We start from the raw sequence: 72,089 nt of genomic DNA, 5'->3' as shown, positions 1-72,089 counted from the left end.
TTTTATTTAGTGTCGTTTTAGATTCATCTATTTTTACATTAATGAAATGAGGCAGTTATTGGCACTGAATTCTCCAAATCAATTTGTCGCTAGGCCTACCTCGGGCACAAAGAGGCTCCCAAACTAGGATGCGAATTTACACAATATGTTTTTAAATACTGCAAACTTTTCAGAATCCTTACTGACTTGTTTACCTTTTGTTTTTCTTTATTTTTTATTATTCCCATCCCCTAAGGTTGGTTCGCATCATCAGCATATCACACCAGATCTAGAGGCCCTCCACCTCCTCCTCCTCCGAGTAATCTGAAAAGAAAATAAAAAGCTAAGATGGATGACTTGAGTGGTATACGAAAAGAAAATGTTAAGAACATTGAAACTTCAGACGGTCGGAGTACCTCGGCATAAAATGACTTGGTTTTATGATTGGAACAAAAGATACTAGAGTTACAAGGAGAACTTGAGCAGGTCCATAATTTGGCAAACCTCTCCCTCACCCTAAACGTCCCAGATATTAACCAACAAAATGCTCAAAATCCAGCACCTCCTCAAAATATGCCAAACCAACGTCCACAAAATCCTCTCGCACCCCATCAGTATACCACACCACCTCAAAACCCCAATCCTTTACCGATACCAACTCCTCCACAACACCATCACCAACCAACCCAGTACCCACAAACCACTACCTATCATACTCCTTAGAACACACCACAACCTATTCCCGATCACTAAAACTCAACCAACGACCACCACTACACCCAAATACCTAGAATTCACGAAAACAACCCCATATACGTGGAAACACTACCTCACTCCACTCAACCAATCTCCTATACACCAGAATCCGCTAAGAAGGACCTTCTCATAAAGAACATGGCTGATGAGCTCAAGAAGTTGACAAGTCGAGTTCAGGGCGTTGAAGGAGTTAAATGGATAGAAGGTCTGAACTATGAGGATTTATGCATACAACCAGATGTGGAACTGCCGGAGGGTTACAAACCTCCTAAGTTCGAAATGTTTGACGAAACAAGTGATCCCAAGGTTCATTTGAGAACTTACTGTGACAAGCTCATGGGGGTCGGAAAAGATGAAAGGTTTCGAATGAAGCTTTTCATGAGAAGTCTTACCGGAGATGCCTATCCTGGTACATAAGCCAGAATCCTAAGAAGTGGGCTAATTGGGTGAGCATGGCATCAGAATTTATGGATCGGTTCAGGTTTAATACAAAAAATGCACTGGATATCTTCTATATCCAAAATTTAAAGAAGAAGCCAACTGAGACTTTCCGCGAGTATACTACTAGGTGGAGGTCGGAAGCAGCCAAGGTCAGACCAACATTAGACGAGGAACAGATGAACAAGTTCTTTGTCAGGGGACAGGACCTGTAGTATTATGAAAAGCTAATGGTCATTGAGAATCACAAGTTCTCCGACCTCATCAAACTTGGAGAAAGGATTGAAGAAGGTATTAAAAGCGGGATGGTGACAAATTTTGAGGCACTGCAGGCCACAAACAAAGCATTGCAATCAGGTGGTATATCAAAGAAGAAGGAAGTAGGGGCAGTAATGGTGGCCCAAGGCCCAAAATCTCCACTCACATACCAAACACCTCCACCTACATACTAGCCCTCACCTCCCAGATACTCTCAACCCGCCACCACCTATCACACTTATAATACCCAGCCAGCCTACTATTATTCACCTCCACCTTGTCCAAATTACCGGAAACCCCGACCTAACTTTAATCGCAAACTACCCAAACAATACACCGCCATTGCTGAACCCATCAACCAGCTGTACGAAAGATTGAAGGTTGCTAGTTATGTCACCCTTATTCCTGGTGTGGCAATAGAGAATTCATCTCAATGAGTCAACACCAAATAAAACATGTACATATCATTCCGGTATGAAGGGGCACACCATTGACGAGTGCCAGATATTGAAAGATAAGATCCAGACATTGATTGATAACAAGGTCATACAGGCAAATGAGGTTGCACCCAACGTCCGCCAACATTCCTCTTCCACATCATAGTGGCAAAGGGATCAATATGATAGAAACTAATGAAGAGTGGGATCCCGAAGAATCAATTGGACTTATCAAAGAGGGCGACGATCCTAAAAATCCCGCTATCACTCTCATTCTTATTGTGGTCCAAGTATAGCCGCGAGTTGAGGTTGAGGTAACCACATCGGTTCCATTTGAGGTAGAAGTAACACCACTTATAGCCACACCTATTCCATTTGAGGTAGAAGTGGCCACATCTTTCACAGTGACAGTAGCAAACATACCTCCTTTCAAGTCCAACTCCATACCTTGGGATTACGTTGTTGAAGCTAGGCGAAAGGGAAAAACAAAGATGGAATAATCTGATGTCGCACAAGGAATGACCAGAACTGGAAGGATCTATACATCCGAACATTTGAGAGGATTAAGCAAGGAGGTTGCTACTAAACAACCTGTCATCGAAACTAGACCAGACGATCTTTGGAGGAAAGTACATGTGAGGGAATACTCTATCGTCGATCATTTGAACAAAACCCCGCCCTAGATATCCATCCTATCACTATTGCAAAATTCAGAGGTGCATAAGAATGCTCTAATGAAGGTGTTAAATGAAGCTTATGTGCCCAACAATATCACCAGCGAAGAAATGGCCAACATGGTATGGCTAGTGTTGGAGAGTCATAAAATCACCTTCCACGAGGATGAATTACCGCCTAAAGGGTTAAGTCACAATCGTACACTACATATCACTGTACAGCTCGAAGATAAATTCATTGCAAGTGTCCTGATAGATGGGGGTTCAAGCCTCAACATCTGTCCATTGACTACTCTAAAAAGATTGGGCAAAGACTTCCACGAGATACATGCAGGAAGTATGAACGTGAAAGCCTTTGATGGGTCTCAAAGGGCCACAATTGGGGAGATTAACCTTTGTCTGCATATGGGACCAACTTGGTTCGATATTGAATTCCAAGTGCTAGACATATCAGCTACATACAATCTTCTGTTAGGAAGACTTTGGATATATGTCGCTGGGGCCATGGCTTCTATGCTACACCAGGCCGTGAAGTTCGAATCGAACCATCAGGAAGTAATCATTCACGAGGATGGAAGTAATCCTATTTACACCAATCAAACTATCCCGGTTATCGAGAATAGAAGAAGGCTAGGTGGAGAAACTTATCACCACATTGAACATGTCAACGCAATTTAAGAAGGATAAGTGGTGAAGTAACAAAATAGAAAGCATACTGGCATGGTCTAGGTATGAATTCGGCAAAGGACTTGGGAAGGATTTCCAGGGCATTACCAAGTTGATATAGTTGAAACGACACGATACAACTTTCGGGATGGGATATACATACACCTGGCAAGAGTATGATGATTGGTCGCCTCAATGAAGTGGTCCTTATTACCTTCTCGAGTAGCCAGTACCACACTTAAGTCAGACTTTTCACCAGACCGATACAATACGGGGATCTGCAGAGGAAGGAGCTTTGGTTGGGTTGAGAAACTTGTTCCTAGAAGACGAGAATATGGATTGCAATGTGATAATTGAGAAGGAGGAGGAAGAAGGCCTCACCATTCAGACTGTAGAGAAGGGAGTTGTTCTCAGGAATTGGACCGCCATACCATCCCAGGCCCACCGAGTCCCTGGGTAGCTTGGCATTTAGCCTGATTTATTTTTATAGCCATGCTAGGAATTTCAGATGTTTTCAGTGATTTTTGTTTTAAAGACGCATTTTGTTTCGAAATAATTGCTCGAGTCATCGAGCCGTACTTGTTTTGGATATTTTCAAAATTTAATCAATGCATTGCTATTTATTATTCATTATTATCTTTCACATTTTTCTTTCTAAAGCGTTATTATTACTTTTCTCGATGAACCGATGACTGTGACATGTAATGAGACAACGCAACATAAGGGTAGTGACTCAGAAGAAAAGGATGAAATACCTGAGGAAGTTGTCAAAGAGGTTGAGAACTCTGAGAACAAACCTAAGTCCAACCTGGACGAAACTGAAGCAATCAAGTTGGGAGACGCTAAAACCGTTAAGGAGACTCGCATAAGCATTCACTTATCACCGTCAGAGAAGGAAGAGTGCATTCGTTTCCTGAAGGAATATGAGGATAACTTTGCATGGTCATATGATGACATGACCGGTCTGAGTACATCCATAGTGGCTCACAAGTTGCCTACCAATCCAATGTGTCCGCCAGTGAAGTAGAAACTCAGAAAATTCAAACCAGACATGAGCCTAAAAATCAAAAAGGAGGTCACTAAGCAGATCAAAGCACTTTGACAGGCTCAGGAGGTACAATCTAAAATTGAACCCCGCAAAATGTGCATTTAGGGTTCCTGCAGGAAAGTTATTGGGATTCATTGTCAGCCACCGAGGAATCGAGTTGGACCCGTCCAAAGTTAAGGCTATTCAAGAGTTACGACTACCAAAGAGCAAGAAGGACGTGATGAGCTTCTTGCGATGTCTCAACTACATCAGTCGCTTCATAGCATAGTCCACAGTTATATGTGAACCCATCTTCAAAATGTTGAGGAAATATGTTGAAACTAGTTGGACCGAGGATTGTCAAAAAGCTTTTGACAAAATCAAGCAATGCCTGTTTACACCGCCAGTCCTGGTCCGACCAAAACCTTGAAGATGTTTGATACTCTATCTATCTGTATTAGATGGAGCTTTCGGATGTATTTTGGGACAACATGATGAGATGGGAAGAAAGGAGCAAGCCATATATTACTTAAGTAAGAAGTTTACACCTTATAAAGCACGATACTCCCTGCTGGAACGCACTTGTTGTGCTTTGACCTGGACAGCTCAGAAATTGAGGCATTACTTCTGTGCCTATACCACGTACCTCATATCTAGGATGGACCCTCTAAAGTACATCTTTCAGAAGCCCATGCCAACCGAGAAGTTAGCTAAATGGCAGATATTGTTAAGTGAGTTCGACATCATCTATGTAACTCAGAAGGCAGTCAAAGGGCAAGCATTGGCAGACCATCTTGCTGAAAATCCTGTGGGAGGAGAATACGAACCACCAAAAATGTATTTTCCTGACGAAGAAGTATCATTCGTAGGAGAGGACATTGCTAAGGCCTACAACGGTTGGAGAATGTTCTTCGACGGAGCTGCCAATTTCAAAGGAGTGGGCATTGGAGTAGTTTTGGTATTAGAAACAGGTCAACACTACCTGGTATCTACAAAGCTTAGGTTTTCGTGCACCAACAATATGGCAGAATATGAGGCTTGCATCATGGGGCTCAATCTGGCATCGATATAAATATACAAGAGTTACTGGTAATTGGAGATTCAGATCTTTTGGTACATCGGGTTCAAAGAGAGTAGGCTATGAAAAACACCAAGATACTACCATACTTGTATCATGTGCAGGAATTGAAGAAGAGGTTCACAAAGATAGAATTCAAACATGTGCCCAAAATTCAAAATGAGTTCGTAGACGCAATAGCCACCTTATCATCAATGATACAACATCCAAACAAGAATTTCATCGATCCCATCACGGTGAACATCCATAACCAGCCGGCTTACTATGCTCATGTTGAAGAAGAAACGGATGGAAAACCTTGGTTCCACGACGTCAAAGAATATTTGGCAAAAGGAGAATATCCGGAACAGGTAAACCATACTCAGAAACGCACTCTGCGAAGGCTGTCTAATGACTTCTTCCAAAGTGGATGGACCCTGTATAGAAGGACTCCTGATCTGGGATGTTGAGGTATGTTGACGCAAAAGAGGCTTCCAGATTGCTCGAGGAAATACATGCTGGAACTTGTGGACCACATATGAACGGTTTTGTTCTAGCCAAGAAAATACTCAGAGCTGGATATTTTTGGATGACCATGGAAACAAATTGCATCCGGTACATTCAAAAATACTACCAGTGCCAGGTGCATATAGACATGATAAAGGTACCACCAAATGAGCTCAATGCAACAAGCGTACCTTGGCCTTTTGCTTCTTGGGGAATGGATGTCATTGGTTCGATCGAGCCCACTGCTTCAAACGGGCACCGGTTCATTTTAGTGGCTCTTGACTACTTCACAAAATGGGTAGAGGCTGCATCCTACAAAGCTGTAACCAAGAAAGTCATCGCAGATTTCGTCAAGGATCGTATTGTTTGCCGATTCAGGGTTCCCGAGTCCATTATCACTGATAATGCCGCTAATCTCAACAGTGATTTGATAAAGCCATGTGTGAAACCTTCAAAGTCAAGCACAAGAACCCTACATCATACATGCCTCAAATGAATGGAGTTGTGGAAGCTGCTAACAAGAACATCAAGAAAATACTAAGGAAGATGGTAGAAAATAACAGACAATGGCACGAGAAGTTACCCTTTTCCCTATTGGGACTACGGTTCGCACATCAACTAGGGAAACTCCCTATTTACTAGTTTATGATACCGAGGCTGTCATTTCAGCCAAGGTAGAAATTCCTTCTTTAAGGATCATATAGGAAGCCGAACACAGTGATGCAGAATGGATAAGGAGCTGCTATGAGCAATTGGCCCTTATAAATGGAAAAAGAATGAACGTAGTATGTCATGGTCAGCTTTATCAGAACAGAATGTCCAGAGCTTCAACAAAAGGGTCAAACTAAGACAATTCGCAATGGGACAGTTGGTGTTGAAGAAGATCTTCCCGCATCAAGATGAAGCCAAAGGAAAATTCTCTCCCAACTGGCAAGGTCCTTACAGGGTTCACCGGGTGCTAACAGGAGGAGCACTCAAACTTGCAGAAATGGACGGAGAAGTTTGGCCAAAACCAATCAATTCAGACGCAGTCAAGAGATACTATGCTTAGATTATTTACACTCCTTCATCTGATGCAACTGAACTATGCTTGACCTGATTCCAGTTTAAGAGGGAATATGTAGGTACCCCCGTGGGTTCGGTCATATCATAATAATTCTTTTCCCTTAGAACCAGAAACTAGGGCAGAATTTTGAGGAGGACCCTTAAAATTTTGGAGCAACTCCAACCTACACCATTATATGCCAGAAAGTCAAAAATCGGTTAAGTAACTAGGGTAGAATTTTGAGAAGGATTCTCGAAATTCCGGAGCAGAACCAACAAACTTTTCTGCATGCAGAATGACCAAAAGATCAAATTGGGACAAAATTTTGAGGAGGACCCTAAAATTCTATCGCAAGGAAGCTGCAATGTCTCTAAAAAGTGTTACAATCATTAGTTCATCTAAATTACTTGATATTACATATCACTATGTTTTCTAAAATAACTCTATTTCATCAATAAGTGCATATTTTTGAAAACTTTATTTCTATGACCGCCAGGTGTTACTTAGGGTAACTCGAACAGGGCCTCCAGAATAGAGCAAAGCAAAGCAAGCAGACGAAGGCATGAACCAACCTCCCCTACAAAACTCACGATTTTTCTTTGAATGCAGGCATAGTGAACATAACAGGAATATTCGCAAATATACATATCAAAGTCGCTATCCTCATAACAATCAAGCCACGAGATGTAAGTATACCTCCAACTAAGAAATATTCTACTCCTATTTGTTACTTGTTCACTACATAAGGCTAAGCATGACCTTATCTTTGCATGAGACTAAGCCATGTTTCCAATCTTGCATGAGGCTAAGCCCTGCTTCCGCATCTGCATAAGGCTAAGCATTGCCTTCTCTTTGCATGAGACTAAGCCCTGTCTCCAATCTTGCATGAGGCTAAGCCCTGCCTCCATATCTGCATAAGTCTAAGTATGACCTTCTCTTTGCATGAAACTAATCCATGTCTCCAATCTTGCATGAGGCTAAGCGATGCCTCCCTATTTGCATAAGGCTAAGCACTGCCTTTTCTTTGCATGAGACTAAGCCTTGTCTCAAATCTTGCAGGAGGCTAAGCCCTGCCTCCCTATTTGCATAAAGCTAAGCACTGCCTTCTCTTTGCATGAGACTAAGCCTTGTCTCAAATCTTGCATGAGGCTAAGCCCTGCCTCCCTATTTGCATAAGGCTAAGCACTGCCTTCTCTTTGCATGAGACTAAGCCTTGTCTCAAATCTTGCATGAGGTTAAGCCCTGCCTCCCTATTTGCATAAGGCTAAGCACTGGCTTCTCTTTGCATGAGACTAAGCCTTGTCTCAAATCTTTCATGAGGCTAAGCTCTGCCTCCCTATTTGCATAAGGCTAAGCATTGCCGTCTCTTTGCATGAGACTAAGCCTTGTCTCAAATCTTGCATGAGGCTAAGCCCTGCCTCCCTATTTGCATAAGGCTAAGCATTGCCTTCTCTTTGCATGAGACTAAGCCTTGTCTGAAATCTTGCATGAGGCTAAGCCCTGCCTCCCTTTTTGCATAAGGCTAAGCATTGCCTTCTCTTTGCATGAGACTAAGCCTTGCCTCAAATCTTGATGAGGCTAAGCCCTGCCTCCTTATTTGCATAAGGCTAAGCACCGCCTTCTCCTTTCATGAGACTAAGCCCCGTCTCAAATCTTGCATGAGGCTAAGCCCGACCTCCTTATTTGCGTAAGGCTAAGCATTTCCTTCTCTTCGCATGAGACTAAGCCTTGTCTCAAGTCTTGCATAAGGCTAAGCCCTGCCTTCATATTTGCATAAGGCTAAGTGTTGCCTTCTCATATGATTAAGCTTTGTCTCCCCCTGCATAATTATTGCCCTATTCTAGACTTTGCATTACCTTCTTCTCTCGGGGCTAAGCTCTGCCCCAAAACTCTGCACGAGGCTAAGCATTGCCTTGGTATTATCCTTGGTATCACGTCACTGGATTTCATGGGCTGATGTATAGCCAACTTGTCCCAAGGCATCATCCTCATAGCCTGAAGACAACATGTCATGGCGTGAGGATCCCTCAATACTGTACATCATTATTCAAAGGCATCATGGTTCAGAGGCACCATTCTCATGGCTCGAGAACATCATTTCATGGCCTACGAATCCCTTACCATGCAATTCATGGCCCGAAACATCATGGTCTAAGGACGTTATTCTCAAACCGTCCAAAGAAAATCTTCATGGTCCAAAAGAAATTTGCATCATGTTTAAATTCTCGCAACAATATACGTATTGGCATACATTGTGTTTAAGTTTTGCAGGAAATTCAGGAAGTAACTGTTCTACAAACAGGAGCAACCTTTGCTCCGATTTCCATTTATAACCTTCCGGTTTCCATTTGTGCCTTACCATTATTTCAGACGTAATCGACCCCCATCAATTACCCACCTTTACTCTGTGACCGTTCAAATATCTGCCCTATGATACATCCATCACACTTCAGGCTCATATTCATGACTTAGCATAAAACCCATCTAATACTATCCTCCCCAAGAAAGGAACCTTTCTTAAACATGCAACCATTCCTATAACAATCCCATCGACTTCGTTCACCGTTGAGTCTAGAACTACACATGGCCTGATTCCTGTAAAACCAGGGATTGTATGTAGTTTAGAGACCAGGGTGCGACCTACATCTTTTCAAAAATATCCCATTCGGTCAAAATTGGTCATCATTTCTTTACTTGAAAACTCGTTCATCCTTCCCGGGTAAAGAGGGGCAGCTGTTGATACCCAATTTTTCCCTCATATGTTTCAAAATGCATATATACTTTCAAAATGCTGCATGAACATCAACCAATATTTTTTCATAATTTTTTTGTAATTTTAAAATGGTTTTACTTAATTTATTCTAGTATTTTATTATCCAAATAATTACTAATTGCATCACAAACGGTTTTATGATAATTCTATTACTCAATTTTATCATTTATATTTATACTAAGCTTTGATTATTTTATAAATAGTCATATGTATATGATAGGGTTATAGTTGCAATAACTTTGCAATAATAGCCCATGTATGGATAAATACTTTATTTCACAAGAAAATAACCTTTTATGTTTTTATAGTACTAAGTAATTATTTTAAATAATTTTCATGCATAAATGATATTTTTATCATTTATAAATTATCTTATAAAATTGTTTTATTAAGATAATTGGGTATTTAAATAATAGCTCCTTTTTTCTAATCAATTTTGGACCTCAGCCCAATTAAACCTCAGCCCAATACCCTAATCTAACCCAAATCCAATAACCCAATTATTTTAACCTGACCCAGAACCTCCTATAATCGTGGTCGTTGATCTCTAAGATCAACGGTCCATATTACCCCTTTCCTTTTTAATCCAAAGACCCCCCCCCCAAACCCTACTCATTCTCTCATTTGCGCCGCCTCTGAATTCTCTCCTCCTCTCTTCTCTCTAAGACACACTCAAACTCTAGAGCTTCGTCACTCAAAAATTCCCCAAACCCCTTCGATTCTTGAGCAGATATGGGGTCATTTGGTGATTTACGGCCTTATTTGGCCTCATACCTCTACTGGTTGTTCGATTTTGCTGTTATTTGAAGGAATCTCGAGGAGATTCGACCCAGAGCCGACCTAGACTCTTCGTTTTTTTATGAACCTGCCTTGTGTATATTGCTGTTTGTGAGTATTATTATCTTTGTGTCTATGTTTTGAAACTCCGATTCTGGGCTAGATTTTTCCTCGCCTCATCCCATTTTATCAAAACCCTCATCTCTTTCAACTTGAATCTGTTCATATCCTTGTAGATCTGAAACGATTTTGAGTTATCCGGTAGTTTTTAAAAATTTTCTGTTTTCCTTACTATTAATCGATTTCAATATTTTTTTAAAAAAACTAGGGTTTCACTTCGTTTTGTTTCTGCAAAACTTTTCTAAAGTTTCTATGTGTTTGTGCAAGGCCCTGGAAAATTTTGCAAAACAATATAGGATTTCGGGGTGCCAGGTAGACTAATTATAATATTTTATGTGCTATAGATATGATGTAAGTGAATTGGATTGGTAAACAAGTGTATGAGTCATATAATAAGTAAGGTGGGGTCCAAGGAGAGGCCTAAGTGTAAGCCAAATGGGAAAATTTCATAATAGGCTAAGATTCCAAAGGTACTTGCACTAGTCTAGATTTTGAACGAGCATATCTAAATATATATAAGGTATTATATGATTAATAACCTATCAAATGAAAGGTCTTTGATTCTAGTTTCCAACTCTTCAAACTGTTTATTATTCGGACACTCCTACCAGAAGTTATGACCAAATTATCAAAGCAGCGCAGAATTTTACACTACCACGGCGCCCCATGCTGCGCGCCTGTGGGAGGTACAAAGAGCATTCAAAAACGTTTTTTGAGCACATTTTTCACAACTGCGGCGCCCCATGCGCCACCCCACGCGGCACAGCTGTACAAATATCGGGCTTTTGTTATAACCCGACCCCATTTTAATATATAGTCTTTGGGGGGCTTCATTTGGGGTCATTTTCTACTGATTTTAGAGAGAGTTGAGAGCATATATAGAGAGAAAGAGAGAGAAGAAGCCTAGCTTCATAATCACCCATCTCTTGCTCAAGTCTTCAAGAATCAAAGAACCCAATCACATGTTCTTCATCTAAGAGGTAAGGTTCTATACATTAGACTTTAATTTCGAGTTTGGGGTATAAGATGGGTTATTGAGGTATGATTCTTGGGTGTAATAGTATTATGTATACATGCATGTACAAATTAGGTTTGTGGGAAGATTTTTGAATATAAATAAGTAAAGATTGGGTTGGGGAATGAAGGAAACCTTGTAAAAGAGATTTGAAATTAAGATGCTCAACTAGTATTTGATAAAATGCTCAAATGAGCTAAAACCATGAATACCTTCCTAATTTGTATTCAATTTTGTTATGTCTCAAAGTAGATTGGGATTGCTAGAATTTCTGGAACGTCGTAGTAACTTAAGGAAAGCTTAAACAAGGTATGTATGGCTAAAACTCCCTCTTTTTAAAAATTGAGCTCCGTTGGTGTTTGTGTAAATGCGATAAGATTAAAGTTGGGTTGATGTATTGATTGTTAGTTCGACATGAATTGGTGTTGCAACTTTATATACATGAAAGGTGTGTCTCAATATGATCGATGTGCTATTCTTGATGATTTAAAGAGGTGCGGAGAATATGAATCATGTATTGAAATGCCTAGACCTTAAATCAAGATTGAAATTGAGATTGTTATGCCAAACTATGTGAAATCCTCTATGTATAAAGATGTTTGAAATAAATCAAATGACTTTGGGAAATAGAGTGTGGCCAACGTGCCAAGAGGTAGAGTTATAATTGTTCTTGGTGATGCCTATGACATGAGAAAATATGAAATAGATTATGAAATGAGCCTTGACTTCACTTTCCATAATTGACTTCAACAACAAAGTGTCCTAAAGGCTTTGTACTCAATGTATGCCCATATGTGGCTGTTCGAGATAATGATTTGCCTTATAAGTACCTCCAATATGATCTGAGTTGTTACATATACCGATGTTTAAATTGAATATTGTCGTGATTGAAAAGGAGTAATTCAAGAATAATTGGTGTAATTGCTTGTTTATGACTTGATGTGTGTTTCTATTATGGTTTGGTGTGTCCCCTCCTTTTTGGAAGAACCCTTTGTGTTTGAAGTTCTATTGATAATGAACTTGAGGTGTATTATTTCTAAAATATTCTATATGATCATGATTCATGTTTCCTCTCATGTGTACTTGACCTCTTGAATTGAATGGCTTGTTGTTGAGATCGATATTGATGTGAAATATGTGAAAAGAACTCGAATTATGAAATACGGCCACGTGCCAAGTAAGATGTATTGATTGTGGCCCCAAGTGTTGATGAATTGATATGTGAAATAAATATTGAAATGATATGATTGATGGAAAAGGGAAAACGTCTTGGTAAGACGGCCTAGCCGATCAGGTCGTGATCGGACGTCATGCTGCACACATGGTGGTATTATGCTGATATTGAGATTGGAAAGTGACAATGAAATTGTGATTGAGGTACACGTCTCAAATAAGATGGGCTAGCCGATCGGGCCGAGATCGGACTTCGTGCTAAGATTCACGGTGGAATATGTATGTGTGTATATATATATATATATATATATATATTGGTACAGAAATTGTGATTGAAATTGGGAGTTGGTTATGATGTGCATATTGTGAATAATGGTATTATGAACAATGGCATTGTGAATTATTGTGAACAATGATGCAAAGTTTTGAAATGTCCCAACCTATAGGTATGGAAATTATATGAAAGCTATGTGATTCCTTTTATTTGATGATGTGGTGATTGTTTAAAGCTTTTATTGAATCCTTATGATTTCTTTATTCTTGTATGATAGTTCTTTCTATTGAGATGATGTTTAGTTATACATACTAGTGCTATTCGACGGCACTAATGTCCCTTTTGCCGGGGGTGCTACATCTTTAAATGGATGTAGGTGTTTCCATAGAAGGCAGTGTTGGTCGCAGCTAGTGATGCATCTTCCTTTCAGCGGACTTGGTGAGCCCCACTTCATTTCGGGGTCTTGTTTCATCTATTTATCATGTACTTTGTATTTTGAGGTATAGCCGGAGCCTTGTTACCGGCATTTCCATATTACTCTTCAGTTGTATTTAGAGGCTCCGTAGACAGGCTATGGGTAGTGTCGAGTATTGGAATTAAAGTAGAAATATTGATGTTTAGCAATGTTGTATAAAACTTGTAATATCTTCAAAATTATGAACGAAGTTGTTAATTGAAATGAAATGGAAATCATCAAAGACATGTTTATAGAATTTGATTTATAATGTACATTTACTCTTTATTCAAAGACGGAATTGGGTAGTATGAAACCTAATAGGCTTGCTCAGTCAGGTTTACTCGGTTGAGCGCCGGTCGCGCTCCTCGGATTTTGGGGCGCGATAAACTTGGTATCAGAGCCTAAGGTTTTAAAGTATCCTAGAATGTCTTGGAGCTGTGTCTAGTAGAGTCCTTCTTATCGGTGTGTAGTAGACCACATCTATAAGTTGGAGGCTATTCGGACACTTAGGAATTTCACCCTTCTTTGATACTCCAGATCGTGCGATATAGCACTCAAGATAGGGAACTAATTTCCTCGCTATGTCTTACTCTCAAAATGAGTAATCTTGAAACCATAATCCACGAGTTTGAAGCAGTAAGGAGGGAATGAACCTACCATTGAATCTGAGGGAGATTGCCCAAGAGTTTGTTAGAAGTATGTATCGAGCCATGGAGGGATTGGTAGAACTTGTTGCTAAGGGGAGTACCCTTGTTCCTATTAATGTCTCTGCACCACCAGATCATGTAGTATATCAGTATGTTACCAACATACATTAGGGATGTGAAGTCGAGGGGTATCGATTAAGCTATTGCCCTATCAACCTAAAGTCACCAGGTAAGTCACTCCTTAGTACATCAATATGAACAACACAAAATTTCTACTTGTTGTATATGTACATCCATAGTGAAGAGTCCTTATAAACATGGTCTTAACAAGATGTTGAATCACAAAACATTGCATCTACCTACTCTATGAACAAGACGCATTATTCGTGAATCCACTATATTACAAATCCTCTTAATTACATCCTCTTGTGAAATTAAGTTCTATAGATATGTCCTTTAATGGGGTTATAACTCTAGGATTAATGCTTCCCACTTTCTTTCCTAAATTCTTAACAGGGGACTACATCCGGTGAATTTGGTACAAAATCTTTTTTTATGGACAACGTCTGCTCATTTGTGCCTATGAATGCACCATCGTAAAGTTTACCTATGTGGTGTCAAGTTCCATGTAAAGCATCCCAGTGTTGCGATCCTTCTCGAGTCACTCCTTTACTCACTTGTGTATATGGCTTATATGGTTTGAACAGTCACTCTACTCTCTTGCGAGTGTCATCATGAAAGATTCTTACTGTCTAGTAACATAAGAGCATACCTTAAAACCTATCACATGAGTGCATGTCAATCGAAATAGTCACCGTGTGCATAAAGTCTCTCTAAAAATTGAGATCCTCACATCTCCGTCATAGGAAGATCATATATCGCCATCGTGGTATAACTTTCGTGTCCACTTGGGACATCCTGTAGCAAGTAGCTCACTTGGTTCCTAGTATTGTGGTCGCCCGTGATGTGGTCTTGTATTGCAGTTTGGAAGTTAGTATAGCAGAAGCATGTCCAGCTCATAACAAATACTTATTTTCTCTTTATACCTCCGCAACGTGTTAATTGTGTTCCTTAGTTAGTGGATTCATTGTGATAGTTTCCCAACACTTGTTCGATAACTATGAGAGAACATATCCTTCTATATGTCATTGTAACACTTCCCTTCTCATAAGGACCCTTACTAGGCTCTCCGTCAAGACCAAGTGCACCTTTGGGGGTTATCATAGCACAACGCATGTTTCTCATGATTTTCTTTCTTTCATTAACATCTGAGTATTTCTCAAGTCAAAATCCATGGAGAACTCATTATGAACATTTGCAAACCTTCCATGATTATTGTGTACTATTTCATTGGGTTTGGTTGTCTCTACACATTCGACTTCTTGAATCATTGTCTATGTCATTGTCATGTGCGGGGAGTTTTGCTACCCTTGGTATTCCACCTTCCTGGGTGGGTAGGAGTGTTATTTGTCTTTCTCCCCGGAGCATCATGTTAACCATTAGAACTCCTCTAACAAATACATGATTTTATCCCAATATTAAGATGTCCTAGCTATGTGGATTCACCCGTGAAAGGTTGAGATTAGATGCCTTCAGATTTTTTTGCACATATCATGAGCATGTGTATTTGAAAGACAAGTTCATCATATCTCTAGTCCTCTCATTTAGGATCAACTATTGGCAAGAGGTAAGCTGTCAGAATGATAATAGTCTCACAAGTGTCCAACGTCTTTTTTCAACCTCATAGGTTTGTGGCATAGATTTCTTGTGTCAAATATTGTTAAGAGTGTAATGCAACTTCATGTATTTTGAAATCCATATCACATTCAGGGTGCTAGAATATTCCCATTTCGAGTTAAACTGATTTTTCCTACACTCCAGGAGACGACTGGGTCACGTACTTGAATAATCCTCCTTAATGATTCCTATTACCAAGGTACTAGTTACCTATATGCCTCAATTATCTAATAATTAATTTCATCACAATGATTAACCCTGTCAGCATTATTGGTAGTAATCTCTGTGTCAATTAGCATACAACCTCAGGAAGTACTCTGCTCAACGCCTTAATGGATTCCTGAATAATTCCAGCCCAACCTTGAACTCCGTTGTTCCTTATTGAATTGAATCTACTAGGTATTGAAGGTCTAAACATGTCAAATGGGAAGCATCACAGTGTGGTCACAAATATTCAATATGAAATTTTATGGTCAAATTATGATAGCACATCTTAGAGTAATCATTGAAGGAATGGTTTAGTATGGGTGTTCGCGTAGAGATTTAGAATTTTGCGGACAGGATATTCTCAATATTTTCCCTTGAAGATGTTATGTGAGTTGATAATGAAGGTTGTATAAGTGTATTTCACATTAGGCCGCACTAGGAGTATGAATTTTCCCCATATATTTTGTGTTTTCACGTGTTTATGTCTAAGAAGGCAGTTGGATATCCTTTGGGTATCATTCTGGTGGAAATTATTGAAGGTGAAGTTAATGGATGGTTAGCTTATGTGAGGAATCTAGCTGTCATCCTTGTTAGATAAGTTTGGAGTTTGGGTTTGTTTGCGTGAATATGTTATGGCAAAGCCTGTAAGTATAAGAGGTCACATTGAAGGCCGAGAGTGTTGTGGAAATAAGGTATTTTCTCTTGATTGTATAGCAATTGGTTTTGACTTGAAAGTTACCTTCTAGGTATTATGATTTAGAAATCTGCAGTCCATGTTCAGTGTCATTATGATAATATAGTTCTTGTGATGCTGAGAATTAGTGTTATTGGAATAAACATTGTGATGCTTTATCGAGTTATGGATGAGTTTTTAGGATGGTTTTGGGTTATTCTCTGACAGGTGGATAGGCCTAGTTACAAAGGAGATGCTGCCGAAATTTCTGAAAAATTTGGGAGTTAGTAAAAAATTTAGGGACTTGAGGTAGGATAGAAAAGAGATATGTTATGTTAGGTATTTGGGTCAGGCTCTACCTCTTATTCGAGGACGAATGATCCTAAGCAGGGGAGAATGTAAGGCCCCGAAAAATTTTGCGAAACAATATAGGATTTCGGGGTGCCAGGTAGACTAATTATAATATTTTATGTGCTATAGATATGATGTAAGTGAATTGGATTGGTAAACAAGTGCATGAGTCATATAATAAGTAAGGTGGGGTCCAAGGAGAGGCCTAAGTGTAAGCCAAATGGGAAAATTTCATAATAGGCTAAGATTCCAAAGGTACTTGCACTAGTCTAGACTATGAACGAGCATATCTAAATATATATATAAAGTATTATGCGATTAATAACCTATCAAATGAAAGGTCTTTGAGTCTAGTTTCCAACGCTTCAAACCGTTCATCATTCGGACACTCCTACCAGAAGTTATGATCAAATTACCAAAGCAGCATAGAATTTTACACTACCGCGGCGCCCCATGCGGCACGCTTGTAGGGAGAGAGCATTCAAAAACGTTCTCTGAGCATATTTTTCACAATCGCGGCGCCCCATGCGCCGCCCCACGCGGCGCCCCATGCGCTGCCCCACGTGGTGCAGCTGTACAAATATCGGGCTTTTGTTATAACCCGACCCCATTTTAATATATAGTCTTTGGGGGCTTCATTTGGGGTCATTTTCTACTGATTTTAGAGAGAGTTGAGAGCATATAGAGAGAGAGAGATAAAGAGAGAGAAGGAGCCTAGCTTCATAATCACCCATATCTTGCTCAAGTCTTCAAGAATCAAAGAACCCAATCACATGTTCTTCATCTAAGAGGTAAAGTTCTATACATTAGACTTTAATTTCGTGTTTGGGGTATAAGATGGGTTATTGAGGTATGATTCTTGGGTGTAATAGTATTATGTATATATGCATGTACAAATTAGGTTTGTGGGAAGATATTTGAATATAAATAAGTAAAGATTGGGTTGGGGAATGAAAGAAACCTTGTAAAAGAGATTTGAAATCAAGATGCTCAACTAGTATTTGATAAAATGCTCAAATGAGCTGAAACTATGAATACCTTCCTAATTTGTGTTCAATTTTGTTATGTCTCAAAGTAGATTGGGATTGATAGAATTTCTGGAACGTCGTAGTAACTTAAGGAAAGCTTAAACAAGGTATGTATGGCTAAAAACCCCTCTTTTTAGAAATTGAGCTCCGTTGGTGTTTGTGTAAATGCGGTAAGATTAAAGTTGGGTTGATGTATTGATTGTTAGTTCCACATGAATTGGTGTTGCAATTTTATATACGTGAAATATGTGTCTCAATATGATCGATGTGCTATTCTTGATGATTTAAAGAGGTGCGGAGAATATGAATCATGTATTGAAATGTCTAGACCTTAAATCAAGATTGAAATTGAGATTGTTATGCCAAACTATGTGAAATCCTCTATGTATAAAGATGTTTGAAATAAATCAAATGACTTTGGGAAATAGAGTGTGGCCAACGTGCCAAGAGGTTGAGTTATAATTGTTCCTGGTGATGCCTATGACATGAGAAAATATGAAATAGATTATGAAATGAGCCTTGACTTCACTTTCCGTAATTGACTTCAACAACAAAGTGGCCTAAAGACTCTGTACTCAATTTATGCCCATAGTGGCTGTTCGAGATAATGATTTGCCTTATAAGTACCTCCAATGTGATCCGAGTTGTTACATACAACGATGTTTAAATTGTATATTGTCGTGATTGAAAAGGAGTAATTCAAGAATAATTGGTGTAATTGCTTGTTTATGACTTGATGTGTGTGTCTATTATGGTTTGGTGTGTCCCCTCCTTTTTGGAAGAACCCTTTGTGTTTGAAGTTCCATTGATAATGAACTAGAGGTGTATTATTTCTGAAATATTCTATATGACCATGATTCATGTTTCCTCTCATGTGTACTTGACCTCTTGAATTGAATGGCTTGTTGTTGAGATTGATATTGATGTGAAATATGTGAAAAGAACTCGAATTATGAAATACGGCCAAGTGCCAAGTATGATGTATTGATTGTGGCCCCAAGTGCCGATGAATTGATATGTGAAATAAATATTGAAATGAGATGATTGATGGAAAAGGGAAAACGTCTTGGTAAGACGGCCTATCCGATCAGGCCGTGATCGGACGCCATGCTACACACATGGTGGTATTATGCTGATATAGAGATTGGAAAGTGACAATGAAATTGTGATTGAGGTACACGTCTCAAATAAGACGGCCTAGCCGATCGGGCCGAGATCGGACTCCGTGCTAAGATTCACGGTGGAATATGTATATATATATATATATATATATATATATATATATATATATATATATATATATATATATATTTGGTACAGAAATTGTGATTGAAATTGGGAGTTGGTTATGATGTGCATATTGTGAACAATGGTATTATGAACAGTGGCATTGTGAATTATTGTGAACGATGATGCAAAATTTTGAAATGTCCCAACCTATAGGTATGGAAATTATATGAAAGCTATGTAATTCCTTTTATTTGATGATGTGGTGATTGTTTAAAGCTTTTATTGAATCCTTATAATTTCTTTGTTCTTGTATGATAGTTCTTTCTACTGAGATGGTGTTTAGTTATACATACTAGTGCTGTTCGACGTCACTAACGTCCCTTTTGCCGGGGGCGCTACATCTTTAAATGGATGTAGGTATTTCCATAGCAGGCAGTGTTGGTCGCAGCTAGTGATGCATCTTCTTTTCAGCGGACTTGGTGAGCCCCATTTTATTTCGGGGTCATGTTTCATCTATTTATCATGTACTTTGTATTTTGAGGTATAGCCGGAGCCTTGTTGTCGGCATTTCCATATTACTCTTCAGTTATATTTAGAGGCTTCGAAGACAGGTTGTGGGTAGTGTCGGGTATTGGAATTAAAGTAGAAATATTGATGTTTGGCAATGTTGTATAAAACTTGTAATATCTTCAAAATTATGAACGAGGTTGTTAATTGAAATGAAATGGAAATCATCAAAGAAATGTTTTATAGAATTTGATTTATAATGTACATTTACTCTTTATTCAAAGATGGAATTGGGTAGTATGAAACCTAACAGGCTTGCTCAGTCGGGTTTACTCGGTTGAGCGCCGGTCGCGTTTCTCGAATTTTGGGGCATGACAGTTTGAATCCGATTATCTTTACTAGCTCTACTGATTCTTTCAATGCCTATGTTTTAGTCCTTTGGTTGTTTAATTGTTCGTTCAATATCTTCCCGTTATTCCTTGTTCGTCAATTAGCACAGATTAATTGATGATTAATTGACTATTTAGGGTTCGAAATTATTGCGTTTTGCTGAGATGGCTACTCATTGTAATTTTTACCTACTTTCCTTATTTGTGACTCCTAATTGATACTACTTGCCTTAATTAGTCTATAGGCCTGATTTCTAGGTGTTGATTTACTCTAATTGACTTATAAGAGGGCCTATGACTTGTTTCTTACCTTATTTAAACCCTAATTTGGCTGATAATTGATTTCTCCCTAATTTGAAGGGTCTTTCCCAAAATCCTGCGTATTAATTAATCCTGTTAAGCCGTAATTGATTGATTGACTAGTCTCTTTGCCTTATTTGTGAAATCTTGATTTCCTTTACCTTATTTGCTTTACTCTACTCGATGCTATATAAACCCTATTCTGTTTCTTTGAAACCGAACACACTCATAAAGAAACACACACACAAAAAAACTCTTGCTCACATTCAAACCTTTTTGTTACTTGTGTTTGCCACATTGTCTAGCCGGCTGAAATCCAAGGCTAGACTATTGGATTCTGTATACTTTCAACTTCATGTTTGCTATTTCTTAACTGGTATGTCTCCACTTATGCTATCATTCAACATGCTATGTAATTAGACCTATGTGCTTCATGCTTGTTGATCTTAATCAGCATGTCTACTTCTATGTAATGTGACCTATGTGCTTCATGTTTACTCCTTTTAAACAGCATGTCTATCTCTGTTGTCATGTCCTACTCAATGTGCTATGTAGTCAATCTGCTGTAGGTGTCAACATGCCTCTGTTTGCCCTTATGTTTCTGTTAACTAGCATGCTTAAACTCCTGTAAATTTGTCCTGACCAATAAGTTAATATGGTTACTCAACTTTAGCCTGTTCATGTTGATCCATGACACTTGCCTACTTGTTTCTCAACTAGCATACTTTATGTCCTGTTTTAAGTGTTTCATCTTAACAAACTCCTGATTAGTTTATGATTTCTATGCTCTCAACTTTTGCTACCTTTCTTTATGATTGTCTGATCAGTAATTTGATCCCAGCATGTTGTTCTTTGATTAATATATGCCTATATGTTCATCTAGTAATAGCTAATGGATTAAGTCCATGTGAAACCTTGTTCAAATTAATTGTTACTCTGTCCTGTCTGTTGTGTGATTGCTAGAGTTCATGGCTGAACTCCTTCTGCTAAATGTGTGCTGCTTGTGGTTCTTGTAATTTGGTAATCTGTTTCTATGCACTTCTGAAATCCAAATTATTTTTCTAAAACAAAACTGTCTCCTATTTTCATATATTATTTTCAACTCCTACTCTTAGTTAACTAGGGTCTTGCCACCCCCAATGTGAGCAATGCTTAGGGTCCATAAGACTCCTCTGAACTCTGACACAATTGGGCTGGTTCCCAATCCTTTATGAACTACTTTTGAACATTTGTTCTCTAGTGTGAGCACTGCCCTGGGTTCTCGAAGCCCTTGGGAACTCTGACACACTAGAGATTTAGGTTCTTTGTGCGTTGCCAATGGTTGATGTGTATCTCTGAGATTTGGAGCTGTTGTGGTTTGAAGGCTTGGGTTATCCGGATGCATTGGGCTTGCTACAGGCCTCCTATAGTTATATACTTTGTAATTTATTCATTTGCTTATGGTCTGTAATAATTATTTGTAATAACGATGGGACAATAATGAATTGGGGAAAACTGGGCCTAGTTTAATGTTTGCATGAGAACGGGGTAGAAAACCTGCTTTAGGTGCATGTTTCTTTCAAATGTTTTCACTACTAGATGTTAGATATCCTACCTATAGGTTATTTACTTGTTCAATTATATTCTGTTACTGCATGCAATAGATAACATGCCTATATGTATTTGTTTCAATACATTCTATTACTGTGTGCGATAGATAACATGCCTATAGAATTTAATTTGTTCAACATGTTCCGATTCACTTTTAGATTTCATGCCTATAGGATCAAAATAGTTTTGAATATCCCGTCAAGATTCACTACTACATTTAAAATCACGCCCACTAAGTTTCAAAATCAGTTCTGTATTTTTAAAAATCACGCCTATAAAGTTTTAAATCACTTCTGCATTCAGATATCATGTCTATAGGAAATTTCAGAATCATTTCGCATTTAGATACCATGTCAATAGGAAACTTCAAAATCATTTATGCATTTAGATACCATGCCTATAAGATCTTAAGATTCGTTCTTCCAAACTTAGATATCATGCCTATAGGGTCTAAAAGATAAAATCAGCCTGCTAAAATCAATAACTGTTTATAGCTCAGATACCCCATTTACAAAATTCTATCCGGCTATCACTTAGGCAATCTTGTAGGTTAATTGGATTCTGGGTTTGAAATTGATATTTTTCTGCTGCTTGAAACGTGCCCAGATTCGGTAGGGAATAAAAAGATCAGTAGGCAAAACTAATAGGTATTCACTGTTTCACCTAATAACTATTGTCTATTCTGTTTATACTCATTTAGATATCCTATATATAGGACTCTTAAAATAATAAAAACTCATTTGTCTGAATGGCGTGCACTTGCTTTGTGTCTATTTGTGTAGGTAAATATGAGCCCTTAAGTGATCTTTTATGTGACAGTCCTACTTGTTTTGTTTGTCGCTTAGTTTTCTCTTTTTAAACACTACAGGTGAGTCTAGAACCGCCTTAAATAGAGGTCCTAAACACCTCCAGAGCCACAGGTAAGAGACGGGTAATCATAAGGCACGTACTGGATGCTATTAGAACGCTTAGGTAACGATGATTAAGGGGATGGAAATTGGGTAGTAAAGTATATGATGACATGTACGCTAATGCTACGCATAACACCTCTATTTGAGGAAAGTTTACCGAGTATTGCACAGAAGTGATCCTATAGGCTAATAAACCTAGGAGCCCCTTTATCCCGTTTAAATAATCTCTATTTGTTTAAATTGCTTATGACTAATTCACTTAAATTGAGTTTGGTTGGGACCCACCATTGTGGACCTCGAGGAATGCCTAACACCTTTCCCTCAAGGTAATTTCGAGCCCTTACCCAATCTCTGGTACCACAAACTGGTTTCATGAGTTAATTGTCCTAGGTTCCCTAACGCACCTTAATCCGTTAGGTGGTGATTCTTCAAATTCCATACCCAATTGCCAAAAGGAAAGGAGTTGTCCAAAATGTCGAAACCCAGACTCCGCGAGAAAAAAAGGGGCGCGACAGCTGATGATGTTGCTTAGTATGTGAAGACTTGCCTAGTATGCCAGAAAGACAAGCCAGGCCGCTTGACACAGGCGGGACTTTTGGAGCCATTGCCTGTTCCAAAGAGATCTTGGGAAAGCATTTTACTGGATTTCATCACCAGATTATCCAAGGTCGGAGATCTTACAACTATCCTGGTTGTGGTGGATCGGTTTTCCCAATATGCTACGTTTATAGTAGCCCCACAATATATATCAGCAGAAGATACAACTCAACTCTTCTTCTCTCATATTGTCAAATACTAGGGTCTGCCTAAAGACATCATTAGTGATCGTGACTCTCACTTTACTAGCAACTTTGGACTCAACTCTTTAAGTGCCTTTGGTCAAAATTGAGCTACAATTTAAGTTTCCATCCACAATCTGATGGCCAGACGAAGCGGTTCAATGGAATGTTGGAGGAATATCTTCGCCATTTTGTTACCATATCGCAGAAAAATTTAGTGAAGCTTCTGGATGCTGCTCAATTTGTTTCAATTCACAAAAGAGCACTAGTACAGAAAAAGTGCTTTTAAAATTATTACCGGACAACAACCACTACTCCTATACAATATGAATGTCCTAAACATGTCGAAATCTCCTCAACCTGCTAGCTTCTCAAAGGAATGGAAGAGAAATTTGGAGATAGTGCAGAGCTATCTTATCAAAGCCCAAAAGCGGATGAAGAAGCATGCTGATCAAAACCATCGCTTTATTAAATACCGAGTAGGAGATAAAGTGATGGTGAAAATCCCAAAGTGATACTTGTTTGTAGGGATCAATGACCCTTGTCTGTTGCAAAAATACATTGGACCCTTGTCCATTGAGAAGCGCATTGGGAAAGTTACATACCGGGTGGATACCCCAGCCTGGTGGAAGATTCATCCAATCTTTCATGTTAGCCTTCTGAAACCATTTCGGGAAGACATGGAGGATCCTTCACAGAGCTAACTCACAATACCAGTATTCGAGGCCCTAACTCAATAGGAAAAAGGTGTGTAGAAGCTATTCTCGATGATCGAGTGGTTCATGCTTCAAGGAAATATCACCAAGAGCTCTTAGTAAAATGGCAGGGCTGTGATGCAGAGGAGAATACTTAGGAGAGGCGAACAAACCTCAAAGCCTAATCGATTGTTACCTTGCAAGTAAGGCGTCGAGGACGTCGCAAACTTAGGTGGGGTGAATGTCATGGGCGGCTTTCCAGCCATGCCCCAAGACCCCTTGGACGTGCCCCATGGTGTCCAGGTAACCTTCCATCGCGTAGCGCCATGGACAACCCCGTGGTCTTGGCCGCGCCAAGTGACAAACGTGCATGTGCCTATGTCGCCCCACCGATAGCCTTCGCCAGCTCCTAGCCGCAGGCAGATGCCAACAGTGTCGCGCACACAGATAGTGTTGCGCGCGCATACTCTGATGCTAAAGACAAGATTGCTGCCAATGGACCTGCTTCTACCTTGTAGGAATCTATGTCCTTTTCATTGTAAATATAGAGCAATTTTATTTCATATATTTCCATTATATCTCTCTAGCTTAGTTAGGTCAAGTCCTATAACTTTGATTTATTTTTTTAAGCATTATTAGGGGGGATCAAACGTTCAAACTTTCTAGAAAGCAAAGAATTCTCTGTACTGGTGTCTCTCCCTTTGACACTGTGTTGCTTTTCTATAATAGCTTTCATTAATGCAATCAAGCTTTCTTTCATTCTCAATTTTCTTTCCTGTTTTCTCAATTGCTCTTGACATTGATTTTTCTGTACGGCACTGACAATCTCGTCTAGCGTACGGAGGGACTTCAGTTGGCGGATAGTAACTATTCAGACCTCGGTTGCTTAGCCTTATGTCGCCTTTCCAAGGAATATATCAGGAAGGCGCCGCATACCAGCAAAGTGTGAAAAGAATTGCTCAAGCATGAATTATTTCTCTTTTAACAATGCTAATATGAAGATTAATTGAGGGAGTAAGACAAGTAAATTCTTTAGAAATAAACCTAATCAAACTTGTAAGTTCCAGCATGAATGTCTATTGGTACAATTCACATGTTAAAACACACTCGGCGCCGCCTCTACATGACCGAAGGACTTGAGGAGGGAGAGGGGAAAGCAAAAGGAAAAAGGAGGACACAAACTTAGCTGACATACAGTTGGGGAAATTAATAAGTTAAGTTATCCAAAAATTTGTTGCCTTGTCATTCCTATCCACTCTTCTATTGCCAACTCTGCACTTTCTTTTCCCCTCACGTGTCACCTTTCCCCCAAAAACCCTACTACTTCCCTCCTTTTATCACATTGGTCCAGCCCCACTAATTAAATCTACGGGGTATTGATGTATATTTGAAAACCGACTAAACCGATTAAACTGTACCGCACTGAATCGATTCTTAGGGTTCTTTTAAAGAAATCGTAGATTTTTATATAAATTAATAATCGTACCAGTAATTGGGGTAGATTTTTTATTTTATAAAAATAAACCAAAAAAATACCGAACCGTACCGAATAAATTTTACATGTGAAAAATATATTTATAGAGTAAGCTTAAAACTAATAAAGCATTAAATTTTTTATTGGGCCTTGGAATTATGAAAACTGTTACAAGCTAACAAGTAATTAAACTCAAAATACTAATTCCTAAAACCTATTATTCTGCTTATACTTAAACTAAGTTATTTCAAGTATCTTTATTAAGAAAGACACAAAATATTCCAGCGATTATGAGTAGCAAATATAATGTATTGAATATGTTTCCTTTCATATAATTTAGATTTATTTTTTTGAATATTTAATATAGACTTTATTCTTGAGTCTCAGCTTGATTAATATCTTTCCACTCGTGTGATTTATATTTTCTTTGCTTTTACTTAGTTTCTTTTACGTTACTGTCGAATAGTTGATGTATCCATACTTTAGCCATCTTTCATGTTTTTTAATTCATCACCTTTTAAACAGTAAAAATGTCTAGAGAGTTTTAGTAAGTCCTATAAAAGAACGCGTGTTATTGCATTCTACTTTTACTAGTGAATTTTACATGACATTTAAAAAAATACCAAAAATTAACCGAACCGTACCGATACCGAAGTGAAACCGACATGATTGAGATGATTTCGAAAAGTCTAATTTTAGTTATGCATAATAGAATAATCAAAAAATTAGTATGGTACAAATTTTATAAAATAACCGCCCGAACCGAACCATTGACACCCCTAATTAAACCCCAAAGACTTATTACATGCCATTTTATCACACATTAGCAAGTTTTGTTTAAAAAGGAAAATACTTCGACAAAAACTGACCTTGTTCCTGTTTTCCCCCTTAAATGAAACTGCAACTACTTTCTTCTTCTACTTCTTCTTTTGCCACAGTTTTCAGTTCAGACACTACCCAAAAACCAAAATTGTTACAACCTTAACCCTACTAAAGTTTCCTTGATCTCCTGAGGAAGCACTTGGGGGTACTATATTTACCAAGAAGAAGAAGAAGAAGAAGTGAAACCAAAAAAGGAAAGTTAAAAAATCAAAACTTTAGCCGACTTGGAACCTCCTTGTTCCACCCCTCTTCCAATACACCCCAGGTCAGCTCCCCCCACCGCCTCCTCTTTCTTTGTTTTGTTTTCTTACTTCTTAATTTGGTATATGAATTATTTGCCTTTGTGTTTGCACGCGCCTTAACATGCTAATACTCCACGCACACGCACACACATAGACAGACAACTACTAGAGAATTACCTAAGACATGATTTGTGTGTTTGTTATTTTTTAATCCTGTTCTAAAGATTTGAACTTTGGGATCTCTCTTTTAGTGTTTAGCAGTTTCCTTTTGGTTTGTGTACTTGATCCCTGTTATGTTTGAAATTGAGCTTTACTTCTGTCTTTTGAGCTTAATAATCTATTTAGCAAGTCCCAAAGGTTTCTTGGAAGATAAATTCTTGCAACTAAGTTGTTCAATTGACAAAAGAAAAAACCAATTCTTTTGTCCAGTTTTGTATTATGAATTAATTGCCTTTGATTTAAATCCTTTCTTGCTTTCTGGTAGTGGAATTATTCTATCGGGTTTTAAGTGAACTTTCCAAAAATCTTTTTTTTTTCCCTTATTTCCTTTGGTACTTGTTACAGATGAGAATTATTTCTAATTAGAGGTGGGTGGTCTCCCACTTATTTGTTCTAAAAACCCTAGAGCTCTATAGTTTTATAGAGAGGACACTTCAACCTGAAATGTTGTGCCTAAAGATGGTGTACATAGATGTTGGCAATATTCTTTAAGCAAAAACACCAACTATTATATTGTAAGATTTAACATCAAGAAGACATGATTAATAAATATTTATGATGCAATTGGTCTTCATTAAAAACCGTTGTATTTGGTGCAATTGGTCTTCATGGAAATGATGTTGAAACCAAGAAAAGTATGGACTAGAGACCATTAACAATTTGTTTGGATGGTTGTTACATATCGTTTCATAATGTATCGTATCATATTGTATTGTATTGTACTGTATCGTTTGATGAATACAATGTTTGGATGAATTGTGTCGTTTTGCCGTCGTTTCATGGCATCATGCACCAATAATATGATGATTAAACTTGTAATATTACAAAGAAAAATTATAATACGGTATATAAAAAGGTAGGGTAAATGATAAAATAAAACTATTTAATAATAATGAAGGGTGAGATTCAGAGAAAAACACAAGGAAACGACGCGACCACGCCAAATTGGTCGTTACATAAAGTGGCACATTTCATCGTTACGTAACGACGGATTTAACGATACGATACAATAAAATTTAAGTAACAATCAAAACAAACATTGTATTTAAAGTAACAATACGATAACGATACATAAGAAAGACTTGACCTTTAGGATTAATGGATGGCATTATTTATATTTTGAAATTTAATTATATTGAACCAGAATGTGAAGTTCAAGCGTTCTGAACGGGGTTCGCAGTTAAGTATTTATACACATATAATGGATATATATGGTGTAAGCAAAAGCTACTGTTTTTTTCCGAATATTGTAGCCCCTCCCCCCCCCCCCCCACAAAACCCCCCCCCCCCCAGTTATGTAGTCATGGAAAGGATTTTCCTTTTCTTGATAATCTGTTAGTCTACAATGTTTTCTCTAGAGAACATAGCAATTTCTTTAAGAAAATAAATTAATATTTTTAATAAGATTTATTAGTTTGAAATGAGTACATGCCTTATTTACACAAGCACATCCCTCTTAAATTGTGCTTCAGTTTCTCTATATTCAGAGTCACATACAGATTGCACTGTAAGTTTAAACGATTGCTTTGCATGAATTTGTAAATTATTTTTTTTCTTTGATGGCTTTAAGGCTTCTTTCATCCTTTTTACAGTCAGCTTGTTGATAAAGTTGAATCGTTTTTGTGTAGACCAAAAAAAAGGGAATATGACATTTGTTTCTCATTGTTATGTTATGTGTGGTAAGATCGGTTTGTTCTTAGGCGGAGAGGTTTTTTGACCCAGTTTACACCGATATATTTACAAGTATAATTTTTTAAGCCCTCTATTTACATAACTCAACCGTAAATAATGTGGATTTGAGGCATAGTGTTCTCTGGTCTTCTTTTTATTTCATAAGAATAGCTTTTGAGGCAGAATTTGTATATTATTTGCTTATCAGAAAAGCAAGAAACTGTATACTTGTTCCTACGACAATGACTGCATAATCTCGCTAGGTGGAAAATGGTTGGAGTTCTAACTTCTACCCAAAAAAAGAAAGTGGAAGAGTTCTAATTTCTTTTCCCTATTTATGATCCATCTAGCCTTTAATCGAGTGCACCATCTCTGAATTATTCACGTGGTCCCCGAGTATACAATCAATTGACCCAATGGGAGCTGGGGAAGAGAGCACCCCTACAAAGCCTTCAAAACCGGCTTCAACTCAGGTCCCTTTCCTTCTCTTTCTTTTCTTTTGTACATTTAAGGCTAATAAGTCATCAAACATGTGCTATTCTCTCTCTCTCTCTCTCTCTCTGTATGTGTGTGTGTGCACAGATGTATTAATGTATGTATTGGCTGACTGCTAACGTGTTTTCTAATGTTTGATCAGGAGACACAAACTACACCCTCATATCCTGATTGGTCAAGCTCTATGCAGGTTGATATTAAGTTCCATAATGATTAAGCCAATAACATGAATGCTGATGAATAAGTTTTCTAGTTTTCTAGTCTATCAAGCACTAATTCTCTTTTCCTGGTTAGGCTTATTATAGCGCTGGAGCTACTCCTCCCTTCTTTGCCTCACCTGTTGCTTCTCCTGCTTCCCACCCATACTTGTGGGGAGGCCAGGTAGTTGATTTTTCATTCCTAATTTATTTAGTTTCCTGCTTTACAAGTTTTCTATCACACGACCTCAGAACATATCTATAGAGTACTTTCTCTGATCACCTTGTGATATTTCAGCATCCTCTTATGCCTCCTTATGGGGCTCCAGTCCCGTATCCAGCTTTATATCCTCCTGCTGGAGTTTATGCTCATCCTAACATGGCCACGGTAATGAAGCTTATCGGTAATTTTTTTCGTATGAATTTGAAAGCTGATGAAAGGAAGTCACCTCTTCTTCAAAAAAAAAAAAAAAGATACTTCATGTTAATACCTTTGTTCATGTCTTTTCAGCACACTCCAAACGCTGTGCAGGCAAATCTTGAATCAAACAGGAAGGATCCTGAAGGAAAGGATCGGAGTACGAACAAAAAGTTAAAGGCCAGTTCTGGTGGCAAGGCAGGCGACAGCGGGAAAGTTGCTTCGGGTTCTGGAAATGATGGTGCCACACAAAGGTCTGATTTACAATCACATTTTCCACAGATTCTTCTTTTTGGGTTGGTCATGCATCTAATTGGAATATTTTTTTCTTGAACAGTGATGAAACCAGAAGTGAAGGTACATCAGATACAAATGATGAAAATGATAACCATGTGAGTATTCAGATCAATCTAACCACCTTTTGTTCTTTATTTAGATACTATGGAGATCACGAGTCTCAATTTTATGCTTACCTTGTCCTGTGATTGCTAGTTGATTTTTTATTTTATTTTTTTGATAATATGTAATCTCAGGAATTTGCTGCAAGTAAGAAGGGAAGCTTTGATCAAATGCTTGCCGATGGTAACTTCTGTGACCTTTCTTCTCGGTTCTGACATTCTTACTTCAATAACTGAGTTTCTAAATCTGGCGATTATCAGGAGCCAGTGCGCAGAATAATCCCACAACAGCAAATTACCAGACCTCTATGCATGCAAATCCTGTCACTGTGCCTGCAACTAACCTAAATATTGGAATGGATGCGTGGAATGCATCATCTGCCGGTCCTGGAGCGATCATAATACAGCCAAATGCGAATGGTCCAGTTATAGGACATGAAGGAAGGATGAATGATCAATGGGTTCAGGTACATTTTCTTTTCTTTAGCTTTTTTCACTCACTGAAATCAGTACTGTCATTTTTTACCAGATTAGTTCATGTATTCTGTCCTTCAAATTGTCCAGTCTAACTGCTTGTCTGCAAAAAGCTGCATATATTCCACCCATCTGTAGCAGATGGCTTCACTGAAGGTGGAATATTTTCTCTCGTAACACTAATTGTTGGTGTATCTTGAGTCTTAATATAGAGAGTTCCATGAATAGACGTAAAACAAATGGCTAAAAAGACTAATTTGTGAAATCTTTAGTTTCACAATTGTGAGTGAAGAAAGATCACAACCTGGAGAACTCTTAAAAGCACCCAACACTCTGATTTTACAAGGCTTCAGGTGTTTTAATTTGGTTGGTCCAGAAATAGCTCCGAGTTAAAATACGCCAGAAAACTCCTGAAGCTAGGCTGGTTTCATTCTTTATGGATTAAAATTGCCTGTTTGTAGGATTAGATTTTCTTATCAAATTTTTTGCATGAAAATATTTAAACCTTCATATGGTTCAAAAGGGACTATAAAACTGAACTTCCTTATATCATTAGTTCTTCCATGGTTCCATCTCGATTTTTCTGTATCTCTGGATATATCAGCATCTTGTGCTTGTTTGAAGTCCGTGGTTCTACCGTATAACACTGCCGCCGCCACCACCCCAGAAAAATTTCATGGTTCTTTCAGGTAGAGCAGTAAATTATGTAAGACGCGAAAGGCACTTTTCCATATTCCATAGGTCGATAGTGCCCCTTCATTTTTGTGTGCCAGAGCAAGTACACAATCAATGATGGGGTTATAGCCCTGTTATCATCGTTTTTCTGTTTCTTTTTGTTGATAGATTTCTTTATAACCCTGCTTTTGACAGGACGAACGTGAACTTAAAAGACAAAAGAGAAAGCAATCTAATAGGGAGTCAGCTAGGAGGTCAAGGCTACGTAAGCAGGTATGAGTTACTCTTTGTAGATAATGTTACTCTTTCCATCTTTTACCGGTCAGAGTTGACTATATGTCTTTTATTATGAGCCATAAAGATTCTTCTCCACATGGCTTTAGACTTAGACATCTGGTTTCAAGCAGAGGCCCCCAAATTTATTTCTAATAATAAATAAAAGCAGCTCTTAAAGACAATGATGTGGTTTACAGTCTACACACCAATATAAAGCCTTAAGATCATTCTGTTTTACGCACCCAAGAGTGGCCTAGTGGTCAATAAAGTAGGTGAGAACATGAGGTCTCTGGTTCAAAACCTAGCGGACCTAAAAAATACTAGGTGATTTCATCCCATCTATCCAAGCCTTGGTGGATAGAGTTACCTGGTACAAGTTGCTGGTGGGAGGTGGCAGGTATCCCGTGGAATTAATCGAGGTTCGCAGAAGTTGGCCTTGGCACCATGGTTATTAAAAAAACGATCATTGTTTTACGCCATCATATGGCACACTGATCTTTTTGCATTTTCGTCTAGCCACATTAACTTAGACTGATGCTTCAAGTTCCCTGTTTCAACCAAATCATTAATATCTTATGATGATGAATTTTTCTAGTTGATTGAAACACATTTGTGTCACCTTTATGAAAGGTCTCCGGCACAAATAAGTAAGAATATGGGAATGCAATTCGATGTGATATCTGCATATCATGCTCTAATCTGCAGATAGTGTTTTAAGGCCCTAGTAACTGTAACTTTCTTTCTTAGTGTTTTCTCTTTTTCTCTGAAAGAACAAGATCTGGTGTCTCCCTATTATTTCAATTCGTGAAGGCAATGTAAAGCACATGCTAGAAAATTTCTTCGAGTTGTAGAAGACAAATTAACGGATGGTATGTACCAGAAATGGAATATAGTGTGAAAAGCAACAGGAGATGCAGTCATATCAAATGTCACATAAAACAAACCACTTATAGACTGTCTCCCTTAAACCACCATCCTCTTGAAGGCTGATTACCTGTTCTCAAAAGTTAGTCTGGCCCAACTATGTCTAACCCTTTCCAAAGAGAATCTTATTTCAAATCCTAGTACAGCCTCTTTTATGGACCCGTAGTCAATACTTAATATTCTTGTTCTCTCACCTTATAGACTTAATTGTTAATTATAATTACTGATCCCTTTGTGAAACTGTTTCGTAATCATCCTAGCTAAGACATATTATGTAAACGTAGGGAGTAATAAGTATTATATTTGAGAGACATGGTTGAGTAAATGTAGCCACTAATGTATAATATACTCTCCTTTAACTATCAGTTAAGCTCTTGAAAACATCTTTAGCCCTCGAGCTCCCGGAAAGGCAATTGTTCTAAGCAAAACAGCTTGAACCAGAAAACTATTAAGTGACAAATAAAAGCATATATGACCATGGATCTTGATGGGCTTAATTGAATAGGAAGTGGATAACTGGATAGAAGTGTAAATACCCATTATAATTTCTCATGTCATTGGGGATCGATGCATAGCCCAAGTGTATCCACCCAAAAGGAGAAAGATAGAGAAGACCATATTCACGCAGATGCAGTATTCAGCTACTGTTTTCTCCTAATGATAGTTGTTAGTTAAATTAAATGGTTACATGAAGTGATGGGAAGCGTCATTAAATTAATGCCAAGAAACAAAGGAATTGGCTGCTTTCCATTTTAGGAGTTCATCTTACTGTATGTGGACTTTTCCTGTCCTTGTATATGACATCAGTTTAGAAAGGAGTTACAACTAGTGACAAAGTGTAAAAATTCTTCCCGTGCACATCAAGAACTCAGCCCGCACAAAAACATGATACTCTTTTCCATTCATGTTACAACAGCAACCAGAATTCCAGCAGGATAGCAAACAAGCTGATTTTAGTTATTCATGTTCATGGGCGGTTTGATTGTTTGCTTGCTCCAATTTCTGGAATCCAGATTGTACTCAAAATTTCTTTTAGATTTTCTGGCTGTCATGTTGTTTTCTGTTTCTTATTTTTGCAGGCTGAGTGTGAAGAGCTGCAGCGTAGGGTAGAAGCTTTGAGCGGCGAGAATCATTCACTCAAAGATGAGCTCCAACGGCTCTCTGAGGAATGTGAGAAGCTTACGTCAGAGAATAGTTCGATAAAGGTACTTAATACCTTCTTAAGTGTTCCTCTAATTGCTCATCATCCTCTATATTTGGTTGCCCTCATTTTTAAGTAATATTCTCAAGTACCCTCTTCACGTGATCCCCTTTTCCTTTCCCTCATCTTCTACCTTTGTACTTTATTGGGATAGTACGATGCTGCTTCTCGAATAGCAGTTTGTTATAAAATGTGAGGCAATTAGCATCGTGGAATCTTTTGCTGCAGCATCGTGTTCATCTTTTTCTATAGTACTATTTTGTTGTTCTTTTTAACCTGACCAAGCAGTTCTGAAGGGGAGAAAGATGGAAGTACTAATATTATATGGTGGTGCAACAGGAAGAGTTAACGCGGTTGTGTGGGCCAGATGCTGTGTCTAAGCTAGAGAGCAACGGCAATGCCAGTCATCTACAATCTAACGTTGAGGAAGCTAATTAAGGAAAAGCCAGGACTGAGTAGGTGATTTAAGTTACAACTTACAAGTGCTCACAAATATTTCAGGAGCCAAAAGAATTCATTGCTTCTAGGTGCAGCAGAATGAGAAATGTTTGTTGTCCTACTAACCTATACCCTTTAACCCTTTTTGAGTGCGACTGGAACATTTATTTTCTAGTTGTAACCCCAGTGTTGAGTCAGTCTGTGCTCTTGTTAAATTAACTACAATAACTGGAATGTAAACTAAGTCGTCTTTCTGGTGAGTGCACCACTAAGTACTGTTGGAATTTGACCTTCTTTGCATTGGATATCTTTAAAGCCTCTTGCATTGAATGTGGATGAGATTTTGGCAGGGAATATCTTTTAGGCCAGCACTAAGGACAGAAATATGAGAAAATTAGCAATTTACTTTTCAATTCTAAACTAATTAGAGTTGGTTATATAAATTTTATATAATTCATTTTGTTTATGTATAAGAATACTTCAGTATTTTCATATTGGTACATATATAACTTAAATCTTTTGGTAATACATTAAAATGTTTTGCATAAGCAGTGCAGTTGAATTTGTATAGGGGGTTACTAACATGTAGTTATTGTATTAGTTGACTTAATGATGTAAAAGTTATTGGTTGCTAATCTATATATAATATAAAGCTAGGCATAGACAAGATGATGTGACACCTCTTTATGGCCTAGAAGATCATTTATCTTTTTTCTCCTTTTTTTTGAATTTTTTTGTCTAATTCTTTTAACGGAAAAGGGCCAAAAATATCCCTAACGTATTGAAAATGGCTCAAAAATGCCATTCGTTAACCTTTTGGTCTAAAAATATCCCTAACGTATTGAAAATGGCTCAAAAATGTCCTCCGTTAACCTTTTGGTCTAAAAATACCCTTAAAGTATTGAAAATGGCTCACGTATACCCTTAATGTTTTATTTTTTGCTCACATATACCCTTGAAACTAACAAAACATGAATGATAAATTTTTGGTTCACCTTCCCTCAATATATCATATATTTTTATATGTATTTTATACCAACACACACACACACACACACACATATATATATATATATATAAACTAACAAAATATCCCATACATATTCTTTAAAGTTGTGTATTTTATACTTTATACATACCACTATTATATAATTTATCACATATATATTATAATAGAAAATATATAAGAATCACCGGTAGAAGTTATAACATATACCCTTGAAACCAACAAAACATGAATGGTAAATTTTTTGTTCACCTCCCATCAATATATCATATATTTTTTATATGTATATACCCCACACACACATACATATATATTACTTTCTGGGAAGAACATAATGTTGACGGGTCATTCACATATTTTTTTTGTTTATTAATAGAAAATTAACCAATAATAATAGAGAATAAATAAATAAATAAAATCTCATCTTTTAAAAATTAACAAAGACATATGTTACTTATTCAAAACTATATTGACATCTAATGGAACAAATTGTAATGGAGCGGAACTGCTCCCTTTTTTTGTCATGTTATAACTTCGACCGGTAGTTCTTATATATTTTCTATTATAATAGTATATGTGATAAATTATATAATAGTGGTATATATTAAGTATAAAATACACAACTTTGAAGAATATGTATGGGATATTTCATTTGTTTACGTGTATTATGATGTGTATATATATATATAAAATTTAAGTATGTGGCATAAAATACATATAAGAAAATATATGATATATTGATGGAAGGTGAACCCAAAAATTACCATCTATGTTTAGTTAGTTTCAAGGGTATATGTGAGCCAAAAATAAAATGTTAAGGGTATTTTTGAGCCATTTTCAATACGTTAGGGGTATTTTTAGACCAAAAGGTTAAGGGAGGGCATTTTTGAGCCATTTTTAATACGTTAGAGGTATTTTTGGCCCTTTTCCGTTCTTTTAATAACAAATTCAATATATTTCTCTCATATTCTTCATTAATGACACTTATTGCTAATGAGCAATCACTACATACGTTCAAATATTAAAACAAAATGAGGCCCATCTTAAGTGCAGCTACCGTTACAATTCTATCATTGTGCTCCCAAGTTTTTTCTTTTTTAATTCTTCAAAGTTGCTATGAGAGAGCGCATTGGAGTCCAAGACAACCAAATCTAAAGTGAACAGATGCATATTTTCAATCAAGAAGTTGTCCCAATTGAAAACATCGTTATATTGGAGAGTACGTAATCCTACAAATCTTGATTTTCATGTCTAAGGTTTCACGGATATATGGGCGTTAATTTATCTCATGTGAATTTTTTGTTGGAAGTGCAAAAGGTTTACTTCAACTGGACAAATAGAAACTCCCTCTACAAGAAGAAGATTTGAAAAATGTAATTTTTCTTTTAAATTAATGTGCATATGCTTTGTAGGAAAGAATGATGTATAGGCTTACTATTTATCTCTTTTTTCGATAGTTTCTTTGTTAAACGTGAATGGTTAGAGGTTTGGTCCATATCCCCCTCGAACATAAGTAACATTTTTTATTTATTGACATGTATGATCATAATATTGTTTCTGCAATTTCACTCAATTCTTTCTATTTAATTATTTTTTTAAAAAAAATCCAAAATCTATGTATTAGTAAAGAAACAATCGGTTAGAAAATTCAAAAGTCATTATCAAAAGTTACAACCATTATTTATAGTCCAAAAGTCTATAGGTATGCTTTGCTAAAAGTTATAACCGTTGCCAATATTAATAACAATTATTAGTATCTTTAAATTAGACCCATGTTTATTATGATTTATGGATCATTATTCATTATGCATGATTTGTTTTCCTCCTTATCAGAAAAGAGCAAGTGAGAACGGTTTAACTTTAAGCCTTTGAATTTTAGAATTCTCATCATCTCAAGGTTGAAAATGAAATCATCTGTAAATGTTTTAGCTTTAATATATTTTAATCCAACAGGTTATTTGTCAATTAAATCAACCTGATTTATGTTTGAAGGAGACAATGGGACAACCAGGGAGGAGGAAAGTTTGAAAAAATTATATAGTAGAAAAAATAATTCGATTTTTTAAATATTAATATATTCATATAAGATGAAATGGGGGGAGTACTTTAGATTGAATGCTTGGATTAAATGTCTATACTTCCATTTTATATATGATAATGATTTTTTTTGTATTTTTTATTTTCTTTCATTAAATTTATGATTTTTATATTTGTAAAAAAGTTATTTTTATAACCGCGTAAAGCGTGGCCAAATACACTAGTATTTTATATAATTGTCTGCAATTATTTTTTAGATGACTTAATATGTGGTAACACCATACTGCTTCAGTGCGTCTCCTCACTTATCAGCAGCTAGTTTATCGAATCTACCTGATTTGACTATACATAGGTTTAACTTTATCTTTTAATGAAATTTCTCGGAATTATTCACAAGTCACAATCTATTACTCCTAATTGAACATGGCCATGTTTTTAGGTAACAATTACGCGAGATACTCTATTTGGTCTCTCCTAATTAATTTATACTTATATTTTTAAAATTATTTAATCTATACTCTAATTTTTACAACTTCACACTAGTCGTCGCTTCCTCCTCTTCTTCCTGCGAGCTGTGCACTCCTTTCTTTTCCTCCTCCTCCTCTTCTTTTTCTTTTCTCTCTCAAACACATGACACTCTATGTAAGTATTATTGATTGAATATGAAATACTTAGTGATTTAGCACTAGGGTACCAATAACATGGTTACATGGCCTGTTTATCATGGTGAAATTAACTTCTTGGATGCATCTTATTTCACTGTCTCCAATTTCATAATGGGGAATTATTGGCTCCCTTGGACGGGAGTCTCTTACACGGGTGGTTTTTATATTTATAAGTAATAATTTTTTCTTGGTCTTTTATTTAATTTGACTGTGTTCTTCAGATAATTCCAAGTCTGAAGTTCTTCAGTAGGTCTGAAGTTTGCACTATAAACTGAAGAATTTCAGACTAATTTGCCTGAAATTATCCCGATTGCCTTTGCAAGTCAGGCCAAACTTCAGGCGAAAATATCTAAAGTATTCTTTTGATAAGGTCACACTTCAGGCAAAAAAATCTCAAGTTAGACATAATTTTTTGCTACTTGAGGCCCGTATATCTGAAGTTATCCGAAAAGTGGATATATTTATAATTTTTTGTGCAAAGCAGGTATAAGTTCAATAGTGATCCCAAAACTGAATATAGATGCAAATGCCCTCGTTTTTACATGGAAAATAACAAATTAACATGGCGATTCGCTGGGAGATTTCTTTAAAATTAACAGCGAAAAAGTTACACACATTGCAATTATCCACTAATTAGAGAGACCAACCTGAGAGTCGAAATTAAGCTACAAAATTACAAAAAAAAAAAAAAAAAGATAGTACCAACACAATTAAGAAAAACAAAAAAGCATAAAAAAAACATGCGACTTCTTAAAGTTTCGTTTTAGTTTTATCTGTTGTTATGCTACCCCCACCCCTAAAACTAAAACCATATAGCTAAAGATCGAAATCACTGCTATTATTACAACTAGTTTAGGGTTAGTAGTTTTTATTATTAACACCTCCAAGCTGACGTGGCTACTAGGGCCCTATCATGCCAGCACAGCAACATCTCCGCTTGTCTCTTTGCCACGTGGAATCCCCTAACCTGTACCCTCCCTAACAAACAATCTGCTTGAAAATCTGCAAACTGGCTTAATCCTACCGGCCGGAATCCGGCAGCCACCATCGCATCCTTCCACGAACCACCTCCTCGCCGCCCTACTGCCGCCACCATCTCCACTATCTTCGGGAACAGCACGAAATTTTCAATTTTCCTCATCCAATCCCCACAATTTCCGCCACCGATATTTGCTGCTTCTAGTGATTCCAGCAACGTAGAGTAAAATTCCAGCCCATCAATCACTGTCTGACGAAACGACGCTGTTCCGTAACCCATCAGCCCTTCGCTGTCCACGTGTACCACCATGTTAGGGGAAATACGACGGAGGTCGTTAACAAACCCTGACCCGATCCGTCGGAAGATAGCGGGGGATAAAAGCACCGCTGTCTTCTCTCCGTCCATGAACTTTATTGCTTTGAAGGATAACAACTCGAAAGTTCGAATTAGCACAAAATCTATTTCGAAACCGATATTGAGTTCACGAGCAAATTGTGTTAAATTTTCTCTGATTAACCTCGATTCCACAGCGTACTCTTCAGGAACTAGAGCCGTAATTCGAAGAACCGGCGCGTTGGCTTTACGACACTCGGCTTTATCGGCTAACTCTTTCATGAAGGAAGCCCAGTGGCCTCCGAGTCCGATGTCGAAGTCGATGACGTGGACTAGCATCGAGCCGTCGACTGCCTCAAGCACGGCTTGATTCGCCGTAAAGCTGGAGAACATAGGGATTGGAGATATGTTTGAGAAAATTTTGTAGGATTTGATGGTCTGAATCACGTCGGATGAGCTGGCAGGGCGAGTCTGCCGAGTTGACCCAGCGAGTTGGGCTTGGAGTGCTTCCTTGAAGTAAAAGGCAGCACGTTGGAGAGGTTTTCCGGCGGCGGATCTGAGCCGTTGATTGAGCCGTGCCAGTATCACATGTGCGAGCTGGAACGCGTTGGTTTCGAAGCACTCAGCGAAACGAATGAGCTCATCCACGTAATCAAATCCTACGTTCCAATTATTCTGGTGGATATCACCGGAGAGATCAAGGGCGTTAATGTAATTTCCCTGATTCACTGATTGAAATTGCTGAGGGAAATTCTCAGAGAAAGAAAAATCAGAGGTAGGGAACTGAGTCGAGTCAGCTGAGAATTCAGAGAGGTTATGGAACTGAGTCAGCGACTCGCTTTGTGTAAGGCTGAGTTGAGGGTGGTTAGATTTTGAGAGTGAAGCAGAATCGTCTTGCAAGCCAAGTTCTCTCATCAAAGAATCCCAATCTTCGAAGTTGCTCAGAACATGATCACCTAGCTGGAGAGGATCGTCGCCGCCGCAAAGGGCGGAGAAATCAGGATTTGTTATCACCTGCTTCTCAACGATAGGGCTGGGACTGCGGCGGAGTTCGAGGACTGATTTGGGTTCGTAGCACAAATTAGGGCCGTTGGCGGCGGCCGGAAAAGTAGCGTTCCGGAGGTTGTTGTTGTTGTTATTGTTAATCAATGGTTTTGAACTCACGTTGTCATTAGAGGAAAAGGGCACTTTCATTTCTCTGGGAAAAAGAGAGGATTATTTGGTAACCGTAGCCAAAGTTTGTAAAGACTATGTAACTAACAAGTGAGTGAATTGTTTTTTGCGCGAGTGTTTGTAGTTGCTTTAATAGAACAAGACTTTGTATGGTGGGTGTGTTCTTTTTAGCTTTCCCTTCTACTTTCTTCAATGGCTCTCACACAAAATGGAGGCTTTTTGGGAGGATATATGATGATTGCTGGCTTTTTATCACTATCTTTGCGTGCGTGCGGGCCTAATTGCATGCATGGGATTGAACTTGAAGTAACCATTTTCACTAACAACTATCAAAATAAATACATAAAGAAATCAAATAAAGTCAAAATTCGGCACCTCTACCTCTTGTGATAAGGTGGCTTCGCCACTACCCTTTAATTTGAGGGATATATGGGTATGATTACATGCATTAATTGCATGCATGTATGTGTTGTAGGGATTGGAACATGCAGGACACGAGCCTGAAGTGATTGATTTATCTTTTTGTAGCGTGTATGTGAAGTCTTTATTTTTGTACTTGATAGAAAGAGAGGGAAAAAGAAGGCTTTTCTACACTTTTCCAAACACTTTATTAGTATTTCTTACGTTCAATCTTCCCTTACCAATCTAATTGCTGGTTAGCATGTTTTCAAGATTTAATGTGTTGTCCTTCCTTTAAATAATTCAAAGGACTTAGTTATTCTAATTTTATTTTGTTTTGGATTTATATATGTGGAAGTGTGCCAGTTAGTTAAGTGAAGAGATCAAACAAGAAAAACAGCTACGATAGTTGTCGAACCAATATAGCAGCTTTTTTCCAGTAAAGTTACTACTCCCTATGTTTCAATTTAGACGATATAGTTTGACTTGACACAAAGTTTAAAAAAAAAGAAGAAGATTTTTGAAACATATGATCCTAAAAGCTTAAGGGAGTAAATTAAAAGCTTTATGAAGCCATAATATTTGTGTGGCTATAAAAGCTTTTCATTAGAAATGAAAAGTGGGTAAAATAAAACATTTAAAGTTAAATTATTTCTAAATAAAAAAAATGTCATTCTTTTTGGAATGGACTAATAAGGAAAGTGTATCATTTAAATTAAAACGGGAAAAAAATATTACTTTTCCCTTCTTAATTAACTAACCATACCAAAGTTATTACAAGTCTTCCTAAAGTTACAACTCGAATATATGTTCAAAGTTAATTACAACAATCTGTTCAAAAGTATTGCTCTGCGCTTTCTGTTCTTCCTCTCTTAAAACCAATAGCACGCAAATTAGATAGATGCGAAGTAGTTAATATATATTGACCTTCTCAGTTATTACAGAGAAACATTAAAATTACAAAATTATTTTTTGTTACATTAAAGTAATTAAATTATATGTGAATTGTTCAGAGTATACAATGATCATAAGGTCAATTTTTCGCACTAGGATAGTAGGTTATGACACGGTAAACGCCACACTAACGCTTTTCACTCTAAAATTCCAGCTACAATAATAAAAAGTAAAAAGTTGTCTACCCTATATATTTGAAACAAAAAAAACATTTGCAAAGAAAATGAAAATCGAATATAGTTTAGAGGTTTCGAGAACATATATATTAAGCTATGAATAAGAGCACCTACGATACCGGAAAATCGAATATTCAAAATCAAGGAACGAAGGTAATATATGTGCAGTGAATATTGACAAATTAACCTGATGCTTCGTTACACTTTTGTATCTGGTGGTAGTATTTTTCAAAGTTCAGTCGCATTTTTTCTTGACTCTCTGATCATGTTTAAAAATGAACCTAAAAATTACAAAGGAAGTGCTATTATTAAAATTTTAGGACCTCGTCTAAATAAATTAATGTCAGAGTACTTTAGCTCAAACAAATGTATATTAAATGTTTAATTAAGTTTTCCAATGCAGAATATCGAATCCAAAGACTTGTCTTCATTCTCAGTTCATAGACATTTCTTTGCAATTTGGGAGCTGAGAAAGTAGTTACGTTTTAGTGTGTATGAAAAATATTTTTTCAAAAAATGTTTTCATGGAAAATGAGTGGATTAATCACTTATTTTCCTTTGTTTGATTGGTGAGTGAAAAATATTTTCTAGTATTTGGTTAGAGAGTAAAAAAATATTTTTTTATACTACTCTCTTCACCCTCTCCCCCTCCCCCCAAGTCTCTAAAAATTCACACGAACCCAAATGAACTAATGTGCTGCTTTACTTTTTAAAATAAAAATAAAATTGAAATTTGTGCTCCATAACTAAAAAGAAAATACACTTTTTTTTGGTTGAGAAAAAAATATTCTTTTTACAACATGAAAATAAAGTACTCATTTTATTAAAATAAAAGAAAATACTTTTTCTACATCATGAAAAGAAAATAATCATTTTGTTGAAATAAAAAAAAATACCTTTTTTACATCATGAAAAGAAAATATTTTTTTTGCTGAAATGAAAAAAAATACTTTTTATATCATGAAATATATACTCATTTGTTGACATGAAAAAAAATAAATCTATCTACAAGATGAAAAGAAAGTACTATTAATAATATTTTTATTTAGGGTGGGGGTGGGATGGAGGTGGAGTGTGGGGTTGGTTGGTGGGGATGAGGAATAGGATAAGGAAGGTTGAATAAGAGTTCGTGGGGATGGAAAATCGGGTAGGGAAGTGTATACGGTGAAATCAGAGGGTCTAATTCCTCGTCATCGAGGCACCTCAGATGATCGTCTCGAAGGCTCGAGGCTACAAAGCTACGGTCGAGTTTCCTCTCTCGAGGATCGTCGACGTTCGGCCTGGAGACAATGTTGACTACGGCTGTGATAGAAATGGAGAGTTCCCAAAGCACACGGCTAGGGCTGACAGAGCCTAGTAGACTGCCCTAATCCTAAATCAAGGTGTCATCTGGCTGTCCCATCTCCGCTCCTTTGTCATTAGTGTATTTTGTACTATGTTGGGATTCCCCTCCTATATAAAGGTGACCCTTGTCATTTTGTAAACCTCGGTTGTCTCAGTTGTTCCATACCAAAAAAACAAGAACATTCTCTCTACTCTCTAACATACTCTCTTGATATTATTGCTTCCATTTATTATCTTCATCATTGTTCTTCATTTATTGCTTATCATTGGCCATAAAGAGCATTCGTTGATTTTATTAATAATTGTTAGCCATACTTCGACCACCTTCGATAGCTCCCAACCAAGCTCTAAAATCGACCTCGAGGCCCCCGAATCGACAATCCCAAGGCCCCGATTGTTAACCTATCGATTTGGTTATCACCTTATTCCTAACTCTTATCTCGTCTCTAAGTCTCATACATAACATCATCTGCTTAACAACTAGCTTAAAAATAGATCACGTATTTTAGAGTCCCATAATCAAATTTAATTGTTATGACCATTTTCACGGTAAACAGGAAGGTTAAGAAGGAGTCTTGGAAAATATTTTTCCTTCTTGATAGGTTATATGTATATCCCTATTATGTTTTGATAATCTAACAAACTTACAAGTCTCCAGTTGGGGATACAGTTCAACTATTCAGATTCATAGGAACAGCAGAGGGAACAGATAGCTACCAGTTCCCAATGAGATTGTACAAGTCAACTATTCCAGCTGTAAAGTTGCTGCGCGCACACGCTACAGTGCAGAAACAATGCATCAATCAACTTTATGGGGAATGCCCTTTGCCTAACTTGCTTACATCATTCAAAGTGATGTCACAAATGAATTATTAACATCAAGAAAGGTAAAGCATATCACTTGAACACTTAGAAAATTTATTCAAGCACTCTCATGGTGATTGATCATCCAGAAAAACGATTCTCAAGTGCATCAAGAACAAAGAACAACACTGCTACATACTAGTTCCCCATATCAGTCCTTAGTTAAGTTGTAACTTTGCAAAAGCTCTTACTTGTAATTCCTACTTAGCTTACTTAGAAGCATTGTGTAAGAAATACTTTGTAAATCATAAATCCTTGTGTTTGTGTTTTAGCTAGAGTTAGTCGAGTTGTAGAGTCTTTTGTAATAGAGTCATTACAAAGTGGTTTGTAATAGAGTGTTACAAGTTAGTGAGGGATTAAGAGGTTAATTCCTAGGTTACATAGATTGTAATCTAAAGTTACTCAGTAGTGAAGTTGAAATCTTACAAGGGTAGGTCGTGGTTTTTAATTCCGTTGAGCTGAGAATTTTCCACGTAAAATTCCTCTATGTTATTTGCTTACTGTAGTGTACGTGCATTCTGTGGAAATTAATAGAGAACCCGGTTCTCTATATAGTTTGGTGGATCCTTAAATTTTATCAATTGGTATCAGAGCGGGTTCTTTCTATCAGGCTAACACCTAGAAAGGATCCTCATGGCTACTCCGCCAAACTTCGAAGAAGGCCAGTCTGCTTATAGGCTACCAAGGTTCAACGCCCAATATTATGGATGGTGGAAGACTAGGATGCATGACTTCATAATGGCTAAAGACTCCGAGCATTGGGATGTTATCTGTGATGGACCCTTTGTTCCTACAAAGACTGTTGGCGACCCAGCTGTAACCATTCCCAAAATAATTCAATGACGCTGATCGAATTTTCGTGCAAAGAAAATTCTTGTTTGTGGCATTGGTCCTAATGAATATAACAGGATATCGACATGCCAATCAGCAAAAGAAATATGGGAAGCTCTTGAGACAACTCATGAAGAAACAACACAAGTCAAGCAATCAAAGATTGACATGCTTACAACTGAATACGAGCTCTTCAGGATGAAGGATGATGAATCCATTTAAGATATGCATACTCGCTTCACCTTTATCATCAATAAGTTCCACTCTTTTGGGGAAATCATTCTAAAAAATAAGCTTGTCAGGAAAATTTTCAGTGTCCTACCTAGATCCTGGGAAAGCAAGGTGAACGCTATTATAGAGGCAAAGGACTTGCAGGTGCTGACCATAGATGAACCCATTGGAAATTTGAAAATATATGAAATGAAGAAGAAGAAGAAGAAGGACAATGAAATAAGAGAGCCCAAAAGGGAGAAGAACCTGGTCTTCAAGACAGACAACAATGATTCAAGTGGTAAGGATGATGGCTTACTTGACAAGAAGATTCCAAAATATGGTTTGCAGGAATGGAGGCATTCTAAAAGGGGTAGTTCCAACAAGCCAAAAAATTATGACATTTGTTATAAATGTGGCAAGCCAGGACATTTCATTAAAGACTGCCCTCTCCTAAAGCAAGATCAGTACAAAAACAACTTTGACAAAGCAGCAAAGAGGAACTCGGTTCCTGATAAACGCTTCAAGAGGAAAAATGCCACTGACAATGTTGTAAAGCAAGCTCTTGCTGCATGGGGAGACTCCTCTAGCAAATATGAAGAAGAAAATAATCATGGTGATAGTTCAATGATGGCAGTAGAAAGTGAAGCAACTGAGTATGACTCAATCTTTGCCTTGATAGCTCAGTCTGATGATGATGATGATGAAGATGGCGACGATGATGAGGTAAATTTTTTGGATGTTCAGAGAAATCTGAAATCTTACTCTCCTAAAAAACTCATGTCTTTTACAAATGTGTTAATTGATGCTTATCACAGTCTTATAAATGATAAATATTCTTTAACTGTGGAATTAGGAGAAGCAGAGTAGCCTAGAGATGACCTAGTAGTCGTTCTGATTGATTTAAATGAAACAAACCTAAAGAAAGAGAAGGAATCCTAAGATGAAAAAATTGCAAATATAGAATATGAGAGGGATGATCTAATGGTTATTGTGGTAGATCTAAAAGAGACCATTGAGTGTGTCAGAAAGGAAAAATACGTCTTAACTAAGAGAGTTTCTAACATTGAGCATGAGAGAGATGACTTATTAGTGGTGGTAGTGGACCTAAAGGAAACAATTGAGGAATTTAAAATGGATAATAGGCCTGGGAACAGTCAAAAGAGAAAGAAGGTTGCAAGTGAGGCATATCTTAAGCTTGAAAATGAGTTAGAATGAGTGAAATATAGTCTGTGTGCTGAGCTTGGGAAAAATAAAAAACTTTAGGAAGAACTAGGAAGAATCAAGAGTGATCTCGAAAAATCATTCAAGTGGACTTGGTACTCTAATGCTATCATTTCCATGTATACAAACAATGGGGGAAACAAGCAGGGAATCGGGTTTCAAAAGGAAAAGACTCCCTACAACCTTCATAGCAAGTATGTCACTGTACCTGACAATTGGCTATGCACTCACTGTGGTAACACCGGGCACTTTAAGGAAACCTGTAAGGCCAGATTCCAATCACAACAGAAAAATAAAGTCTTTGCTGAAAAAGTAACTACTGCTAGGGAACCTGGTCCTTCACATAAAAAATATATAATGCCTGCTTGGACCAAAAGATCCCTAATTCACCCATTTCCTCATTACAAGGGACCCAAACTCATTTGAGTTCCTAAGTCTAACTCTTGATTTTCTTGGGAAACAGTGAAAGGGAGTAGCTTAAAATGGTACATGAATAGCGGCTGCTCAAAGCATATGACTGGAAGTACAAATGATTTCCTTTAACTTAACGCCCTGCAAGGAGGGAGTGTATCCTTTGGAAATGGCAAGAAGGGATACATTCTGGGAGTTAGAAGGATTGGAAAGTTTCTCTCTCACTCTATCAAAAATGTGTACTACATGAACTGGTTGAAGTACAACTTGCTAAGTGTTTCCCAGATCTATGACAAGGGAAACAAGGTGGAATTTTTGTCAAAAATATGTACAATCACAAACCTCATGACTGGTGAGGTGGTGCTAGTGGCAAAAAAATACAAAAATATCTATGTTGCTGATTTTGAGTCTCTGCGAAATGGTGATCTCAGATGTCTAAGTGTTGTTGATGATGATGCTGAATTATGGCATAGAAGGCTGGGTCATGCAAGCTTCACGTTGTTGAACAAATTGGTCAGGAAAGACCTGGTTCGTGGTCTACCCAAGTCAAGCTTCAAGGATCACAAAGTGTGCGATGCATATGTAAAAGAGAAGCAAGTCAGATCCTCATTCAAGCCCAATAAGGAAGTAAGTACCTCAAGGCCACTTGATCTTCTTCACATGGATCTATGTGGACCTATGAGGGTGCCAAGCAGAGGAGAAAAGAAATATATCTTCATTATAGTTGACGACTACTCCAGATTCACCCGGACTTTGTTTCTCACAACCAAGGATGAAACTTTTGAAGTGTTTCTTGCCTTCTTCAAAAAGATTCAAGTGAAGATGGGTAATAATGTAGCTTGCATCAGGTCTCATCATGGGACAAAGTTCGACAATGCCAAATTTGATGAGTTTTGTACTGAAAATGGTATCACTCACAATTTTTCACCTCCAAGAACACCTCAACAAAATGGTGTTGTGGAGAAGAAGAATAGAACTCTTGAAGACATGGCAAGGACAATGTTGATTGACAGTGGGATTGCAAAGAATTTATGGGCAGAAGCTGTCAATACTACTTGCTACTTGGTGCACAGGTGTATGATTAGGTCCTGTCTGAACAAAACTCCATATGAACTGTTGAATGGAAGAAAGCCCAAGTTGACTCATCTAAGGGCTTTCGATTGCAAATGTTTCGTCCTCAACAATGGCAAGGATGCTCTTGGAAAATTTAATGCTAAAAGTGATGAAAGAATATTTCTGGGATACTCATCTCAAAGCAAAGCTTACAAAGTATACAATGAAAGGACTCAATGTGTTGAGGAGAGTGTACATGTGATCTTTGATGAATCTCACCTCTCATGTGCGAAGGACAAACGTGTTGATCAAGATTGAGAACCTTTATCTGTTCAAGGTGAAGTTATTGACATGGCAAATGGAAATGCAGATATGATGAGTCACATCAAGGAATCCAGTGAAGATGATGCAACTACATCTCCATCCATTGGAAAGGAACATGGTCCCACCATCACAACAACTGAAGCTGAAAACAGAGTTATTGATGCAGTCCAATGTACTCCACTATCTGAAACGAAAAGCGGCCAAGAACCTCAGTCAGGCATACCCGAGTCTTCTACCAATGAGATTCAGGTACCAAATTGGAAGCACAAAAGTTCACACCGCCTTGATAACATAATCACTCTTCTCGACTCAGGAATTCAAACCATGTCAAAAGCTAGAAACTCACTTGCCTTCTCAGCCTTTCTTTCTCAAATAGAGCCCAAAAATATCAAAGAAGCATTGAAAGATACATATTGAATCAATGCCATGCAAGAGGATCTAAATCAATTTGAAAGGAACAAAGTATGGCACCTAGTTCCTCGACCTGCAGATCGAACTGTTATAGGAACCAGGTGGGTATTTAGGAACAAACTTGATGAGTTTAGAAACACAACAAGAAATAAGGCAAGGCTGGTAGTTCAAGGCTACAACCAGGAAGAAGGGATTGACAATGATGAAACTTTTGCTCCAGTTGTTCGAATGGAAGCTATCAGAATCCTTATTGCCTTTGCATCACATATGGAGTTCACATTGTTCCAAATGGATGTCAAAAGTGCATTTCTGAATGACTTCCTAAAAGAAGAAATTTATATCAAGCAACCACCTGGATTTGAGAATCATGAGCATCCTAAGCATGTGTTCAAACTGGACAAGACGTTGTATAGGCTAAAGCAGGTTCCTCGGGCTTAGTATGAAAGGTTGTCAAAATTCCTTCTAGAAAATGGCTTTACAAAAGGGAAAATTGATAACACTCTCTTTCTGAAGAAACGAAAGAGGAACCTGCTCATTGTTCAAGTATATGTTGATGATATCATTTTTGGAGCTGACTCTCTTTGTGAAGAGTTTGTAAAACTCATGGGGAGTGAGTTCGAGATGAGTATGATGAGAGAATTAAATTTCTTCCTGGGACTTCAATTGAAGCAATCTCAAAAGGGAACATTGGTAAGTCAGTAGAAGTACATCAAGGAGCTATTGAAAAAGTTTGACATGGAAGCATCAAAAGTTATTGACACTCCTATTGCCACAGCTACTCGTCTAGACATGGATGAACCGGGTTCCCCTGTAAATCAAACCATGTATAGAGGGACCATAGGGCCACTCTTGTATCTCACTACAAGCAGACCAGACATTGTGTTCAGCGTGGGTCTGTGTGCAAGGTTTCAATCTAATCCAAAGGAATCTCATCTGAAGGTTGCCAAGAGAATATTGAGATATCTCAAAAGAACGTAAGACCTGGTTATCTACTATCCCTCAGGAGACAACTTTGATCTTGTTGGGTATGCTGATTATCCAGGATATCTGGTGGACAGGAAAAGCACGTCTGGAATGGAATATTTTCTGGGTTCTTGTCTAATCTCATGGGGTAAAAGGAAGCAAAACTCGGTAGCACTCTCAACTGCAGAAACGGAATAGGTAGCAGTTGCTTCTTGTTGTGCTCAATTACTGTGGATCAAGCAGTAGTTGGAAGACTTTGGAGTGTTCTCTGACTGTGTGTCCCTCATGTGCGACAATACAAGTGCGCTCAATATAGCCAAAAATCTAGTCCAACATAAGAGAACCAAGCACATTGATATGCGTCATCACTTCCTCAGAGACAATGTTGAAAATGGGCTCATCTGCATAAAATTCTGCAGCATAGAAGATCATATTGCTGATATATTCACCAAGGCCTTAAGCAGAGAACATTTTGAAATAAATCGCCTGGCACTGGGGTTGATAAAACCCAACTGAGAACCTGGTCCCTCGATCATTGGTTATGAAAGAAATGTCCAAGTAAAATTAGCTAAAACGTATTTTTTGGCAAAGTCTAACTCACCTCTATACCGTTACAGGTAGACACGCATGATGATTATAGAGCAAATAAGCAGTTAATACAGTGCACGCTGGTAAAAAGGGCAAAGCTTACAGGTGCAAGATTCATTAGGGAACTTGGTTCTCCTGACGCAAGTTAGTAGTTTCTCTGTTCTCTCATGCACAATTTTGAACGGTTAAAACAAGTGTCACATCATCAGTGTGTCAGTTTCTTTTCTTTGCATCTTTTGAACCCAAACGTCTCACCCGTTGGTAATCGACCCAACTCCCAAAATTGTCGCCCTTTCTTAACCGGTCCCTCGTCCATCTTAAATACACCCATCATTGTCACAACTCTTCACATCAAATTTCAAAACCTTCCTTCTTTCTCTCTTCAAACTACCAATCCCTCCTCTTCAACTCACTATTTCTCACCATGGCTGAAAATCACGAAATCTCAAGTATTCCAAGTAACACCCCCATTGAGTCCTTGTCAGTTAAAACACCGATATTAGACTCCTCACTCCACACTACTACTAGCCAAAACCCTAGGACAGAGTCACCTCCACACTGAGAGTCTCCTACCCAACCGAGTTCTGGTTCTCATCGGAGCCGCAAAATCTCGACTCCTAAAAGGTTTGTGGCTACGAGTTCTCCTCTTGCCTCGCCGAAAAAGCTGGGTGAAAAAGGTACAGTTGATGAAGAGGAAAATCAGGAAATCTCTAGTCTTCCTGTGGACAAAGGCTCAAATAGACCAAACTGCTAGTTCTGAGGATGCTGACTCAAAAAGACAGTTCCTAAGCTTGAGTCCACGGGTAACACTCCTCCTTCTCATGCGTTTTCCATGGATTTACAAGAGAAAGAAGTAATAGAAAACATATTATCCATAGCTGGTGATCGGGTTATTATCGAATGAGGTGAGGATGGGTCTGAGCCTCAGGGGGAAGAGTCTAAAACCTTGGCAAAGGTAGGGAGCTTGTGCCTGTTGAACCATCGGCACATGACTGTGCTACTGGGGAACCTGCTGGAGGACCTGATCCCTCTTAGGAGGATCCAACTCAGGGGTCCTGTCAAGAACCCCAAGTCAGTACTGACCCAACTCCATCCCCTCATTTCTATGCTGAGCCTCTGTGTGTTTGTGCCTGAGATAAGATTTGTGTCTGAAGAACAAAATAGGGATAGTGAAGAGGATTCTAATGATTTGTCGATTGCCAGCCTGACTAGGCGCAGATCAGTTGTTACTGAAGAGCCAACTCCTAAGCGACCCACTACAAGGTTGCAAAAGAATGAGGCTCTTGAGTCCGCTCTTAGCAAAGCCAAGCCAGTCAAAGAATGAGAAAATTGGTAAAGGATGGGAAGGTTGTGCATGAGAAGGTAGTGCATGTTATGATTGTGGGTGATGAAGTAGACGAAGAACCTGGTTCTTTGACTAGAAACGGCTCACAGAAGCATGGTCTCCCCAAGCTTAAAAAGGGTTTTTCTGTAACTGTTGAACGTCTGAACAAGTTCGATGATGTTGTCTCTAGTGAAAATATAGTGGAAGAATCTGGTGATAAGTTAGTGGAAAAGTCTGGTGCCAAGGTGATGGAAGAATTGGGTGAAAAGCCTGATGAAAAAGGAAAGAATGTTCGCAAGTCTGTTTAAAGAAAAGTTGATACTGATGAGGAACCTGGTTCTTCCAAGAAGGCAAAAGTTGATGATCCCCAGAGTGTTGGGAAAGAGAAATTGAGAAATCAGAAAGTATTGTGGGGCCATACATTTGCTCCTAACATTTTGGAGGAGGCTGGAATACGACAGTTGGATGAAATTTGTAAGTTTAAACTGTGGACACATTTGTTCACAAGTAATGCTCCAAAAATGTATGAGGAGGAAGTGCATAGTTTCTATGCCAACTTCTTCAAAGTTGAGGATGATCATATCTGCACACTAGTGAATGGAGTTGATATGGTCATGGATTCTGCTTTGTTGGGGTCTATTCTGGGTGTACCTGCTGAAGGGTCGTCTACTGTTTGGGGAACTTGTTCTTCAAACTTTAAAAACGCTATCCTGAAGGACAGAGCAGTTCAACAAGGGGAACGGGTACAGAAAAAGGCCCTCTTTCCAGTGTACTAATTGTTATTTGAGATGGTGAACAAGGTCTTGGTCCTTCGTGTTGAGAGAAAATCCATTACTTCTTGTGCAGACCTTGTTCTCATGAAAGCACTGGACAACTACACTACCATCAACTTGCATGGGATCATGATAGAGCACATGCAAAAAGTGGAAGAGTTCAAAGATGGTAATCATGGGTTGCCTTATGGGTTCCTTCTCACCAAGGTTTTTGAGTTCTTCAAGGTTCCTCTGGGAAAAGCTAAAGTGAGCAATAAGAAGCAAACTTTCTCAAAGACCACTCTCGAAGAATGTGAGTGCATTGATAAGGTTGGAGGTGTTGGAAACACTTCTACCATTTCTCAGTTGATCAACGCTCAGAACAGTGCCACTGCTGCGATAAGGCAGTTGAAAGCAAGGAATGCTATTCTTGAAAGTCAGTTGAGTCAGCTTCAGGAGGCACCTGGTTCCAGTAGCTCTCAAAGCGAGGAGGTTTCCCGTCTGACCAATGAGAATGCTGAGCTCAAGAAGCAGGTGGAGGACCTAAAAGAGAAACTGCTCAATGAGCAAATGTTGGCGCATGCTCAAATGGATTTAGTCCTCCAAACCCTTACCGCTGCCTCTAAGCCCTCTCCTTCCAGTGTTCCCTAGACAGTGTCTCCTTAGTGTCAAGTCTTAAGGGTCGGTCTCTTATGATTAGTCTATGATGATGTTTGTAGTACTTATTTTCTCCTTTTGTTCTGAATTGTGGATGTTGTTAGCAATATTGAATCTGCTCCCTGTCTTAAAATCCAAATTGTTTAATGGAAGCTTATCCCTTTTGCAGTATATGCCTTGCTTTTATGCTCTATTTTTAGTCATATTGTGTGCACATAAGTGGCATGAGTTAACTCAAGCTAGACTTCTTTTGCTTAAAGCCTGTTACTGATCTTTTTATGATGCCAAAAGGGATAAAAATAATTCAGGGGGAATAGGATAGGAAACAGATTCAGGGAGAAAACTGCAAATGTCAATGTCATTCTAGTTCTTAGGGGGAACTTGAATTACAAGTTTGTCATCATCAAAAGGGGGAGATTGATAGGTTATATGTGAATCCCTGTTATGTTTTGATGATCTAACAAACTTACTGTTAAGAACCAGATAAGGAACCTGATACATATCGTCAAGAACTTAAAGAACAACAAGTCTCCAGTTGGGAACACAGTTCAACTCTTCAGAGTTATAGGAACAACAGAGGGAACAAATAGCTACCAATTTCCGAGGAGACTGTACAAGTCAACTGTTGCCTGCACACGCTACAGTACAGAAATAATGCACCAGTCTACTTTATGGGGAATGCTCTTTACCTAACTTGCTTACATCATTCAAAGTGATGTCACAAATGAATTATTAAGATCAAGGAAGGTAAAAAAAATCACTTGAACACTTAGAGAATTAACTCAAGCACTCTCATGGTGATTGATCATCCAGAAAAATGATTCTAAAGTGCATCAAGAACAAATAACAACACTGCTACGGACCAGTTCCCCATATCAAGTTATTATATGTCCTTAGTTGAGTTGTAACTTTGTAAAAGCTCTTACTTGTAATTCCTACTTAGCTTACTTAGAAGCATTGTGTAGGAAATACTTTGTAAATCATAAACCCTTGTATTTGTGTCTTGGCTAGAGTTAGTCGAGTTGTAAAGTCTTTATAATAGAGTTATTACAAAGTAGCTTGTAATAGAGTGTTACAAGTTAGCAAGGGATTAAGAAGTTAATTCCTAGGTTACATAGGTTGTAATCTAAAGTTGCTCAGTAGTGAAGTTGAAATCTTACAAGGGTAGGTCGTGGTTTTTAATCCCGTTGAGCTGAAAATTTTTCACGTAAAATTCCTCTGTGTCATTTACTTACTGCAGTGTACGTGCGTTCTATGAAAACTAATAGAGAACATGGTTCTCTATATAGTTTGGTGGACCCTTAAATTCTATCACTTCTCTTGATAGGGAAAATATTTTCCTCCAATTAAAGGAAAATGAGTTCATGAGGAAAATGTTTCCCAAAACATTTAGGCCAATCAAACATAGGAAAATTGAAAAACACTTTTCGAAAAATATTTTCATTCATAACAAACACACCCTTAATTTTTAGCTGTTTTAAAAGTCGCGCTCATATCTTTTAGAAACAGACACTCGACAAAATTCTTGATTGACAAAATATGAAAAAACAAAGAGTGCTGATAATAGCCTTTTGTCAGGGGAGAATTCAGTGTTAATCTATGCTTTTATCTGAATCCAATAGCTTTGGCTGATCCTATAATATATGTCAAAAATTTATAGTAAAATAGTAGATTTTGGACTAAGTAAATTAAAGAGTTGTAGTAAAATTCTGAACTTGAACCCGCAAAATTCAAATCCTGAATTTACTTGTGCCTTTTGTGGCCTTAATCCGATAAATATTGGCAAGAGGCAAGATGTATCTCAATGAATGAGATTTGAACTCCCGTTCCCATTTGGAATTAGTCCAGGCTATGTAAAATGACTATATGAGTTTAAGTAGTATTGATGTTGTAAAAAAATAATTCTAAAATTAAAGAATTTGAAAGGTAATTATAGGTAATTCTATGTTGAATATACTTATTGATTAAAACCCTATAATGAATGTTGATCAATAAGAATTGAGCTTTATATATATATTTATATACACACTACCATCAGATCATTATGGCCTGAGGGTGCTTTAGTTGTCATCAGTTCAAAGGGAGGATGATTTTCCGTTTTGGATGAATACTCTTGTTTGTAAAAGCAACTGAATTGGGTTGAAGTGCATCTAATCAGACGCGAAAGAGAAGATCAAATGTTGCAACAGGTCAATTATCACAGCACCATATTTCTAGTGAGAAGGAATATAAGAAGAGCTGAGAAAATTCGAAAAAAGACATTATATCAACTTACTGTTTGAAATAGTTTAAAAAGACATTATATTTTGATCAGTTCAAGCTGCTAAAACTCGTAATAAATATAGCAGGTTTATATTAAGATAAGTAATTAAATAGCCTCTACATCATATTAAATTACATTGATTATACAGAAATTACATGGATTGTACATAAATTCACCTACACTATAAGTGAAGCATTAACATATATGTTATATATATTGATGGTGTAAAAAATGATTTGCGTATAATTAGGTAAATTATAAAATAATAACAGGTAAATCTCTATGATAAATATTAATTGATAACACGACAAAAATAATAATATATTATGAATTAAACTATACTAATAATTAATTTAATAAAATGTGAATTATTTTGGTAGTATAATTTAAATCTTAAATGATTATTATGCATAAAAATGACAAAAAGGGGTCAACTTTTGGGCTGTTAAAGTTCCATAGTCCACAGTTATGAGGAAACCAAAAGAGGAGGGCCCACTAAAAGAAAGTCCACAAAAGGAAGCAAAAGACAATAGAAACTGAGCAGTGAAGCAAAGTCTAGGGCATATTAATTAACCCTGCCCAGTGCCCACTAACAATAATGCATAGCAAAGTTACCCAAATAATTCATATCTACATTATATTAACTCATAAATTTATTCGAATCAAGGAGACTCTACAAGGATTCTGGAGATCGCATGTGGATCGTCCGATGATCCTTCTGGACAGTAAGCATCTTGGAATTTCCATCCAAAAGTCACCGTTGGATCTGATCGGATCAGATCAGCCTCACTCAACTCGGGCCTAACTAAAGAAAAGGAGACCCCCTTGTAAAGTTAAAAAAAGCTTTATAAAAGCTTATGGACTCACTACCGGCCCACATATTGGGCCCTACAAGTGACCTTATTGGACATGGAGGAGCCCATCATTGGGCCCACTAAACACCTTTTGTCTGCAATGCATTTGCATGTACACATAACATGATGAACAAATGATGCAGGGAGGCAAAGGAGGAGCTTCAGTGCCACTTACGATTTTGGTAGAATTCAATAATTTTGGTCTAAAATTTTGTATATATTGAAAAATTTACTTATATATATCAGTAATGTCAGAATATAATAAATTATCTTTTCTAAAATCTTGAACTTATAAATTCAAAATCCTAACTCCGTCTCTGCGCGCAGGAGAAGCGTTGGACGGAAGGAGGAGAATAATATGTTCTTCTGTTGGTTAATGGGTCATAGTATACTCATAATTGACCAATCAATCCATCCTTTCATTGCGTATTAGACTAGATAAAGTAATGAAAAAAGAAAAAGGACAATTTTTTTATTGAATAATAAAAAAGGACTCACACCATGATCAAAAAATCTCACGACTATTAATGACTCATGTTTTTAGTTCGAATTTAATAGCTCTTGAACCACTGTTACTAAGTTAAGTTTCCATCATATATGCTGTTTACTATGCACACAAATTACAAAAAAGATTTTAAATTAACTAAATAAATAAAAAAGGAAGAAAGAAGTAATTTCACCCTGCAGTACCATTTAAATGCAACAATTCTAATCTCATCAAATGTTCTTCCCTTTCCTTCTTTTCTTCTGTTGTTCAAGCGCGCGCGTGCACACAAAAATAATTTTAAAAAAAATAAAGCTTCTTTTTTAACTTTTGTCATGGCTTTTCTACTGTTTCCTATAATTAAGAACTTGACATATGATAGTAAATTAAGGATTACAAGGCACTCATATCTTCGTCAAGCTAATGGTCTTGCACTTTAATAATACTATAGAAAGTTGTCATGTCTTAATCATGCTTTATTTTAGTCATTAATAAATTTGTTTTGCTCTATGGTCATGGGTTTTATTAATTTTTAAAGATGACATAGTCTGAACGGTTATTTTAAAAGGATCCAAACAAAAGTGGTGTAATCATTCAAGGATTTTTATGCTTAAGCTTTTCATCCAAATCATTATCACTTTACAACAATGATAACATAGTAAAGTTCATTTTATAGCAAAGCTGCATTTCGATTTTTTTACTTTGTGATTTTTAAAGGTCAAGGGGGTATAACCTTATAGAGTTATAGCTGAATTGGAAAAAAATAGAAGAACAAAAATTAAGCGCATATATATATATATATTGTACTGAAATTTGTACACTTACTCTTTTTTCCCCTTAGAATTTATTTATTTTTTCTCCAAAAATAATCTGTTCGTCTTATGCTCTCTGTTTCCAAGTGCTCCTTACGAAAAAGCTCAACTTGCCCGGACCTGGGTTCAATATATACCCTACTAACAAAGGAGTCAAACAATGGCGAAACTAGAAATTTACCCAAGGGTATTCAAATTTGAAAAAAGTGAAAACAAATTCCTACAAAGGGTGTTTAATATGTGTTATATACTTCTAAAACGTAATATTTATCTATAAACACAATGCAATTTTTCAACGAAGAGTGATCAACTGACCACCTTATAACCGCCACTGGAGTCAAACCCTAGTTTTCTTTTTTAGCTTCTTTGTATTATTGGTAGAGGTGAACCATTTTATACAAACATACATACATATATGTGTGTGAGAGAGAGAAACTTTATAAAAATAGTACTATGAATATTGAATATCGAATTTCCATTCTCAAATAACTCATAACTTTAATGTTAACTCATTGTAAAACCTTTTTTTTACATGTTAGGGTCTGTACTAGCTAGCACCATGGATAGTGCGTGTCACCATTTTACAGCAAATAATATGCCTCATGAATTGGTAGGGGAAGGGTCTTTAAAGTTAGTGTGTTTTTTTTTTCTTTTTCTTGGTAGGTGGTGGGGGAGGGGAAAATGAGGGGACAAAAAAAATCAATTGGAGTACAATTTACACAAGACTCCATTGTATAGTGCTGAAAAGAAATATAATGTTGTAAGGCAAAGAGGATAACACTTTAGAAATTATAGCCAACCTCATGTTTCTTACAAGTGGATGAGGGTTCGACTTTGCATTTAGCATCACCTTATTCCCTCTAATTTTCAACAGGACATGTTAATAAAAGGATGACAATCCAGATTGACAAAGTTATGAAAGTGAAAGCACTGTAACATTTCATTCAATCATGAAAAGCATCTCCCATTAATTTTTCTATCTTTTGGAATATTACGAAAATCAAACCAACTTTTTTACGTATAAATTTCTAATGATGTCAGGGGAACTCCTGAGAAATATTCTCACTCAAGTTCGAAAAGGACCCTTTAATAATGATCAATAATTTTTTTTAATGGTCGTGTAATATTCGAATCAGCTCGTACACATTTCAATTATTGTAACAAGTACCTGTTATCCCCCAACAATACATATATAAGGTAACTTATCACGTAATATTTTTGTCTTTGTTGGAATGTAAATCCTGTTTTTATAATTTTTATCCACTTTATTGACCGCTAGGTCACATCTTATGGAGCTTTTTTAGTCATGATAAATATTACTATTATTAAGAAGGGAGAAAAAAGCAAAAGGAAGATATTAACATTAGTATAACACCATTCATAAACGTGATTTAGGAAATAAAGTATGAAGAAATGAATAGTGAAAAAAGTCAAGTACTTAGGAGTTAAGGTTCGTAAGTAGATGGGACAGATCGCGGTGGAAAAGGAAGAGAAGCTTGAAAGATACAAAAGCAAAGGGGGGTTGGGTTGAGATTCTGAGTTGTGATTAATACCACTCATGAAGAAAAAGATATGTCATGGCACCATTCAGGACATACAGAGCCAACTCTCCCCCCAAAAGAAAAGGCGCAAAACAAAAGGTTTGAAACAGTACTTGTGGAGGTGATTCAGCCATGCTTTCATGACTCATCAATGCCTACTTTTTTTCTGTTTTTGTTTTTCCTTTTTATTTTCAGGATATAAAGTTTGTTGTTAACTTAAATAAAGAAATAAAATTACTCTCTTCAACCTATTAAGCTTTAGGTGAAATTAGTAACTCATAAAATTTAACATGGTATGAATTGATAGAAGTCGTAGACACCCATAGGTGCGCTTTGTAGTGAAAATTAGGGTTCAAATAAGATAAAACATGCTTGATGATTTCTTCTCATCGGTTTAAGTTTGGATGAGCAAAGTTATCCAATACAAGTATTGCCGGTACCTAATAAAATACTCGAGATGCACGCAAACAAATTTTGACACTACTGTTAACAATAAACAATATGCAGCTGTCCAAAATTAATACTATATCTTATTGTCACTCAGTCAACAAAAATATTCCTTATGTTTAGTCCAAGAAAAATAACCATACCCAATTATAAGGGTTTGTTGAAGACAGAAATATATAAATAAATGAATCATCATATCTCCAATAGTTTAAAATTTCAAATGGGGGTATTTCACACAATTTATCAAAATTTTAAATAATTTTTATACTTTTTCTTGCTTGGAAGGGGAAGGGGTGGTGGTGGAGATAGGGCGGGGCATCTTCTATCTAGTCTATGTGATTAATATAACTAAACAAAAAGGGCAAGGCAAAAACATGGATGAATGGTGGTCCTTTTCTATATTTATATGGATTGTTACGATACGTCGATTTCACTTTGCAAAATACCCACTAGATTCATTTAGTTTTCTTTTTGATCACTCTGCTTTTTCTATCATATATATAGGAAGTCCTTCCACGTTTCGCATGTGTCATTGTTTATATTTTCCATGGTCTTCCTTCCAAATGGCTAAATAATTTTGACACAGTGGTCCCGAAAGTTTATAGAAATAGAATTCAACAGTGAGGCATATACGTATGAATTATATTTTACATCTTCATCGTATAAAATAGAATGTGCTATAAACTTTACCTCGTGATGCTTACAAGGGGTGAAAATATAAAAGCACTTTATAGATTTACAAGAGTCACACCTTCTTGATTTATCCTAAGATTGTATTTTTTTACATGCCAAGCAATGAAGTATGGGAGATCCAATTGGAATAACATCAAAATTAATAAGATTCGAAATTGTCAGAGAGCTGTCTACTGAGATACATTGAAACTTATTTCTTTTGTACAACAGAAAATATCAAATATTTAGCAACATATTAAAATCTTCATAAATTACATTGTTTAAATCTTACGCTGTAACATATGTTGATAGGAGGTAGGCCTATTGATGAATTTATAAGGTGAAAATACATGGACTAGCCAGTTTTCGAACTAGTAATTGAAAAAAGGTATATTATCACTTTTAGCCCGCGCCAGAAATTATTTATATTTGGTAGTTGAAAAAGTGTATAAATTTGTAATTTTTTGTATATAACACACATAATGTGTGTGTGAGTGTATATATATACACACACAAAAACTATATATATTTTTTCTATTATTTTGAGAGTGGTTATACAGTGTCATCTTTCTAATCGAAAATAGCCAGCGTTTGCAATGTTATTAAAAAAAAAATAGCCACTATTTTAGCTGAAACACGGAAAGTTCCAGCATAATATATCGGATTTCAGAGCTCCTGCATATAAACTTCCAGCACATTATGAAATTCCATCACATTATGCTGAAATTTTTCCGGATTCTTAAGGTGTTTTCATTCAGATTTTATCTTTACATAAAAAAATGGCTAAATTTCGATTACTTTTGAAATTATAGCTCTTTTTCAATTACTAATTATAAATCTGACTATTTCTGATTTTTTGCCTCTGGTCAAAATGGCATGGCATAGTCATTTTTAGGGGTGGTTATTGAAAAATAGCTAGTATTCACAAAGTTATTGAAAATAGTCATTATTTACGGCGAAGATTAAATCTTAACAAATGTACCTGAGTTAAAACACAAAAAGTTACAACATAATATGTTGGATCATGGAACTCCTTCATGTATGCTTCTAGTATATTATGTTGAAACTCCAGCACATTATGAATTCCAACACATTATGTCGAAATCTCATATGTAAAAAATTCGAACTCTGGCATATTATGCTGGAATTTTTTCGTATTTTTTATCAGATTTTATTTTCACATAACAAAGTGACTAGATTTCAATAACTTTTGAAACTATGACCAATTTTCAATTAATTGTAAATCAAATTATTTCTGATTTTTTTCCTCCAGGGCAATAATGGGACTCAACTTTAGGCAACAAAAAACTGTTTATGTAGGTAAACGCACGAAAATTGGGCTTCTCCAGATTAGAGCCGGGCCTTGTGGAAAGACAAGAAATTCGAGGCCCACTTCTAGTTTCTAAGGAGATTAAGCGTAAAAATAGCACTGGCTAGCCAGTTTTCGGACTGATCATTCAAAAATAGCCAGTATTTGCAAAGTCATTGAAAAATAGCCATTAGTATTTTGCTGCAACACGAAAAGTTCCAACATAATATATTGGAGATCAGTGCACCTATGTATGAACTTCCAGCATATTATGCTGGAACTCCAACACGCGGAAAGTTCCACTATAATATACTGGAGATTGGAGCACCGGTGTCAACAAATCTATCATTTAATAGGATTTATGGCTATTTTTAAATGACCACTTGTAAATCTGATTATTTTTGAATTTCTCCCGCTTAAGCCTAACCAACGATGGTCATGAACGAAATGTCTGTTTTTACTCTCTACTATATAGCTGACCCAGAATCATTACAATTTGCAATTTCCTCATAATAAAATGTGATGTAGTATAGATTTGAAAACCCTTGAAGATTATTAATTTATCTTTCGCGAAACAAACTGTAGTATCCAAGGTACCGAATAGTAAGCGATTGGCTCACAATGAGTCTGTTTGTTCGATAAAATCATTGGTTAATAATGAGTCTCTGAGTTCCATACAATCTAATGCTCTGATAGAAATTTTATATATATGCAGAAAGTAATAAAAATAGACTATGACTTACTATATTTTAACATTCACTCTTTTGAAGTAAAATCCCTTCCGTCAAAATTATGACTTCATTACACCAAATTGCGCCTGTATACTCATTTTACCTTCTCTTCACTATGCAATTATTGAGATAAAAAATTTCGTCTCTAAGACATAGCTAGAGGATAAGGATCTTAGGCCGAAACACTGATGGAACTGAACAAGAAGATAATCACCTAAATGGGAACAGTACGGAAAAAGTCAAAGAGCAGTGCATGGGAGGAATCATCAGTCAGAGAAGGTAGCCACGTGTCAAGTAGAAACAAGCACGTGTCCATGCAAAAGCCACGTAACTCCACTCCCTCATATCTTCCTTCTTCAAAACCTCGTGTTTTACTCCCCCTTTCCTCACTGCCGGTGATCGTCAGGACTGTGCATGTTTGTTTAAAAATTAAAGGCGATGTCGGATCAAAAATCTGTCTCGACGCCATTTCAATGCTGCAGAATCTTGTTTAAGTTTCTGCTGTTTATGGTTATTATCAGTAATGTGGCGATCAGTGTAACAGCTTTGACAGAGCAAGAAGGAACCCCAGGTAGGGAATGGGGTTTGGGGCCTCTGGTGAAGAGAGGAGAAAGAAAATCAGTAGTTTCAACTGAAAATGGGGAGGTCTCTTCAGTCAGAGTGGCTGATGGAATCACCGGTTCCTATCATCTTCAGTTCATCACATTGGAGCCCAATTCTCTCTTCCTTCCTGTTGTTCTACATGCAGATATGGTCTTCTATGTCCACACTGGTATGGATTTTACATTTTTTATTCTCTTTTTTTACTTGATTTGTCTCATTTTATTTGTTTCATTGGTAAATTCAACTACGTATTTATTTTTGATTTCGGTGGAATGCTGATTGAAGGGTCGGGAAGGCTGACTTGGATGGACGAAACTGAACAGAAGTCAGTGGATTTAAGAATTGGAGATGTTTTCAGGCTACCTTATGGAACTATTTTCTTCATAGAGAGCAACTTAGAGCCTGCGCGACAGAAACTTAGAGTTTATTCCATCTTTGCTAATTCAGGGGATGATTTGCGCGTAATATTCTTTGTTCTCGTTCACTATGTTAATACTTAATTTTGCATTAATCTTGATCAAAGATGAATTTCCTCGTATATATGCAGGAGCCGTTGTCCGGACCATACTCCAACATCCGTGATATGATTCTTGGATTCGACAGGAAAGTTCTCCAGGCGGCATTTCATGTAACTCTCCTCTATTTTATTTAAACATATAATTGTATAGTATGAGTTTAAATTTTGTGCACTATCAATATATTGATTTATCTCTTCATAAAAAGTCTTAACATATTTGGAAAGAAGAGTAATTACCTATTGCAGCAGGTTAACTTGCATTGTTAGTATAAAAATTTGTTATGCTGATAGAATATAGAGTATAACTTAAATTCATTTCGTGTTCTTTCTGGTTTTCCCTTTTTTCTGCTAATTTAATATAAAGAGTCATGTTAAGGGGTAAATTGTGACTGTATGCAAAACTTCTTTGTGAAGGTACCAGAGGATGTGATAGACGAAGTGTTGAATGGGACAGAAGTACCAGCCATCATACATGGTGTGCCCAAGACAACAAAAAAGACCCTGTGGGAAATGGAGGCTGAATTCATGAAAAGCCTACTAGGAAGGGGCGGTCACAGTTTCTTTGACTCCCAAAGCAATAAAAAGAAGACTGAATTGTTCAACATTTTCAAAGAGAAACCAGATTTTGAGAATTGCAATGGCTGGAGCACTGTAATAACACGGAAAAAATTACCCGCATTAAAGGGTTCCCACATTGGTATTTATGTAGTGAACTTGACCAAGGGATCAATGATGGGGCCACACTGGAATCCAACGGCAACTGAAATAGGAATAGCATTGCAAGGAGAAGGAATGGTAAGGGTAGTTTGCTCAAGCACTGGAACAGAGCAGGGGTGCAAAAACATGAGGTTTAAGGTGGAAGAAGGAGATGTATTTGCAGTACCAAGGTTTCATCCTATGGCTCAAATGGCTTTCAACAACAACTCATTTGTCTTTGTTGGGTTTAGTACAACTACAAAGAGACATCATCCTCAGTACCTAACAGGGAAGGCTTCAGTCCTCCGAACACTGGATAGGCAAATCTTGGCAGCTTCCTTTAATGTGACTAACACAACAATGGATCGGATTCTGGAGGCACAGGGTGAATCAGTCATACTGGAGTGTACATCTTGTGCTGAAGAAGAAGTGAGATTAATGGAGGAAGAAAGGAGGAGGGCAGAGGAGGAAGCTAGAAGAAGGGAAGAAGAGGAGGCGAGGCAGAGGGAGGAAGAAAGGAGGAGGGAAGAAGAGGAAGCTAGAAGGAAGGAAGAGGAAGAAGCAAGGAAGGCTGAAGAAGAAAGAAGAGAGAGAGAGGCAGAAGAAGCAAGAAGACGAGAAGAGGAGGCAGCAAAGGAGAAAGAGGAACAAAGGAGGAGACAAGAGGAGGAAGCCAGGAGAAAGGAAGAGGAGGAAGCCAGGAGGCAAGAAGAGGAAATCAGGAGGAGACAAGAAGAAGAGGAAGCTAGGAAGAGAGAGGAGGAAGAAGCAGCTAAAAGGCAACAGGAGGAATCAGCTGAGAGAGAGGCAGAAGCAGCAAGGAGAAGAGAAGAGGAAGAGGCAGCTAGAAGGCAGCAGGAGGAAGAAGCACAAAAGGAGGCAGAGGAAGCAAGAAGAAGAGAGGAAGAAGCGGAAAGGAGGAGGGAGGAACAAGCGCAGAGAGAGGCGGAGGAAGCAAGGAGGAGAGAAGAGGAAGCAGCAGCTAGGAGGAGGCAGGAACAAGAGGAAGCAGAAAGGGAAAGACAAGCAGAGGAAGCCAGGAGGGAGGAAAAGGAAACAAGGAGACATGAGGAAGAAGAAGAGGAGGAGGAAGCAAGGAGAGGAGAGAGGGGAGAGGAGGAGGAGGAGGAAGGAAGAAGAGAAGAGGAGGAGGCAAGAGAGGCTGAGAGAAGAAGGCAAGAGGAAGCTGAGAGACAGGAAGAAGCAGCTAGGAGACAGGAAGAAGAAATGGAAAGAAGGCATCAAGAAGAAGAAGAAACCGAGGAAGAGGAGCAGGGTCCATACACACGGAGGAGGAAAAGAACATTCCTTAAAACAGCATGAACATGACCCGGTTGTCTCCTTGGTGGTGTCATTCAAAAAATCGCCAGTAGTTCGTTGATGTGGTGTTGAGTGCATACTTTTTCAATATAAGCAATTTCGTGCCTTTTGTTTTTCCATTTTGAGGCTTATGTAGTATATTTGATCATGTAATCGTGAATATTTCAATAAAAGGTAACTTTTCCTTAGATAATGTGACCAATGATGATCTCATTGAAGGGTATACTTTTCCTGTGAAGAAGAATGATGATACTCCTATCATGTAGGCGTTGTTGATCAACTTTCCCAATGGGTGAAGGGTAAGCTACTTCACTGCCTTACTTCTTCTAAGTTCAAGTTGGTGGAGGTGTGATTGGGGATCCTTTATCTTCTTGTTGAACAAGAAAACGCTACTAATTAGCAATGAATAGGAACTGTACTAACAATCAGAGCCCTTATTTTCACTTAGTATAGTTGTATGTATACCAGTTAGAACCTATACTCTGGAAACAGGGACTCGTCAACAATAACCAGAAGGGTGGATTAGAAACTATCATGAATTCCCTACTCATTGTCTCTCCAAACAACAACACTCTTTTATAAAAAGTGTACTGCAAGAATCATGTTATGCTTTTAAGGAATGTGCATCAAGATTGAAGTATCATGCGACATCCATTAACACGAGAAGTTCAAGATGCACAACGTGCACTAACTGAAGTCGACTCAACGTAGACTTATTCCACATCTAACTTGATCTTTCATAAAACCGGTGTGCGTAAAACATTACTATAGAATTGATCCCACGGTTACTCATATTCACACAACAAGCAATTGGGACAAAAAGATGGTCAGTTCTAAGGCTTCAAAATTCATACAGCCAATTAGTCGAACATGCGGTGTGCAATCCTAGATGACTTCTATGAAAATGAGACCAATCAATCTTCCAAAAGTTCAGTACAAAGAAATAACAGCAACCCTTCAAACAATCTAATACAACGACACATATTAATCTTCACAAATTAAACACAACATCAAAAGCGTACTAGATTTTGAACTCGGTAAAGAATCCAAATCAACAGCACCGAATTATCGACATAATACCACTAGTGAATTAGTCATCAAAGCAACGAAGAGCACAGAAAAAGTTAATAAATTTAACCAATAACAAACCTGATCGAAGATCTCTTAGAACATCTACACGCTTCCCGACTTGTGTCGACAAGAGTCTCAAGTAGACTCGGAAGCTGCTCAGTCTAATTTTAAATATATATTCTACACTTTCCTCGCAAAAGAGAAAAAGAGAGTGTATGAGAATATTAAATTGGCGCCTTTTTCTTTTGGCGGAATTGTTCTAGTTTTAGCGACCAGTTATCATGATTTTACTACTATGTAAATCGCAAGCATTAAAGTTATAGCAAGAAATGAGACCGAGTGACCTAAAAACAATCACATTTGTATGTTTCGGTTCCACGAGCAGCTCTGGGCGGACCTAGTAGGAGCTCCTTTGCACTGTTGCAGGAGTGCTCAAGTACCTTTACTCTCTTGGTGACTCAGACACTACTGCCATATCAATGAGAAAAAAGGAGGTAAAGTGGTAGTTAAAAGTGATAATCCATTTTATATAAAATCCCTCCCCCCGCCCCCATACCCCCGGAATTGTAAAAATATTTTTAAATAGTGTTACTATGCGCATATACTAGTCAGAAATTTGTAGGATTACGGGAGGTAGTACGTGCGGGTGTACAAACCAAATCGGAAAATCGCACCAAACCGAAAAGTCAAATCAAAACCGATTAAAAGATTCGACTAGATTTGGTTTGGTATTGAGTAAAACAACCCGAATTAAACCGACATATAAATATAAATTTTTATGTATACTTTTAAGATTTTTATATAGAATTTTCTTTAAGAAAATATCTAAAAATATTTGGGATTCTCTTACGGGATATAATATTTAATAAAATATGAAGTGCTCCATATTTATTAACCTTAAACAATGGGTCGTATGATCACTTTCTTATCAAGTGTTACTGAAATGCGTCAATCTCTTTGTTCTTCCATAGTCAAGATCTATTAAATTCTTATATCTTTTTCGAATTTGAAGTGGTTATTATTATTTAAGTATCATATTGACTTTTACGTTTAATTACTAAATTCGGTTAACCTTGAAAGTGTATATCAACAAAAATTATTGTCGGACGACTAAAAGACTAACTATCATGTGTTATTAAGTAAATTCACGCATAAGAATATTTAATAGATAATATATTTTTCTAATTTTTAAAATTTTTACTAAATATATTTACTTATAAAAAATTTAACAAAGTAAGATTGAAATAATATTTAAGTAACGAAAAACCAGCCAAAACCGATATAGTTTGTGTAGTTTGATTTAAATAAAAATCGAACCCAACCCGATCCATGTACACCCTTAATAGTACGTATGTCCTTTCTGGCATACTGGTAGGATTTGTAGCTGCATTAAAGATAGAAAGCGAAAATCGTACAAAGTTTGTAATACTAGTACATTACTAATAAATCCAACGGATAAAAGAAATATATAAAAGTAGAAAAGTAATTGGTCTAGATTTTATGAAACACAATAGGTGGAGTTGAGAGGGGTATGGAAATTGGCTTGGATATTATGTAGGCATCATGAACCATTAATGGGACCTACAAGATTAATGTTTTGGATATCCATATCTTTTGTTGACAGGCCCTTCAATTGAAATCTTTGTTGCCCAAAATGATTCCACTGTCAACCAATTATAAGTTTTTTGTTAAAAGGTTTATTGCACCATTGCTCCACTAACTTCATGTGCATTTGCAACTTACCACACAAGAGAGAAGAAAAGTTTCCAGTACACAGGATTAACATTTGCTAAGTTGATTCGGAGTTTTAGTTAGCAAAGTTGAAATTATCAAAGACAGATTTTGAAACTATAAGCCAGTGGATCGCTAAGGGGTTCCTCGTTGATAAATACTTATTTTCATCTGGTGTTTATACTAATCCAATAAATATATAATATATGTCTTTACAAATATGGTTATAATTAAATCATAATTAATTAGTACACATTGTTACCTCACGTTATCACTTTACCATGATAAGAGTTTGGTATAAATACTGGTGGGACTAAGTTTTTTACCTTCCTCGTTTAGTGTCTACAAGCCTAATTAGGTGAAGATGGTGCTGGATTTTTTTTTTTTTTTGTTACAAGTGTAGACTACAGAAATTAAATTACTGGTCCTATTGTGCAAAATTTGAATTCAAATCTTCGTGCATTTCAGTATGTTATTTGGTACAAAAAACATGGCATTTATGGCTTCGCATTGAGGAAGAACTTGTATATAGCTTGAATGCTCTTGTTACATCCACCCTCCTTAAATACCCCTAGTTGATCAACAGGCACCAAAAATGTCTAGACACAAACATGAACCAGTTTTATTTCTATTCTCTTTATTGTAGGTAATTGTTTGCTGTCATCATATAATATAAGCTAGGAAGAAAATAAGTAAAAATCATCAGATGTGATAGGTCTTGAATAGAGAAGCAAACCTAATGTAGCATAATAAGAAAGGAAGATTAGGTGGGAGACCATTATTTATGACCTCATCCCAATTTTAATCATATTTCATTATTCCAGGTTACTACTACCAAACAAAAATAAACGACAAGAATAATGCATAAACTTCCACAATAGCTCATTATTTATTTATCAGCCGGAGTGTATTAAAGTAATGATATAATTAGAAGACAATTGAGTTGCTACTTAAACTGATGCTAACCTGACGCGTTTTCGTTTTCCAGGTACAGTCTTCCAACATCAGATGTCCCAATTGGAGTTCCAAGTCAAAGTGGAATTGGAAAATGGTAAGAAAACTCTCAGCCTTAGCTGTGACATAGACATCAATAAAGTAGAAAAAAATCATAAGATTTCAATGTTTGAATGCTAAGCGACACAAAAATCACTAAATAATTTTTTTCATTTCTGACTAAGTCTTTATGAGCAAAACTATTTATTACTTACAATTTTGTGATGATAGGAGATATCAAATACTCGTGGAATACTTGAGGTACCCACAAAGTGATTGAGAAGTTGCTGTTAATTAAAAAATCCTTGCATCAGATCCCTTCAGTTTGAGGTCAAAAGCACAATCATGAAAAGCCCTCTCACAGCACATTCACTTGATCCATTCTATTTTACGTCTTTTCTCTAACTACGACTTAAGTTCTTCTAACTTTTAATCATTACCACCCTATTAAAACTTATCTAAAGACTGTTTTTCTCTGCTTTTTCTCCATATTTACCTCAACGTCTCCTTCCATATCCAAGCTTTGGTACTTTTTCCCCTTGTGGTATTGATTCAGGCATGGTCCCTTCTCCAATCTTATCAATCAAACATATACTAATAAAGTATAATATACCACCGACTTTGGTGTCAACCACGAGTTCGGGAGCTTGTGAAATATGGTGGTATTTAGCCAATTTTTTTCTTTTTAATAAAATTGACAATTAGGAACCAACTTGCCGGCTTCATAATAAAGTATATAGTTGAAATGGTTCAGAAATATTAAATTCAATTCTATAAATTACTTGGATTCGGTCCATCCTAAAGGTGGTCACTTCTAGGATCAAGCCCCATTGTTGGCTAAATTTTGGTTTTAAATAGATTAATTAGCTTGGAGTCGAACAGCAAGCATTAAGTTTACCAGGTCTATGATTTAGTTAGGCATGAATTGTAATACAAAGATGATTTATGCAGTGATTAATGATATCAGGATATATATATATATAAGTATTGTTATACTATAAATAACAACAACAACAACGACCCAGTAAAGTCCCACTAAGTGGGGTTTGGGGAAGGTAGTGTGTACGCAGACCTTATCCTTACCCTGATAGGGCAGAGAGGTTGTTTCCGATAGATCCTCAGCTCAGGAAGATGAAAATAAAACAAGAAAACAAGAAAAGACAGTAACCATAGAAATAATGACAGCATCCTAAAAACCATAAAATAGATGACATACAATAACCATAACCCACAACTAAGGTCTAGAGCTGTGGAAAACAGTAATGTTAGTTATACTATAAATAACGATGCAAAAATTATTATGCACAAATTACCTACATACCGTATAAGCACTTTTAGATACTCTTAGTCAGGTGTTACTAATACTCAATATTCTTATTCCACACAATGCATTAATAAAACGTTAAATTATAGTACTAGTAAAGCATAATTGTATACCGAAAACACCAATCTTGTATCAGTCATACTGAATTTTATACCAGGACTAAAAACATACTGAACTCAACAAACAAATTCTCAATGCTTAACTGAGACATTTGATAACAAATTCCACCAAATTTGACCTCCCTTGCTTAAAAGTATAACAAATATTTTATCACATAAAACAGCTACATTTGTAATAAACAGCAAAGGAGTTTATGATAGACATTCAGCTTCTACTGTACAACAACAACAACAAAAAAGACATTTTTTCCTTTCCTCCAGGCAGTTGAACAATCTTAAAAAGTGTGAACTGCCTAAGGAACTTTCTCCTGCCATGCTATCCTTAATTTCTTGGGACTGAGGGCACTAATTGGGTTTGCCATTTTGTTTTGCTCCATCAACTAAAATTCCATGATCCTGTACAGTATAAACCTGACCCTTCTCAGCTAGAGCAAGTACGGTCATATTCCTTTCACTGAGAAATGAAGTCAATATCATGAATTTCTTCCTAAATCTTTCCCACTGAAATCTCCACTACCAAAAGATCCTGCTGCAGTTGCCATGTCTAGATTACTACCCATGGATGTTAGTAGAGCCGACAATCCAGGCGATGGACCGCCACTAGCAGCCATCCCTAATCCAAGAAGGTCAAGAGTAGGATGCTTGGGACCAAAAACAGAGGGAGTTCCCAACATTAATTCCTTTAGACCAGAACCAGCATCACAGGGTAGTCCAAGCCCAAGGCCTGCAGCCAATGATGCACCATTGGTTTCCATTGGTCTACCACTCCATTCTTGTTGTCCATTAGAAGGGGATGAGGAGGACATAACCCCAAGGCCCCTCAACAATGATGAGCTGGTTGCTGCTGCACCCATCTGAGCTGCCTTCTGCAGTAATGCTGTTGCAGACATGGCCGGTTGTGGTACTGGAGCATATTGCCTCCGCTCTTGTCCAGCTGGTCTAAATATTGATGAACCGTGACTCATTGCTAGGCAGAGAGATATTGGTTCTGCAGATGAAGGTGGTGCCATCTCAGGTACGCGTTCAGGAGCCACAGCTCGAAACAAGTCAGTGAATCCAGGAGCTTGAGATGGCATACTTCCTGAAGCTGTTGATGAAGCAAACAAGCTTCCAAAAACATTACTGCTAGTACTTCCATTACTACAAGAGCTACTACTGCTGCTACAACTTCCAGTCAAGCTTGCTAAAGCTGTTGTTTCCTCCATAACCTGTTTGCCAGCAGTTCCAGTAGAATTTGGGTTCGGATTCTCCCGCAACTCTGCAGAAACAATTATAGAAAGATAAAAAGTAGCATACTTATTTTAAGAAGCAGAGAAAGTTAAAACTTTTCATATAAAAGAATGTTATCTATAGCAAAAGTAGAATCAACAACAGTATCTGCACTTACATACTTATTTAAGTAGACCACCTATTTCTTTCTTTAGCCAATAGTTTCTCAGATTAAATCTTCATTTTTAATTATT

General features: G+C 37.2%; 5 protein-coding genes across 5 annotated transcripts in view; 3 read left to right on the top strand and 2 right to left on the bottom strand.

Annotated features, from left to right (window-relative positions):
• Positions 1-26,804: 26,804 nt before the first annotated feature.
• Positions 26,805-34,761, top strand: LOC104248661 (G-box-binding factor 1-like). The gene is made up of 12 exons (XM_009804966.2): positions 26,805-27,098; positions 29,316-29,438; positions 29,603-29,650; positions 29,755-29,841; positions 29,956-30,045; positions 30,169-30,329; positions 30,413-30,467; positions 30,609-30,657; positions 30,735-30,940; positions 31,818-31,895; positions 33,902-34,027; positions 34,363-34,761. The coding sequence occupies exons 2-12, from the start codon at positions 29,382-29,384 to the stop codon at positions 34,459-34,461; spliced, it is 1,056 nt and encodes a 351-aa protein (XP_009803268.1). The 5' UTR covers positions 26,805-27,098; positions 29,316-29,381; the 3' UTR covers positions 34,462-34,761.
• A 3,977-nt stretch (positions 34,762-38,738) lies between these two features.
• LOC104248663 (scarecrow-like protein 15) lies at positions 38,739-41,228 on the bottom strand. Its single transcript, XM_009804968.2, has one exon. It carries the CDS (start codon positions 40,673-40,675, stop codon positions 39,044-39,046), a length of 1,632 nt encoding a protein of 543 aa, XP_009803270.1. The 5' UTR covers positions 40,676-41,228; the 3' UTR covers positions 38,739-39,043.
• Positions 41,229-45,447: 4,219 nt separating this feature from the next.
• On the top strand, positions 45,448-46,302 carry LOC138885209 (uncharacterized). The gene has a single exon (XM_070166120.1). It carries the CDS (start codon positions 45,448-45,450, stop codon positions 46,300-46,302), a length of 855 nt encoding a protein of 284 aa, XP_070022221.1.
• A 16,325-nt stretch (positions 46,303-62,627) lies between these two features.
• LOC104248664 (vicilin-like seed storage protein At2g18540) lies at positions 62,628-65,581 on the top strand. Its single transcript, XM_009804969.2, has 4 exons — positions 62,628-63,024; positions 63,141-63,316; positions 63,403-63,483; positions 63,787-65,581. The coding sequence occupies exons 1-4, from the start codon at positions 62,691-62,693 to the stop codon at positions 65,389-65,391; spliced, it is 2,196 nt and encodes a 731-aa protein (XP_009803271.1). The 5' UTR covers positions 62,628-62,690; the 3' UTR covers positions 65,392-65,581.
• A 5,097-nt stretch (positions 65,582-70,678) lies between these two features.
• The window catches only part of LOC104248665 (zinc finger protein GAI-ASSOCIATED FACTOR 1-like), a 3,166-nt gene continuing 1,755 nt past the window's right edge, over positions 70,679-72,089 (bottom strand). The window contains exon 4 of the mRNA XM_009804970.2: positions 70,679-71,884. Coding sequence (XP_009803272.1) covers positions 71,100-71,884 — 785 coding nt within the window. The 3' untranslated portion in view covers positions 70,679-71,099. The remainder of the gene's footprint in view (positions 71,885-72,089) is intronic.

Source organism: Nicotiana sylvestris, chromosome 2 (genome assembly GCF_000393655.2).
Source record: "Nicotiana sylvestris chromosome 2, ASM39365v2, whole genome shotgun sequence".
Taxonomy (NCBI): domain Eukaryota; kingdom Viridiplantae; phylum Streptophyta; class Magnoliopsida; order Solanales; family Solanaceae; genus Nicotiana; species Nicotiana sylvestris.
The sequence above is the reverse complement of the archived record's forward strand: the minus strand, read 5'-3'. Positions and strand labels throughout refer to the sequence as shown.

What these genes read in the sequence shown, in the direction of transcription:
- LOC138885209 (XM_070166120.1), top strand. Translation starts at nt 45,448, where the DNA reads ATGCATACTCGCTTCACCTTTATCATCAATAAGTTCCACTCTTTTGGG.
- LOC104248663 (XM_009804968.2), bottom strand. Translation starts at nt 40,675, where the DNA reads ATGAAAGTGCCCTTTTCCTCTAATGACAACGTGAGTTCAAAACCATTG.
- LOC104248664 (XM_009804969.2), top strand. Translation starts at nt 62,691, where the DNA reads ATGTCGGATCAAAAATCTGTCTCGACGCCATTTCAATGCTGCAGAATC. An exon ending in ATTCAGGGGATGATTTGCGC is followed by an intron (nt 63,317 to 63,402) that starts GTAATATTCTTT and finishes GTATATATGCAG; the next exon opens with GAGCCGTTGTCCGGACCATA. An exon ending in TTCTCCAGGCGGCATTTCAT is followed by an intron (nt 63,484 to 63,786) that starts GTAACTCTCCTC and finishes TTCTTTGTGAAG; the next exon opens with GTACCAGAGGATGTGATAGA.
- LOC104248661 (XM_009804966.2), top strand. Translation starts at nt 29,382, where the DNA reads ATGGGAGCTGGGGAAGAGAGCACCCCTACAAAGCCTTCAAAACCGGCT. An exon ending in AATGATGGTGCCACACAAAG is followed by an intron (nt 30,330 to 30,412) that starts GTCTGATTTACA and finishes TTTCTTGAACAG; the next exon opens with TGATGAAACCAGAAGTGAAG. An exon ending in TGAATGATCAATGGGTTCAG is followed by an intron (nt 30,941 to 31,817) that starts GTACATTTTCTT and finishes TGCTTTTGACAG; the next exon opens with GACGAACGTGAACTTAAAAG.